The sequence below is a fragment of the Saccopteryx leptura genome, chromosome 3 (genome assembly GCF_036850995.1).
Source record: "Saccopteryx leptura isolate mSacLep1 chromosome 3, mSacLep1_pri_phased_curated, whole genome shotgun sequence".
NCBI classification, from domain to species: domain Eukaryota; kingdom Metazoa; phylum Chordata; class Mammalia; order Chiroptera; family Emballonuridae; genus Saccopteryx; species Saccopteryx leptura.
Genome location: NC_089505.1, coordinates 171,571,295 through 171,643,383, shown reverse-complemented (window position 1 = coordinate 171,643,383; position 72,089 = coordinate 171,571,295). Strand labels below are relative to the sequence as shown.

Genomic DNA, 72,089 nt, shown 5'->3' with positions numbered 1-72,089 from the left:
TTGATAACTGTCCTGAGTGTTAACAGTAGTCACGGAAATTTCCTCCTCTTGTTTGATGTTTACAGCAAAGAATCAAAGAACAGAAAATTTTTGCCAACAACTCTACAGACAATGGATTGCTAAACTTTTTCTCAGAATCAGAGCTATTCTTGTGGTTTAAAACAATTCATATTATTTTAATTACTCATTTTTAAAAGCACGTTGTGCTACAAAACTTGTGGCTGTAATCTTTTTCCAGTTTACAAAATGAGCAAAAAATATTATAGTAAGCCACTGAATTTTCCAGACTGGATTTTCCAGACTGTTTTTCAGAACTACAAACTGCCAGTCCTCTCTATGTCATCTGAAATAATCCAAAGCTTGTTCACCCAGTACATATCCCCAAATTTCCAGTTTGAACAAATAAACATCTGATGAAGAGCCAAACCCAAAACAGCCTGACTGGCCTTTTATCAACATAGAATTGCCTAGAATGAAAACTAATTCCTTCAGGAACCCCAGGCCAGGTCATAGTTATTTCACTCATTAAGGTGTGCAACATACCAGAGAGCTATTGTACTCATTCATTTGTTCATTCATTCATTTATTCATTCACATATCAAGTACTATTGGCAGAAATCAAGACCCCTGTCACAGTGAGATTTATATTTTGGTGGGTATGACAGGAAACAAGTATGTGAACAAAAAAAAAGACAATTTCAGTAACAATTTATGAAGATTTAATCTCAAATTCCTTCTAATTAGTTGTGTGAACTCAGTCATATTTCAAATATTTTTTACTATTATTAATATTTAAGTTGTCAATGAAACAACAGTTCTTCTAGGCTTTGTGTGATGATAAAATTATATTGTGCAACAAAGTGCTTGGGAACTAATATGTGGTTCATTTGCATAAGATATATGCTAGGATGTCTGCAGTGCTATTTGTAATGTGGAAAAAAGAAAATAACCCACTCTGGCCAGATAGCTCAGTTAGTTAGAGCATTGTCCTGAAGTACAGAGGTTGTGAGTTCGGTCCCCGGTCAAAGCACATACAGGAATAGATGTTTCTGTCTTTTTCCTGCTCTCTCGTTTCCTTGCTCTAAAACCAATAAAATAAACATTTAAAAAAATTAAAAGAAATAGCCCAAGTCCCTCAGGAGAAAGTGGGATGGATGAATGATATATGTTATATTCATGTGGTGCAATGCTGCCCAGCTGTTAAATGCACATGGGAGAGAAACAAACAAACAAAAACAAAACCTTAAAATATAATTTGAGTAAAAAATGTGGCAGAAAATATATAATATAATATTAACAATAGAATATTCATAAACATGTAAGTATATGTGCAGCAATATTTTTTAAAAGACAAGAAAAACATATATCAAATTCATGTTGATGAATGTACCCTGAGAGAAGAAAAGAACAATATAACTAGGAAGAGGATAGGAGATGTGGAAGAATATTGCTCTTTTATCTAAAGGTATTTTATTTTTAAAATAAAGCACATGCTAAGTTGAATTAAAAGTAGTAAGAGGAGATGTTCTTGGGGAGATATCTGTTGCATGGATAATTAAGATACCAAATGAAACAGAGGCTTTGTGAAAGGAAAATTCTTTGTATATTTGTGGCCATCCTTCTTACAAGCAGTTACTTTAAGTTTGTTTGACAGTTTGTTTTCTCTAACATAGCAAGATTCTGTGGAATGAATGTGCCATTGGCTTTCAGTTTGCTCCTGTTTTTGAGGTAAAACAGACTTAGGATAATCAAGTAGATTTTCTCAATATTTCATTTTATTGTAGCTGTAGGACCCTGATGGCGAACCTTTTATAAAAACCGCCCACTTTTGCAGTGCTGGTCAACCTGGTCCCTCCCGCCCACTACTTGGCCACGATTGGCACACCATGAAAGCTGGACCGCCCACTAGTGGGCGGGAGGGATCAGGTTGACCAGCACTGCAGAAGTGGGCAGTTTTGGGGTTTTTTTTCAGAGAGAGGTATAGATAGGAACAGACAGAAAGGGAGAGAGATGAGAAGCATCAGTCATCAGTTTTTCATTGTGACACCTTAATTGTTCATTGATTGCTTTCTTATATGTGCCTTGACCGTGGGCCTTCAGCAGACCGAGTAGCCCCCTGCTCAAACCAACAACCTTGAGTCCAAGCTGTTGAGCTTTGCTCAAACCAGAAGAGCCCATGCTCAAGCTGGCGACCTCGGGGTCTCAAACCTGGGTCTTCCGCATCCCAGTCCGATGCTCTATTCACTGCACCACCACCTGGTCAGGCCTAGTGGGCAGTTTTTATAAAATGGTTTCCCATCACAGTTGTAGGACATGGTATAAAAATGAACCTGGAAAGAAGTTTCACATGTTATACAAAAATATCTATTTAAACTGGACCACAGACTTAAATATGAAACATAAAACCCAGATAAATTGGCTTTCATCAAAATTAAAAACTTTTGGTCCGTGAAAGACCCTTTTAAAAGTATAAATAAACAAGCTACAGACTTGGAGAAAATATTTGCAAAGGAGGTTCTTGAATTGCTCAATTATAATTTTATTTTTTGAAGGACATTTAGATTCTAGTTTAATCACTTCATAATTTTTAGAACACCTGGTGGAATGTAATCTTTTTTTTAATTAAGATATAATTGACAGCCTGACCAAGCAGTGGTGCAGTGGATGGAGTGTTGGCCTGGGACTCTGAGGACCCAGGTTTGAAATTTTGAGGTTGCCAGTTTAGTGCGACCTTTTCTTTCTTCTTTTGTCTTGCCTGTCTTTATGAGCCACGAATAAATTGGAAGGGCCCACCATCCTCCAGCTCCACAGTTCCTTTACTGCCTGAATGAATTCAATGTGAATCTACATGGCCACGGCCACCAGCCTTGCACTAAGTTTAGGTATATTAAAGAGGAGGTGAAGAGACTAACCAGAGAATATTAGTAGTAGAACATTCCACTAGAGAGAATTTGTGGTGTGCCGATAACCCCCATCCTTGCTTTCTCCGTATACTTTCTCTATAGTAAGATGAGTGGTATTATTCCTTCTCCCTCCTATAACCTAAGTAGAGCTAGAACTTCAAAGGTCCTCTTGAAAGCTAGCATGTGCATCTTGGAATTTTCAGACTCTAAGATTTGTGCCTAAGTCATGTCTGATATCTAAAATCAGAGGCTGGGTAAAGTACATTGTGGCAATAGAAAGAAAGGAGAGAATAAGAGCTTCCAGGCCAGGTGGGTGTACATACATTTTTCTCTTGGGAAGATCACTAAGGAAGTTTCTAGACCTGAGTAATTACCGTTACTGTATTTTTCTCTCCATAAGAAGCACCTGACCATAAGACACACCTAGGGTTTTAAGGAGGAAAATAAGAAAAAAAATATTCTGAACCAAATGGTATTAAAATGTTTACTAAAATACCATCTTTTTCATTCCACAGGATGCACGGGCATTTCCCCTCCACTTTTGGAGAGGAAAGTGTGTCTTATGGAATGAAAAATACAGTCTGTGTAAATTCATATATATATATAAATATATATATATATATATATATATATATATATATTATAACAGTATGCAGTTGATGTGCTAACAATAATTTTGATTAAATACTGTTTCAGGATCATATCTTAAGGTAACCATTTCAAATTCCTTCGCTGTTCTTTTCTTCTAGTTTCATTGAGATATCATTGAAATATAACACTGTATTAGTTTAAGGTGTACAGCATAATGATTTAATAGATGTACACATTGCAAAATAATTACCACAATAAGTTTGTTCAACATCTATTGCCTCACATAGTTACAAATTAATTTTTCTTCTTTTTTATATTAATTTTAATGGGGTGACATTGATAAATTAGGGTACATATGTTCAGAGAAAACATCTCTAGGTTATTTTGACATTTGATTATGCTGCATTCTCATCACCCAAAATCAAATTGTCTTCTATCACCTTCTAACTGGTTTACTTTGTGCCTCTACCCTCCCAAACCCCCTCCCTCTCTGGCCCCCCCACCCTGTAACCCCCACACTCTTGTCCATGTCTCTGAGTCTCATTTTTATGTCCCACCTATGTATGGAATCATATAGTTCTTAGTTTTTTCTGATTTACTTATTTCACTCAGTATAATGTTATCAAGGTCCACCCATGTTGTTGTAAATGATCCGATGTCATCATTTCTTATGGCTGGCTGAGTAGTATTCCATAGTATATATGTACCAAAGTTTTTTAATCCACTCGTCCACTGACAGACACTTGGGCAGTTTCCAGATCTTTGCTGTTGTGAACAATGCTGCCATAAACATGGGGTTGCATTTCTCCTTTTGGAACAGTTCTATGGTGTTCTTGGGGTATATTCCTAAAAGTGGGATAGCTGGGTCAAAAGGCAGTTCGATTTTCAGTTTTTTGAGGAATCTCCATACTGTTTTCCACAGTGGCTGCACCAGTCTGCATTCCCACCAGCAGTGCAGGAGGGTTCCCTTTTCTCTATATCCTCGCCAGCACTTATTCTGTGTTGTTTTGTTGATGAGCACCATTCTGACTGATGTGAGGTGATATCTCATTGTGGTTTTAATTTGCATTTCTCTAATGATTAGTGATGTTGAGCATTTTTTCATATGCCTATTGGCCATCTGTATGTCCTCTTTGAAGAAGTGTCTATTCATTTCTTTTGCCCATTTTTGGATTGGATTGTTTATATTCCTGGTATTGAGTTTTACAAGTTCTTTATAAATTTTGGTTATTAACCCCTTATCAGACGTACTGTAAAATATATTGTCCCATTGTGTAGTTTGTCTTTTTATTCTGTTCTTATTGTCTTTAGCTGTGCAGAATCTTTTTAGTTTGATATAGTTCAATTTGTTTATCCTGTCTTTTATTTCACTTGCCTGTGGAGATAAATCAACAAATATATTGCTGTGAGAGATGTCAGAAAACTTACTGCCTATGTTTTCTTCTAAGAAGCTTAGGTTTTCATGGCTTACATTTAAGTCTTTTATCCATTTTTGAGTTTATTTTTGTGAATGGTATAAGTTGGTGGTCTAGTTTCATTTTTTTGCAGGTAGCTGTCCAATTTTCTCAACATCATTTATTGAATAGATTGTCTTTACTCCAATGTATGCTCTTACCTCCTTTGTCAAATAGAAGTTGTCCATAAAAGTGTGCGTTTATTTCTGGGTTTTCAGTTTTGTTCCATTGATCTGTATGCCTGTTCTTATGCCAGTACCAGGCTGTTTTGAGTACAATGGCCTTAAAGTATAACTTGATATCTGGAAGTGTGATATCTCCCACTTTATTCTTCCTTTTCAAGATTGCTGAGACTATTCATGTTCTCTTCTGGTTCCGTATAAATTTTTGGAATATGTGTTCTATATATATCTTTGAAGTAAGTCATTGGTATTTTAATTGGTATTGCACTGAATCTATAAATTGCTTTGGGTAATATCGACATTTTAATGATGTTTATTCTTCCTAGGAGCACGGTATATGCATCCACTTGTTTGTATCTTCCCTGATTTCTTTTATCAATGTTTTATAATTTTCCAAGTACAAGTCTTTAATTTCCCTGGTTAAATTTATGCCTAGGTACTTTATTTTTTTGGATGCAATGGTAAAGGGGATTGCTTCCTTAATTTCTCTTTCTGACAGTTTATTGTTAGTGTATAAAAATGCCTCTGATTACTGAGTATTAATTTTATATCCTGCCACCTTGCTGAATTCATTTATCAGGTCCAGTAGTTGTTTGACTGAAACTTTAGAGTTTTCTATATACAATATCATATCATCTGCAAATAATGATAGTTTTACTTCTTCTTTTCCAATTTGGATGCCTTTTATTTCCTTTTCTTGTCTGATTGCTGTGGCTCGGACTTCCAGAACTATGTTGAATAAGAGTGGTGAAAGGGGACACCCCTGCCTTGTTCCTGATCTTAAGGGGATTGCTTTTAATTTTTGCCCATTGAGTATGATGTCGGCTGTGGGTTTGTCATAGATGGCCTTTATTATGTTGAAGTATGTTCCCTGTATTCCCACTTTGCTGAGAGTTTTTATCATAAATGGGTGCTGGATTTTATCAAATGCTTTTTCTGCATCTATTGAAATTATCGTGTGGTTTTTCTCCTTCCTTTTGTTTATGTGATGAATCACATTGATTGATTTGTGAATATTGTACCAGCCTTGCATCCCCAGAATAAATCCCACTTGATTATGGCATATGATTTTTTCATATATTGCTGGATCCGGTTTGATAATATTTTGTTGAAGATTTTAGCATCTATATTCATCAAAGATATTGGCCTATAATTTTCTTTCATAGTGTTGTCTTTGCCTGGCTTTGGAATCAGAATTACACTCACCTCATAAAAGGAGCTTGGAAGTCTTCCTTTCTCTTGAATTTTTTGAAATAGCTTGAGAAGGATAGAAGTTAGTTCTTTGAATATTTGTTAGAATTCACTTGTGAAGTGATCAGGCCCAGGACTTTTCTTTGTTGGGAGTTTTTTGATAACTGTTTCAATCTTATTTGTTCTAATTGATCTGTTTAAGTTTTCTGATTCTTCCAGATTAATTTTTGGAGGATTATATGTTTCAAGGAATTTGTCCGTTTCATCTAGGTTGTCTAGTTGTTTGGCATACAGTTCTTCATAGTATTTTCTTACAATATTTTGTATTTCTGTTGTGTCAGTTATTTCTCCACTCTGATTTCTATTTTTATTTATTTCAGTCCTCTCTCTTTTTTCTTCGTGAGTCTGGTTAAAGGTTCATCGATCTTGTTTACCTTTTCAAAGAACCAGCTCCTGGTTTCATTGATCCTCTGTATTGTTTCTTTAGCCTCTATGTCATTTAATTCTGCTCTGATCTTTATTATTTCTTTCCTTCTATTAGCTCTGGCGTTACTTGCTGTTCTTTTTCTAGTTATTTTAGATGCAGTGTCAAGTTGTTTATTTGAGCTTTTCTAGCTTCTTGAGGTATGCCTGTAATGCTATGAACTTCCCTCTCAGGACTGCTTTTGCCGTGTCCCCTAAATGTTGAGTTAATGTATACTCATCATTCGTTTCTAGGAATTTTTAAATTTCTTCTTTGATCTCATTGTTAACCCATTCATTATTTAATAACATGCTATTTAGATTCCAAGAGTTTGAGTGTTTTTCAGTTTTTCTGTTGTGGTTGATTTTTAGTTTCATGCCATTGTGATCAGAGAAAGTGCTCGATATGATTTCAATCTTCTTAAATATGTTGAGACCTCTTTTGTGCCCTAACATGTGGTTTATCCTAGAGAATGTACCATGAGCACTTGAAAAGAATGTGTATTCTGCTGCTTTAGGGTGAAACGTTCTAAAGATATCTATTAAATCGAGTTGATCTAGTATGTCCTTTAAGTCTGCTGTTACTTTGTTAATTTTCTTTCTTGAGGATCTATCTAGTGATGTTAGTGGGGTATTGAAATCCCCTACTTTTATAGTATTGCTGTTGATCTTGCCCTTTAAATCCATTAAAGTCTGCTTTATATATTTAGGTGCTCTTATATTAGGTGCGTAGACATTTATAATGGTTATATCTTCCTGTTGGATTGCTCCCTTTATCATTATGTAGTGACCTTCTTTATCTCTTACTATAGTCTTTGTTTTAAAGTCCATTTTGTCTGATATAAGTGTTGCTACCCCAGCTTTTTTTTCATTTCCATTTGCGTGAAATATTTTCTTTCATCCTTTTATCTTCAGTCTATGTGCATCTTTCGTTTTAAGGTGTGTCTCTTGTAAACAGCATATGTATGGGTCCTGTCCTCTTATCCATGCAGCTACCCTATATCTTTTGATTGGATCATTTAATCCATTTACATTTAAGGTTATTGTTGATATGTAATTGTTTATTGCCATTTTATTCTTTAAAACTGTATTCTCTTTTGCTATATTCTTTTTCTCCTTTGATTAATTTTTCTTTTTATGAGAACTTTTATAATCTACTTTTTGTCAACTTTCAAATATATAATACAGTACCAAAAATTAGATCATAAATGTTCTGCTTTTATGCTACTGGAAGTCAGTACCTTTTCATCACCTTCATCCATTTTTGCCCATTCCCCTATACCAGGAGTCCCCAAACTACGGCCCGCAGGCCGCATGCGGCCCCCTGAGGCCATTTATCCGGCCCCTGCCACACTTCTGGAAGGGGCACCTCTTTCATTGGTGGTCAGTGAGAGGAGCATAGTTCCCATTGAAATACTGGTCAGTTTGTTGATTTAAATTTACTTGTTCTTTATTTTAAATATTGTATTTTATTTAAATATTGTATTTTTTTACTTTAAAATAAGATATGTGCAGTGTGCATAGGGATTTGTTCATAGTTTTTTTATAGTCCGGCCCTCCAATGGTCTGAGGGACAGTGAACTGGCCCCCTGTATAAAAAGTTTGGGGACCCCTGCCCTATACTGTAGTCGTCTTCAAAGGAGCTCTGCCCAAGACACTGATCCAAGCAGCCAAGACTCACTTTTATTTTCGCAGCCTGCTCCCCTCATGTTTTCAAATTGCAGGCATTACATTTTGATTCAACTCACTAAAAAGGAAAAGGTAATTTTTTTCCAGAAGTTTCTTTTATTTTCTGTGGAGGAAATATCTCCCAAAAGCTACCAATGGCTCTGGAAAAAAAAATGCAGAGGAAGAGAGTGACAGCAATGTATATAAACCATATTGTTATTTTATGTGTATCAATTAACTTTAATAAAAGCCAATCTGGACCCAGATAATGATGAAAAGACTATTGTAATCAGGAGAATGCTTTAATCTCAGGAGTTTCCAAGTTTGGGTATATAAGAGGAGGTAAAGAGACTAATTAGAGAAGATTAGTAATAGAAAGTTCCACTGGAGAGAGGTATTAGTGTGTTGCTATCCCCCTCACTTTCTCCTTATATCTTCTCTGTAGCAAGATGAGTGGTATTACTTGCCTTCTCCCCGCATAATCTAAGTAGAGTTAAAACTTCAAAGGTCCTCTTGAAAGCTGGCATGTGCTTCCTGGAATTTGCAGACTCTTAAAATTTGTGCCTGAGTCATGTCTAAAAATATCTGACAGCCAGAGGCTGGGTAAAGTATATTGTAGCAACAGATGGAAAGGAGAAGATAAGAGCTGTGAGCAGCCTGCCCTTCCAGGACAAGTAGGATTACATGCATTTTTCTTCTGGAAAGTTCACTAAGGAAGTTTCTAGTCCTGGGAGATATATATCTATATATCTATCTATCTATATATATGTATATATATATACATATATATGTATATCTATATATATACACAGATATACATATATATGTATATATGTATATCTATATATGTATATCTATATATATATAAAAATTTTTATTAAAGTATGTAATTGATGTGCTAACAATAATTTTGATTAAACACTGTTTTAGGATCATATCTTAAGATAATCATTTTAAAATCCTTGGCTGTTCTTTTCTTCTAGTTTCATTGAGATATCATTGATATATAACATTGTATTAGTTTAAGGTATACAGCATAATGATTTGATATATGTATATGTTGCAAAATAATTACAATAAGTTTGTTCAACATCACATAGTTACAAATTACTTTTTCCTCTTATGAGAACTTTTATGATCTACTTTTTTGTCAATTTTCAAATATAAAATACAGTACCAAAATATAGACCATAAAAGTTCTGATTTTATGGTACTTGAAGTCAGTACCTTTTCATCACCTTCACCCATTTCTGCCCAGCCCATAGACTGGAGTCATCTTGAAAGGAACTCTCCCCCAAACTTTTTAATCATACATAAGAACTTTGTTTCAGAGTATATTTCTTCTTTTAGATGTAACCTAGGTTCTGGTTGCCAGATGGGAGGAAGGTTGGGGGCTGGGTGAAAAGGAGAAGCGATTAAGTACAAATTGGCAGTTACAGAACAGTCACAGGGTTGTTGAGTACAGGATAAGGAATATCATAATATATAATAATGTATGTTGCCATGTGTATACTAGACCTGTAGGGTAGAGGGGATCACTTCTTAAGTTATATAAATGTCCAACCACCATGTGGTACACCTGAAACTACTATAATATTAAATGGCAACTGTAATTGTAAAATGAACATTTTTTAAAATAAAATAAAAAACAGCCCAGTTCACTAGGTTCAATTTCTTAGTGCCAACTCCCTTCTCACCCCTACAGGCAGAATTGAGACCCACTGTGTTACTTAAAAGTTTTCTCTTTAAAGAATTGATGTGGTACATCACTAAAGTCCACATTTTGTTTACTTGACCAGTCCATGCTCTCCTGCAGTTTTATTCTTGCTTTCTGGAAATTCTGCCTCTGAATTCCTTGACTCATCACCTCCTTTTCTATCAGCAAAAAAAAAAAAAAAAGTGCATGTCCTTCCATTTTTGATTTGGTTTCTAATTAATCTAACCCACAATTGTGAGGCTGATATCTGGCATGATATTCAGGTTCTAAACAGAACAGTCGGTACTCAGAAAAGTCAGACACAGGAGGGATGTGTGAGGGAAGAGTGGGAACAGCTGAGAACTTGTCCCTTGTCTGCTGCACCGGGACATGTAAGTTCACTCCTAAACTTAGTCTTCCATGCACAACCTCATGAAACATCAGCAACCACACGTGCACAACTGCACTTCCATACTGCAAGCACAGGCTGCCGCTAGTGGACAGGCAGAAAGAAAGGGACCTGTCCTAGAGGGGTGGTAGGCTAGTACTGGGTCCAGCCTCACAGCAGTTCAGTGTCTCTGTTGAGTCAGAGGCTGCTGCAAGGTGACCAGAGAGCATGCACCCACCCAAGGCACCACAAGCCCTGTGTGGGAGCAGGGGGAACACATCCTACATCAAATGCCTAAAGGGGCTGGTGTCCTTCCTGGGACTGATGAAGTAAACCCTATCTGATTGCAGAGGAGCTGGTGGAGTTGCTTCCCCCTCCATATTTCTCCTCTTGCCTCAGACAGTCGCTGCTCCCCCCACACATGCCATGCATTTGAGAAACTGAGAGAAAAGATGATTCTTAATTTATGGACAATTTAAATCCTAAAAGATTGACTCTAGTTATTTTTTGTATTAACAATCCTTAATATTCCAAAGATATTACAAACCTGTGTTGTATAGAATAGTTCACTCTCACTGACAACTGTTAGATAACAACTATAAGATCTAATAGTATTTGTTTATCATGCATTGTTTGTGTGTAGTCCACAGAAGAACATATCAGAACATCCTCTTGCATTTGCTGAGAAGCCAGGGCTTGGGCCCATGCTCACCATCACTGCAGGTGACTCTCCTGATGAGCAAACTCTGGAAACCATCCAACTACATTCAAATAAAATTATTTTATTTTATTTGTTTATTTAAAGTTATTAGCTTTGGAATTGGGTATTTCTGTACACTTACATTTAAAAACATTTTGTAACTCATCTATTGCTACCCCAAATTTTATATAGTCCATGAAACAGATTCTGTGATTGCTCCTGCTTATAACACAGCAGGAAAAGGCTCATGATCTACTCCCTGCTCTGCTCCCAATCACCTGTAGTAAAGAAGAGAAAGGGGACAGAGATAGTCTCTTAAACAAATTCATGTTATTTTTCTGGCAAAAATATTTTATACACGTTATTATTTCTTGGTAATTTGCAATTTTACTGAACATAGTGACACATTTTAAATCACTGTCCTAACTTGCTCTTTGTTAAACAGATCTATTAATCTGAAAAATGCTTTCTAATTAAATGAACCTGTGTGATTACATTATAGAATAATTAAGAATTAATCAGGCAGGGGAATTATTTATTTACTTTAGTTATTTTAGATGAGAGAAGAAGAGAGAGTGTGGGGAGGAGAGAGAGGAGAGTATTAACTTTTAGCTGCTTTCACAATTAGTTCATTGATGGTTTCTCAATATGTGCTTTCACCAGAGTGCGCAAGCCAATCCAGTGGCCCCTTGCTCCAAAGCCAGAGTCCTCAGGCTCAAGCCAGCATCCTTGGAATCATGTCATTGAACTTGTGCTCAAGACCAGTGACCTTGCACTCAAGCTGTGATCGACCTGGCAAGCCCACACTCAAGCCATGAGACCACACTTTAGCCAGGAATCAGTGCTCTGACTCCAAGAACTATGCTGCGTTCCTCCCACACAGCTACCCCTCCACCAGTGTCTCCTCTCAGCCTGTTACTGCTGGGCCTTCCCTGCCTGCTCATTCTCCAACATGGGATGTACCTCCACTGGCTTGCACCTGGGAAGGAAGTGTCACTGTTTCAGTTCAAAACCAAATCTTTGCTATCATTCAGAATTCACCATTCTGCTGTCTTAGACCCTCAATTATTTATTAATACTTACATAGGATTCAGTATGTACCACATGATTTCAAGAGCATTATAAATTTTATCAAATATTTAATCTTCTTAATGATCTTAATGACCAGTAGATTGTTCATTTTAGTGTTGACATTTTATGGTAGAACAAACTGAAACCCAGAGAAATTAATCTTTCCAATGGCCACATAGCTGGGAAAACATGGGAATACATGAAAGTTGGTTAGCATTGTCTTTGAGAAAATAAGGGGACAGTCAAAGCACTTTGACTGCTACTCTGTCTGATTATTTCATGAAACACTCAAATTCTCTGATGAAAACACTGAAGCAGGGTCTCGCCCAGCTGTGAGACCCTGGCAGAAATGGGCAGACCCTAAAACACCCCTGGCCACTGCCCTCTCTTCCCTGTCAGCCTACATGTAAGAAATAATTTTCTTTTATTCCAGTTAGATGAATTCCTGAATCAGTAATTTTTTGTAGGCCCTATTAAAGCTTTGTCCTGTTTGTGTTTTGAGAGTGAGCTTATTCTTATCTCTTCTTCTTCCTCTCAAAGTCTCCCCCTCCTCCAGCCACTCCACCTCCCAACAATTCCACTAAGCCTGTCCTCCTCATGGTCTCCGACCCACATGTATTTCTCTTTCCTGAGAGGCCTCCCCTGATCACACTGTATAAACTCAGCCCGCATGCTCCCTGTCCCAGTCCCTGCTCATTTTCTCCTAGAGCACATTCCATCCTCTCTAATACACACATGTGCCTCTTGCTTATTTGCTTTATCTGTCTCCTCCCACTAGAGTAGAGCTCCACAAGGCATGGTATCCATTTTATTCAGCACTTGATACTGAGCGCCTAAAATAGTGCCCAGCATGTGGTAGGTACTCAGAAAATATATGCAGATAATGAGGAAACAAATTGTTCTGGAACTCAAGATCCTTCTCCCTCATGTCTATTCTCCCTCTCCTCCCCTTAATGTGTTCATGTTCTCAAGGCTCCATCATTAGAGTTCTGTTCTTCTCATTCTGTTCCCTTTTATGTATCACATGGGCAAGGTTGTGTTAGGGTTCATTTATGGATTAATTAGATAATGTATTGTACATTAAAAATTTGTATCAGGTCATGGCCACTAGGCTAAATACTTATCATTTAAAAACAATAAAATGTAGAAAAAGATGAATAAGGTTCAGAAGTATAAAGCTGAAATGCAAATGCCTTGTGTAACTCTTAGGTCTGACTTTGGGATCTTGTATATTTGTACTGAGTTGTTCCTCTGGGTTACGCTTACCATGGTGTCTGGATCCACTACAATGGGCCCCATCTGTCTGGTGAAAAACTAGAAAAATCAGCTGACAGTCAATCCAAAAGCACTGGAGATTCTTGACAAGATCTCCCAGCCTGTGGTGGTGGTGGACAATTGTAGGGCTGTATCAAACAGGAAAATCCTTCCTAATGAACCGCCAGGCATGGACAGAACCCACAGTGAGTGTTGTTCTGGGTCAGGGGCCATTTGTTTGAATACAATGAGAATATAGGCTGATCATACCTCCTTTAGGGTCATCTAAGAAAAATCTAGCTACTCCACTGAAGAAAACTATTAATTCTTATTGCCAATTTATAACTTCAACCCATCTGTCTCAAAAATCTCACTCACTGGCTCAGTGAGAAAGGATTCAGACCCTATCGAAGATCGACCCCCATTAGTCACCTACTGAGGCGCTCAGCTCCAGAAGCTGTTCCCTTTCTCAGATCACATCACTTCCACCCTACACTAAAGAGTATTTCAGGAGCATACACAGATTGTTAAACATTTTCTCATTTAAAAAAGGGATAAGAGGTAGAACAAACAGCAGTATATTCTGTATACCCCATATCTCAGTAGAGCTATACCATACAACTCTTTGTTTCATTTCATAGCAAATCTTTGATGAATTATACTCCCCTTTGCTCTCTATCTGTATTTCTGTCTGTGTGTCTCTTTGTCTTTGTCTCTTTCTCTCTATTTCTTTTGATATGTGAACTGTAACATACAGAGAGTGTACAACACATACATATACAAAATTTTAATAAATATAATTGATCATCTGTATAATCACTGCCAAGATCAAGAAATGAAACATCACTGACGCCCAAAAGCCCAAATCATATCCTCTCACACCTCACTCCAGCTCACCCATGTTTCGATTTGCATGCTGCATTTTTACACTCTTCCGCATTAAGTGGTTATATTTTTCTATCAGCTTTCCTTTCTTGGTTCTTACTGACTTTTAGTAGAATCTGCCCATATCCTGTTAAATATTTCTGTCTATAAAAACCACACACCATTTTTTTGTTAATATTTTCTTCTATGACTCAGCATCTCATCAACATTAGGAGATTGGACCTCTGAACACTAACTCTAAGAATCCCTGGAAATAATAAAATATCTCTTATTCTCTCTCCCTCTCTCTCTCTCTCTCTCTCTCTCTCTCTCCTGATCTTATCCCTCCCTCTTTTTCTCCCTTTCATCTTCTCTTCATTTTACTTCCCAATATCCCATAGCTTCTAAGAAAACATTTTATCTTTGTATTTCTTTTAAAAGTATTCTTGACCACCAATCACGATAGTGCACTTCTCTTTTCCTGGACTGAATTAATTAATAGCTTGTTTTTTGAGGGGTTAAAGGTTTGAAATCCTACAGAGGGAAAGATCAGTCAAAGAATTTCAACCATGTTTCTGTATATTCTAATTAAGACAACTTCAGGTAACAACAAGGTAATTTCCCATTGCTGAAGAAATCTCTACCTTAAAAATATGTTAAAACACCAAAATTGTGATTTTACCCCCCCCCCCCCCCCCCCCCACACACACTCATCTCACAGAAAGAAGAAAAGCAAAGAGATTTGCTTCCAGTTAAGTTCCATAAGCATGACCAGGTTACCACTCTCTGTCTCTTTATTGATGACTTACTTTAGGTGATTTTTACCTTCCATAACTGAGAACAATAACCTCCAATAATAACTTGTCTTTCCACACTGGGAGAAAGGGAACTTCAGATTACTTGAATTAACCAGAAAGCACCAAAAACTATCACATGTAGAAGAATACAGCTTATCTCACACTTTATACCTCTCTGTGGAGAACATTCTAGATATGGAAATTGAATGGCCTGAGCTATGATGAATAAATCTCCCCTAGGTATCTTATCATGTTCATTTTTATTTCTCATTAAATAAAGAAATAGCATATGGCAGATGGTTAAAATCCTAGACAGTGAAATAAGAAACATCATCAGCAGGTTCTTGAGCATATATACCTCACATCATCTCCCACTGTATGTATAAAGTTTAGATTGACTGTCTTTGCTGAAATAGAAACAAACTTCCTCCCCACTGGACACTCAAATTTTGACAAATTTATCCAAGTGTAACCTGTGGGCAACCTGTACTATCTGCTATTACTATATAGCACTTTCTCCTCTTCCTTTACAGGTTTGCATCTGATGTCCACAGTGCAGTCTGAAACCAAGGGCATCTGGATGTGGTGTGTACCCCACCCATCTAAGCAGAACCACACTTTAGTCCTTCTGGACACTGAGAGTTGGACGACATGGAAAAGGTAAGAAGAAAACCTTTTTTTGTACTTGATACTCCACTTACATTTTAATTCACTACATCTATTCAACTTTTAGGACAGATTTCTCTAAACTACAAATTCAAGTATGACCAATGAGGCTAACTTCTTTTTCATTGAATTTACTTTCTTGGTACACCCAATACTTGAATATGAATAGCTATTTTTATTTTTATACTGGTACAAAAAATACAAGTTAATTACGTATTGAGCAGCTGCACCCAGGGCTTTGTGTTAAGTACTACAGATATGGCAGTGAATGAAGTAAAGACCCAGAGCTTCATTGAGGAGATATGTAATATGCAGTGCTATCAGAACAGAGTACGGATGCAACTATTAAAAACATAACCCAATGTGCCTGACCTGTGGTGGCGCAGTGGATAAAGTGTCGACCTGGAAATGCTGAGGTCGTGGGTTTGAAACCCTGGGCTTGCCTGGTCAAGGCACATATGGGAGTTGATGCTTCCAGCTCCTCCCCCCTTCTCTCTCTCTGTCTCTCTCTCTCCCTCTCTCTCCTCTCTAAAAATGAATAAATAAAATAAAAATAAAAAAAACATAACCCAATGATAACCCATTTTTTTGTGAATTTATACCACTTAGAAAATATATAGTGAAAAATTTGTGTTTGTAAGCTCACTGAGCTTTTAAGATTCAAATTTAACTATATAGTTTTATGTTCTGGACTGAAGTCACAGATATGCAACTGGGCCAGACAGTGCCCTGTGCTGAGGTGGGCCCATACTTGGTGTAATGATTGTTTCACTATCATGAAATTCTTGATGATTTTTTTAAAGGTTTCCCACATTAATTTTCAAATAGTGCCAACAAATTATCTTACTTACCTATAAAGTAAACTTTTTAAAATTTAAATGGGAAATAGTCTGGGAAATCTCTGAACATATTGGTTGAGATTCTTTTTTTATTGATTGATTTTTAGAGAAACAGAGAGGAGAGAGAGAGAAACATTCATTTGTTGTTCCAATTAGTTGTGCACTCATTGGTTGCTTCCCTTGTGTGCTTTAATCTGGGTGTTTTTGGATGGTGCCCTAACTGACTGAGCTAACTGGACAGGATCAAGATTATTATTTTATTATTATAATATGATAAACTCATAAGTAAAAAAGTTAATAGAATACATAGTAATGTTATTATTAGAAAGTGGACACAAAAGAAAGAGGAGGAGGAAACAAGGATGATGTCAAGGAGGAATAAGAGGAGAAGAAGAAAGAAAATACAAGAAAGTTTATTTCAGTAAAATTGTTGAGAATTTTAGAATGCTGATCTCTAAAGCTTGTAAAACAAGTGAGTGAGAACTTAATGTTCATTTACTAAATATCGTTTCATTTAGGTCTGGGACTCTGGTTGTGACTTATGTGCACGCCATCAACAGTGGAGCCATGCCTTATTTGGAGAACGCAATGACAAATCTGGCCCAGATTGAGAACTCAGCGGCCGTGCAGAAGGCAGCCGAGCACTACAGCCAGAGTTGGCGCAGCGAGTGAGCTTCCCCACAGACACACTCCAGGAGCTGCTGGATGTACACAGGGCCTGTGAGAGGGAAACCATTCAAGTGTTCATGGAGCGCTCCTTCAAGGATGTCAAGTGGGAGTTCAGATGAAGCCTGTGGTCTAAGCATACATCCTTCCTGAAAACTGTCCTTCCAAAATTATTCCGAGAATCCCTTTTTATGACTCCATAGTTCATGTGTCTCTCATTGCAGAATGAGCATGGATTCTTCTGAGTGACAGCTCTACAGGCTCCCATCCATGCTTTTTCTAAAAGATGAGTTGTCAGTGTTCTATTAACCACTTAAAACAACACACATGTATTACCTCGCAGTTCTTCAGGTCAGATTCCAACACAAGACATGGGTCCCTGCTCAGTGACCACAAGGTGAAAATAAGGTTCAAATGGGCTCATGTTGTCATACGGAGGTTCTGGGAAACTCCCCTCCGTCTTCAGGCCAGCAATGATGCATCATATCCTTGTATAGTTTCTAATCTCTCTGAACTGCCTCTGCCACCATCTGAAGAAAGCTGCTCTAAAAGGGCTCATGTAGTTAAGTAATGCCCACCTGGAAATTTTCAACTTAAAGTCAAGCTGGACTGTATAACATAATCTAACCATAAAATGAATATTCATCATTTCCTCGGTTCCAAGAACAGACTGGACAAAGCATGGAGGGAACTGTTAGGAGACATCATAATTCTACTTACCATAGCCGTCTTCACTGAGAGTTTGTCTTTGACTCTTTCTTTGATATCTTACAGGTTACAAAAATCTCTCAGTACATATATACAAACCAACTTCATTAAAAGTGAAAAAGGGAGAGTGACGTCATGGAAATGGCGCCGTGAGCAGCGCGTCCGACAGATCTCCCCAAAATCTCAACAAATTTATCAACTAGAAACAGAAAAATTTATCCTCGGAGCATCCCGGAGTTCCACACACACACTGAAAGCGAAAGGACTGTTGCCGAGGAGGGAATACGCCTGTGGTGAGTCAACCCACGCGTGCAGCTGCCCGCGCCGCAGTCCGGAGAGTCCTGGCCACCGGAGTGCACTGAGAAGCCGCACGCGCGCCCCGTGCCGCGGTCTGGGGAGTCCCGGCCACCACCGGCGTGCACTGAGAAGCTGTGCGCACACCCCGTGCCTCAGTCTGGGGAGTCCCGGCCACCACCAGCGTGCACTGAGAAGCCACGCGCGCGCCCCGTGCCGCGGTCCGGGGAGTCCTGGCCACCACCGGCGTGCACTGAGAAGCCGCGCGCGCCCCGTGCCGCAGTCCGGGAGGGGCGCCAAACCTGTCTTTCCTAGTCAGGAGATTCTCTCCGTGGGCGGGGCACCTCACCCAGCCATTCGAGCTAACAATCAAGCGTTGGGGGAGGGGCGCGCAGGCAGCCTGAAATACTCTCTGGAGCACAGCTGCGGATCCAATCACTGAAATTAGCTTAACCCACGAAATCTGCGCACCCACGGGGCCCTGATCTCTCCCAGCAATCCAAGATAAGAGGCATAATATTTTTCAGTGCCTTTCGCTAAAGGGGCGGGGGCAACTTCTGATTGACAGAGCCTCCATATTCAGGGATATACCTAACAAGAGGGACTTGGCAGATACTAAGATCTATACAGCAAGCAGCGAATAGTGCATCTTCTTTCCAGCCAAAACAGGCTACAAAGTGTGGAAAGCCTGGGTTGAGTGGTCCAACTGAGTGGTAGGCACTGAACAGTCACCTTGACAACAATTGACTCCCAGCCCCACCTGATTACGCTGGAGGCTCTGACTGCCAGAGCCTTACCCAGAGCCTTGCGCTGAGTGAGGATAGAGTGGGGATTTCCCAGCTCTTTGAGCCTCTTGCTCCCCAGACAGAAGCAGTGGCAGCCTCATAGCTGGATCACCAGGCTGCTAATTCAGGAAGGGGAGACTAGGGGAGAGACTCCAGGAAAGCAAACTCTCATTGTTGGACTCTGCAAACGCCAAGAAGCCTTGACTACCAGCGAGACTAAAGCCAATTATATGACATTGCCATAGAATCCCATCAACTGCAAATCCCTACCTAAGCATGACACAGGGGCAGAACTTGGGGTACAGAGTCACCGACCAGGAAGAGGGAGAGAAAAGAAAAAGGAAGAAGTTAACCTCTCAAAATCAAGAAAAATCCACAGACTTTATAACTTGTTCCACTAATTCTTTGTTGTTGTTGTTTCTTTCTTCTTTCTTATTGCCTTTATTATTATTTGTATTTCCTCCACCTCGGTCCTTTTATTCTCTGCCCATCTTATGCTACCCTTTTCTTGAACTACACTACCCATGAGTGTTACATTTTATTTCTTTTCTTCATGCTTACTCTACCTTAGGGTTACACTTCAAAACCCTTAACTCTCACTCTCTCCCCTTTTGTTTTCTTTTTGTTTTTTTTCCCCTTTCCTTTTTTTCTTCCTCCATTTCTCTCTTTTTCTTATTTTTTCCTTTCTATTCGTTTCTTCTTCTCTCCTTTTACTTTTCCTCCCATTTAATCCTCAATCACGAACAAATTATTTAATTTGGGACTCAAGTTTTTTTGTTTTTTTTTTTCTTTTTTCTTTTTTTTCTTCTTCTTCTTTTCTGCTTTTGTTCTTGGTTTTCCTTTATTTGTTTGTTTTTGTGGCATTTTGGGTACTTTTTACATTGCTTTTTAACTCACTAGCATTCCTCCCAACCCAAAGTCTCCATTGTATTTTAGTCTTCGCTCCACTTAATACAACAGATATTTACTTATTATTTTTATTTTTTTCTTCTTTAAATATTATTATTTTTTCTATCCTTTTTTCTGTTTCCCTCTTATCCCTCTCATTATATCTCTTAGTTGACCATCACTTACAAGCAAATCATTTTATGCTTGTCTAAGATATCCTCCTTTTTTTTTTCTTTTGCATTTAGTAGGTCCCTACTCCCTTTTTTGCCCCTTGAACTCTTCACCCCAAATCAGGCCCTCCGTTATAGGCAGTTTTTGTTCCATTTAGCATAATGTAATTCACAGGTCATCACAATATTTACCTAAAGAGGTGAGAGGAGGGGAGGAGAAGAAAGAAAAAAGGGGGAAATAATAAATTATTACTTTTTTTGTGTGTGGAGTGTTTTCCTTTTTCCCCCCCCTTTTATTATTTATTAATTCTAATTAACACTATCAACAAGACCACCTTCAGATGCCAATAAGAAAAAGGAAATCGAATAATATGGATACAAAAGATAGAGAGGTAACACAAATAGATGTGGAAAAATCTATGGAGAAAAGATTTAACATATTGGAAGCCTTGGAGCCAAATGACACAGAATTTAAAATAGAAATCTTAAAAATACTCAGAGATATACAAGAAACACAGAAAGGCAATGTAGGGAAATCAGAAAACAACTCAATGATCACAAAGAATATATTACCAAGGAAATTGAAACTATAAAAACAAATCAAACAGAAATGAAAAACTCAATTCACAAACTGAAAAATGAGATAACAAGCTTAGCTAATAGAACAGGCCAGATAGAAGAGAGGATTAGTGAAATAGAAGACAAGCAACTTGAGGCACAACAGAGAGAAGAAGAAAGAGACTCAAAAATAATAAAAAAGGAGAAAGCCCTACAGGAATTGTCTGACTCCATCAGAAAGAATAACATAAGAATAATAGGTATATCAGAGGGAGAAGAGAAAGAAAATGGAATAGAGAATATACTCAAACAAATAATAGATGAGAACTTCCCAAGCCTGTGGAAAGAACTAAAGCCTCAAATTCAAGAAGCAAACAGAACACCGAGTTTTCTTAACCACAACAAACCCACTCCAAGGCACATCATAATGCAGATGACACAAACCAATGACAAAGAAAAAATTCTCAAGGCAGCCAGGGAAAAGAAGAATACAACATATAAAGGAAGACCTATTAGATTATCATCAGATTTCTCAGCAGAAACTCTACAAGCTAGAAGAGAGTGGACCCCAATATTCAAAGCCCTGAAAGAGAGAAACTTTCAGCCAAGAATACTATACTCATCAAAGCTATCCTTCAAGTACGAAGGAGATATAAAAACATTCACAAATACAGAAAAGATGAGAGAATTTATCATCAGAAAGCCCCCACTCCAGGAAATACTAAAGGGGGTTTTCCAACCAAATTCAAAGAACAAAAGAACACAAAACCACAAGTAACAGCTCCACCAAGAAAACAATAAAACCAAACTTAAACTGTGACAACAAAAGAAAAAAAAAGGAGGAGAAAAGATGAAGATTAACAATAGCAAAGGACGATGAAGCGCAGAAATACTCATAAGAAAGGGTACTACAATGAATATGGTAGGTACCTTTTTCATTACTTAATGGTAACCACCCTTGAAAAAACCACCACAAAAACACTTGACTTAAAAAAGGTAGCAACAGAGGAAAGAAGTATGGAATACAAACAAACAAAAACAAATGATAGAGAAACAAAAGAGAAGAATCAAACAAGATACAAAACTAACAGAAAGCAATTTATAAAGTGGCAATAGGGAACCCACAAGTGTCAATAATTACACTAAATGTAAATGGATTAAACTTACCAATAAAAAAGACACAGAGTAGCAGAATGATTAAAAAAAAGAAAATCCAACTGTATGCTGCCTACAAGAAACTCATCTAAGCAACAAGGATAAAAACAAATTCAAAGTGAAAGTCTGGAAAACAATACTCCAAGAAAACAACACCCCCAAAAAAAGCAGGTGTAGCAATACTCATATCTGATAATGCTGACTACAAGACAGAAAAAGTACTCAGAGACAAAAATGGTCATTTCATAATGGCTAAGGGGACACTGAATCAAGAAGACATAACAATCCTTAATATATATGCACCAAACCAAGGAGCACCAAAATATATAAGACAGCTACTTATTGACCTTAAAAAAAATACTGACAAAAACACAATCATACTTGGAGACCTCAATACACCGCTGACGGCTCTAGATCAGTCATCCAAACAGAGAATCAATAAAGATATAGTGGCCTTAAACGAAATACTAGAACACCTGGATATGATAGACATCTACAGGACACTTCATCCCAAAGCGACAGAGTATACATTTTTCTCTAGTGTACATGGAACATTCTCAAGAATTGACCATATGTTGGGCCACAAAGACAATATCAGCAAATTTAGAAAAATTGAAATTGTACCAAGCATATTCTCTGATCATAAAGCCTTGAAACTAGAATTCAACTGTAAAAAAGAGGGGGAAAACCCACAAAATTATGGAAAGTGAACAACATACTTCTAAAAAATGAATGGGTCAAAGAAGAAATAAGTGCAGAGATCAAAAGATATATACAGACAAATGAAATGAAAATACGACATAGCAGAATCTCTGGGATGCAGCAAAAGCAGTAATAAGAGGAAAGTTCATATCACTTCAGGCCTATATGAACAAACAAGAGAGAGCCGAAGTAAACCACTTAACTTCACACCTTAAGGAGCTAGAAAAAGAAGAACAAAGACAACCCAAAACCAGCCGAAGAAAGGAGATAATAAAAATCAGAGCAGAAATAAACGAAACAGAGAACAGAAAAACTATAGAAAAAATCAATAAAACAAGGAGCTGGTTCTTTGAAAAGATCAACAAAATCGACAAACCCTTGGCAAGACTCACCAAGGAAAAAAGACACAGGACTCAAATAAATAAAATCCAAAATGAAAGAGGAGAAATCACCACATACATCATAGATATACAAAGAATTATTGTAGAATACTATGAAAAACTATATGCCACCAAATACAACAATCTAGAAGAAATGGATAAATTCCTAGAACAATACAACCTTCCTAAACTGAATCATGAAGAAGCAGAAAGCCTAAAGAGACCAATCAGCAGGGAGGAAATAGAAAAAACTATTAAAAACCTCCCCAAAAATAAAAGTCCAGGCCCAGACGGTTATACTAGTGAATTCTATCAAACATTCAGAGAAGATTTGGTTCCTATTCTACTCAAAGTCTTCCAAAAAATTGAAGAAGAAGCAATACTTCCAAACACATTTTATGAGGCCAACATAACCCTCATACCAAAACCTGGCAAGGATGGCACAAAGAAAGAAAACTACAGACCAATATCTCTAATGAATACAGATGCTAAAATTCTAAACAAAATACTGGCAAACCGAATACAACAACATATTAAAAAAATAATACATCATGATCAAGTGGGATTCATCCCAGAATCTCAAGGATGGTTCAACATACGTAAAACGGTTAACGTAATACACCATATCAACAAGACAAAGAACAAAAACCACATGATCTTATCAATAGACGCAGAAAAGGCTTTCGATAAAATACAACACAATTTTATGTTTAAGACTCTCAACAAAATGGGTATAGAAGGAAAATATCTCAACATGATAAAGGCCATATATGATAAACCATCAGCCAACATCATATTAAATGGCGTAAAACTGAGGACTTTCCACCTTAAATCAGGAACAAGACAGGGTTGTCCACTCTCTCCACTCTTATTTAACATGGTGCTAGAAGTTCTGGCCAGAGCAATCAGACAAGACAAAGAAATAAAAGGCATCCGTATCGGAAAAGAAGAAGTAAAGGTATCACTTTTTGCTGATGATATGATCCTATACATTGAAAACCCAAAGGACTCCACAAAAAGATTACTAGAAACAATAAACCAATACAGTAAGGTCGCAGGATACAAAATTAACATACAAAAGTCCATAGCCTTTCTATATGCCAACAATGAAATATTAGAAAACGAACTCAAAAAAATAATCCCCTTCACGATCGCAACAAAAAAAATAAAATACCTAGGAATAAACATAACAAAGAATGTAAAGGACCTATATAAAGAAAACTACAAGGCATTGCTAAGAGAAATAGAAAAAGACACAATGAGATGGAAAAATATTCCTTGTTCTTGGATAGGAAGAATAAATATAATTAAAATGGCCATGTTACCCAAAGTAATATATAAATTTAATGCAATTCCCATCAAAATTCCTATGAGATTTTTTAAAGAAACGGAACAAAAAATCATTAAGATTTATATGGAACTATAAAAAACCCCGAATAGCCAAAGCAATCCTAAGGAAAAAGAATGAAGCTGGGGGCATTACAATACCTGGCTTTAAACTATATTATAGGGCCACAATAATCAAAACTGCATGGTATTGGCAGAAAAATAGACACTCAGACCAATAGAACAGAATAGAAAGCCCAGAAATAAAACCACATATATATGGTCAAATAATCTTTGATAATGGGGCCAACAACACACAATGGAGAAAAGAAAGCCTCTTCAACAAATGGTGTTGGGAAAACTGGAAAGCCACATGCAAAAGAATGAAACTCGACTACAGCCTGTCCCCGTGTACTAAAATTAATTCAAAATGGATCAAAGACCTAAATATAAGATCTGAAACTATAATAAAGTACATAGAAGAAGACATAGGTACTAAACTCATGGACCTGGGTTTTAAAGAACATTTTATGAACTTGACTCCAATGGCAAGAGAAGTGAAGGCAAAGATAAATGAATGGGACTACATCAGAATAAAAAGTTTTTGCTCAGCAAGAGAAACTGGCATCAAAATAAACAGACAGCCAACTAAATGGGAACTGATATTTTCAAACAATAGCTCAGATAAGGGCCTAATATCCAAAATTTACAAAGAACTCATAAAACTCAACAACAAACAAACAAACAATCCAATAAAAAAATGGGAAGAGGACATGAACAGACACTTCTCCCAGGAAGAAATACAAATGGCCAACAGATATATGAAAAGATGCTCAGCTTCATTAGTTATTAGAGAAATGCAAATCAAAACTACAATGAGATACCACCTCACCCCTGTTAGATGAGCTATTATCAACAAGACGGGTAATAGCAAATGTTGGATAGGCTGTGGAGAAAAAGGAACCCTCATCCACTGTTGGTGGGAATGTAAAGTAGTACAACCATTATGGAGGAAAGTATGGTGGTTCCTCAAAAAACTGCAAATAGAACTACCTTATGACCCAGCAATCCCTCTACTGGGTATATACCCCAAAACCTCAGAATCATTGATACGTAAAGACACATGTAGCCCCATGTTCATTGCAGCACTGTTCACAGTGGCCAAGACATGGAAACAACCAAAAAACCCTTCAATAGAAGACTGGATAAAGAAGATGTGGCACATATACGCTATGGAATACTACTCAGCCATAAGAAATGATGACATCAGATCATTTACAGCAAAATGGTGGGATCTTGATAACATTATACGGAGTGAAATAAGTAAATCAGAAAAAAACAAGAACTACATGATTCCATACATTGGTGGAACATAAAAACGAGACTAAGAGACATGGATAAGAGAGTGGTGGTTACCAGGGGTGGGGGGAGGGAGGATGCAGGAGGGAGGGAGGGAGAGAGTTAGGGGGAGGGGAAGGGGCACAGAGAAAATTAGACAGAGGGTGACGGAGGACAATCTGACTCTGGGTGAGTGGTATGTAACATAATTTAATGACAAGATAACCTAGACATGTTTTCTTTGAATATATGTACCCTGAATTATTAATGTCATCCCATTAACATTAATAAAAATTTATAAAAAAGAAAGTGAAAGAGAACAGCATAAAATTTTATTTCTATGTTTTTGCACAAACTGTCATTGAAAAAATCATGACTAATTTAAAATTCTGTTCAGAGACTACTTAACTCACTCATGTGCAATTGATTTGCTATGTGTATATTTTTCACCCAGAGCAACCCACGTTTGCAGAGGGAAGTCCTATTGAACTTTTCATTGCTCTTTGTGGATTAATCCTGCTACTGATAAAAGAACCACGCATAATGCTGGATTGCTTATTTGGAAGTTGCTAGAAAGTAAATCTTACAACGTTTCATCAAAAGAAAAATAAATATTTGTAACTATGTAAGATGAAGGATGTTAACTAACTCTTATGACCATCATTTCACATGTATACAAATATTGTTTTATTAAGTTGTACATCTGAAACTAATGTACTGTTATTGTCAATTATATATCAATTGAGAGAAAAAGGCACATGGAGTTCATGTCTGCCAACCCCATCATTTCACAGGTGTTCAGCCTGAGCCAAAGTGAATAAGGGTCTTTCCACATTATGCTTGGTGATTGCAATTCCTAGTCCCCCATTATACCATCAGACTGCTTATTTTATTTTTTTTACTGACAGTTGACATATTATATATATTATATATTATATTATATTATATTATATTATATTATATTATATTATATTATATTATATTATATTATATTATATTCAGGCATAACACACAATGATTAGACACTTCTATAAATTAGAGCATGATTATCCCAAAAGGTCTAATACCCAACTGACACCAAAGTTATTACAGTACTACTGGCTCTATTCCCTATGCTGTACTTTACAACACCTGACTGTTTTCATAACTGGTAATTATACTTTTTAATTCTTTCCCCTTTTTCATCATCCTCCCAAACTGCCTCTCCTCTGGCAACCATCAATTTCTTCTCGACATTTATGAGTTTATTTTTACTTTATTTTTGCATTTTTTTTGTTTTTAGATTTTTAGATTCCACAAATAAGTGAGTCAATATGGTATTCCCTGTGTGATTTATTTTATTTAGTATAATACCCTCTCAGTCCATCCACATTGTCAAAAATGACAGTTTCATTCTTTCATATGGCTGAGTATGTACACAAATGTACATACATACCATTTCTTTACTGTCTATTGATAGGCACTTAATTTGCTTTTATATTTAAACTATTGTAAATAATGCTGTGACAACATAAGAATGTATATATCTTTTCAAATTAATGCTCTGGACTTTTTGTCATACGACAGTTTTATTTTTAATTTTTTGAGATCCCTTACTGTTTTCCATGGGCTGCACCAACTTAAAAATCCACCAGTAGTACATGAGATTTCCTCTTCTCCACATCATCACCAATGCTTGTTGTTTATTTCCTTCTTTATTTTTTTGTGACAAAGACAAAGTGGGACAGATAGACAGACAGGCAGAAAGGGAGAGGTGAAAAGCATCAATTCTTTGTTGTGGCACCTTTGTTGTTCATTGATTACTTTCTCATATGTGCCTTGACCAGGGGGCTATAGCAGAATGAGTGACCCCTTGCTCAAGTCAGCAACCTTGGGCTTTAAGCCAGCGACCTTTGGGTTCATGCCAGCACCATCTGTCATGTCTATGGGTCCCAGGCTCAAGCCAGTGACCCCATGCTTAAGCTGGTGAGCCCATGCTCAAGCCGGAGACCTTGGGGTTTGAAACCTGGGTCCTCTGCGTCTCAGTTTGATGCTCTATCCATTGTACCACCGCCTGGTCAGGCTATTGTTTGTTTCTTAATGATAGCCATTTTGACAGGTGTAAGGTGATATCTCATTGTGGTTCTAATTTGCATTTCCTCTGATGGTTAGTGATATTGAGCATCTTTTATATGCCTTTCGGTCATCTGAATGTTCTTTTTGGAGAAGTGTCTATTCAGATCCTCTGACCTTTTATTAATTAGATTTGTGGAATGATGTCAAAGAGTTTACTGCCTATGTTTTCTTCTCGTTTTATGATTTAAGATCTTATATTTAAGTCTAAAATCCATTTTGTGTTTATTTTTGTATGTATCTGTTTAGTTTTCCCAACACTATTTATGAAAAAAACTGTCTTTACCTCATGTATGTTCTTGCATACTCTGTCACATATTAATTGACCAGATAGGTGGGAGTCTACGTCTGAAGTCTATCTGTTCCATTGATGGATGTGTCTGTTTTTATGCCAGTACTATATTTTGATTATTATAGATTGTTGTATCGTTTCATATCAAGTAGCATGATACTTTTGACTTTGTTCTTCTTTTTCAAGGCTGCTTTGCCAATTAAGGGTCTTTTATGGTTTCATATAAAATTTTAGGATTATTTAGCTCTGTGAGAAATGTCATTGGTATTTTGATAAGAATTGCATTGAGTCTATAGATTGCATTGGATGCTATGGACATTTTAATGATGCTAATTCTTCTTATCTATGAGCACAGTATATCCCTCCATTTATATGTATCTTCAATTTCTTTTGTCAGCATCTTATTGTTTTGCAAGTACATGTCTTTTACTTCAATGGCTACAATTATTTTTAAGTATAATATATTTTATTCTTTGTGATATAATCATAAATGTGTTTTTCCCCTGAATTTCTCTTTCTGATAGTTAATTATTAATGTATAAAATGCAATTTATGAATATTTGTTTTGTATCTTAGTACTTTTCTGAATTCATTTAATAGTTCTAATAGTATATTAGTGTAATCTTTAGGGTTCTTTCTATATAATATCACATTATCTGCAATTGATGACAGTTTTACTTCCTTTCAAGTGTGCTACATTTTCTTTCTTTTTCTTGCCTGATTACTAAGATACAATGTTGAATAATATTGATGAAAATGGTCATGCTTATCTTTTCCTGAAATTAAAGAAATAACTTTTACTTTTTCACTATTGAATGAGATGTTAAGTGTGGGTTTGTCATATATGCTGTTTATTATGTTGAAGTATGTAGCATATATTTCTGCATTTATTAATATAATCATTTGATTTTATCCTTTGTTGACCTTTTTCTAGTTCTTTTTTTTTTTAGTATAAGGATAGATTGTTTATTTGAGATTTTTCTTGTTTCTTGATGTAAGCCTGTATTCCTATAAAGTTTCCTTTTAGAATTCCATTGTCTATATGCTATACATTTGAGGTAGTTGGGTGTTTATTTTTGTTTCTCTTAAGGTATCATTTGATTTTTTAAATCTCACTCATTGTTTAGTAGTATATTATTTGGCCTCCACATATTTACGTGTTATTTAGTTTTCTTTTTGTATTTTATTTCTAGTTTCATGCCATGTAATCAGAGAAGATGCTTGGTATGAATTTAATCTTCTTAAATGAACTGAGATTTTCATTATGGCCTAACATATGGTCTATCTTGCAAAATGTTTGTGTATATCAATACTTTAAAAGAATTTATATTTTTCTGCTTTTTAGAGAAGTGTCCTAAAAATATCAATTAGGGCCACCTGGCTTAATATGTTATGTAAGGCCACTGTTTCATTGTTTATTTTCTGTTTGAAGGTCCATTCATTGATGTCCGTGAGGTGTTAACATCCCCTAATATAACAGCATAGTGACAAACTTTCCCTTTCTATCTATATTTGATTTATATACTCAGATACTCCTACTTTGGGCACATAAATGTTTATAATAATTATATCATCGTAGTTGATTTATCTCTTTATTATTATTAAATACCCATCCTTCTTTCTTATTACAGCTTGTATTTTAAAGCCTGTTGAATAGAAATACAGCTACCACAGTTTTTTTTTAAACTCCATTTGCATGCAGTACCTTTTTCCATCACTTTTCTTTCAGTTAGTGTGCCTTTCAATCAGAATTTGGTTTCCTGTAGGCAACATGTTTCCATGTCTACAGTGTTTTTTATTCAGTCAGTCACTTCTGTCTCTTGATTGAAGCGTTTAGTCTATTTACATTTAAAGTAATTATTGATGAGCATGTGTTATTATCATTTACCTAATATTCTGTAGGTCTCCTGTGTTACTTTTCTATGCTCTTGCATACCATGTATTTCATATATACCAAGCTCTGTTTATACCAAGTTATGTTTAGTTGATGGTTGCTTCAGTTTGAATTGAAATCACTAAAATTTTTAGTCCTTCCAAGTTTATATTTTTGTAGTTATTTTTTACTTCTTTTGTGTGTGTAGCTTATGTGTACTTTTAATTTATTGTTGTAAATACACATGATTGTCTTACTTTTGCCTTTTAATCTTTGTACTAGATTTATATTTAGTTAACCCACTATTTTTACTAAGTGTTTGCATTTGTCAGTGAGAATTCTTTCCTTTTCTATATTTCCATATTCATATTATTGATCTACTCTATTTAATTTTTCTTGTAATATTGGCTTGGTGGTGATGAACACTTTTAGTGTTTCTTGTCTGGAAAACTATATCTTGTTCAATTCTAAATGAAAGCATTGCTGGGTAGAGTAATCTTGGTTATAAGTCTTTACTTTTTGCCACTTTGACTATTTCATACCAATAATTTCTGGCCTGCAAAGTTTCTGTTGAGAAATCATCTGACAATCGTATGGAAGTTCCCTTGTATATAAATAACTAACTGCTTTTTTTTTACGTTTTTTTTGTGTGTGTGTGTATTTTTCCGAAGTGAGGCAGTCAGACAGACTGCCCCATGCGCTGGACTGGGATCCACCCGATATGCCCACAAGGGGGCAATGCTCTGCCCATCTGGGGCATTGCTCCTTTGAGGCCAGAGCCATTCTAGCTCCTGAGGTGGAGGCCATGGAGTTGTCCTCAGTGCCCGGGCCAACTTTGCTCCAATGGAGCCTTGGCTGCGGGAGGGAAAGAGAGAGACAGAGAAAAGAGAAGGGGAAGGGTGGAGAAGTAGATGGGCGCTTCTCCTGGTGTGCTCTGGCTGGAACTTGAACCCAGGACTTCCACACGCTGGGTGATGCTCTACCACTGAGCCAGCTGACCAGGGCTTTTCTGGCTATTTTTAAGAGTATCTTTTTGTTTCTTACCTTGTGCATTTTAATTATTTTATGTACATTAGTGCAGGACTATTTGGTTCATCTTGTTTGGGACTCTCTTCACTTCTAGGACTTATATGTCTGTTTTCTTCACCAGGCTAAGGATGATTTCAGTCTTTACTTATTTAAATGGGTATTCAATTCCAGGCTCTTTTTCCTCTCTAATACTCCTATGATGCAAATATTGGTATGCTTGATTTAATCTCTTAGGACCTCTAAAGCAGTGTTTTTTAACTGCCAGTCCACAAACCAGTTTCAGTCAGCCAGAAATTTTGTGCCAATCTGCAAATAGTTAACCACTCTTCTGTTGTGTGAACATTAGAGAATCTATAATAACTGGGTCTATAATCTTCATACAACATCATGGTGGTTAACTTTTTCACAGACTGGCATAACATTTTTTGGAAGACCGGCAGTGTGGTGTGCCGATGGGCAGTGTGGTCTGCCAACTAGCAGTTGAACATCACTGCCATAAATTATCTTCACTTTTTAATTTTTTTTGCTGTTCCAAATGGGAATTTTCTGCTACCTTTTCTCCCAGATTACTGACTTGATCCTCTATTTAATCTAATCAGTTTTTATTCATTCTGCTGTATTCTTCATTTTCTGCTTTTTAAATTATTATTGTTTCCTATATTTTTGTGTAATTTCTCACTGAGTTCATGTATTTATGCTTTATAATCATTCACCAAGCATCCTTATAACGAATGCTTTCAACTCTGCATCTGGTAGGTTGCTTGTCTTCATATCATTTAGTTCTTTTTCTTCTAGAATATGTTTCTCTATCTTTTCATTTGTGCTGACCCTCTGTGATTGTTTCTATCTATTAAAAAGGTCAGCTATGTTTCTCAGTCTTGGCAGAGTGGCCGTATGTCATACGTTTCTTTGAGGACTAGTATAGTAGTACAGTCTCCCTGACCACATGGTTTGGCTGTTCTAAGGATGTACTTTTGAGGGTTGTGTGTCTCTCTTTTTACAATTGAGCCTTGATTGCTGTTAGCATATCAGTGGATGGAATTGACCCTCAGATTACTAACTATAAGTGGCCACTGTGACTACAGGGGTCAAAGCTGTTTTGTGAATAATGATTTCACAACACATGAGTCTCTTCAGCAGGCTTCTGGTGTGAGCCAAGTCTACCCTTCAGAATTGTCTTTTTGGAGCTGGCTGGGTGGTGTCTGGTGTGGTCTGGGCTGGCTACCAGGTGTGTTAGTTCTGAAGTCTCTTAGGAAAAGTTCTAATGCAGGCCAAGGGCAACTGCCATTTGTATATGGCATAGGGTTACCTGATGGAAGTTACAAAATTACTTGTGGTTGGTTGCCACATGTACTGGGCTTGAAGGATCTTGGTAGAGGCTATGCTGTGACCAGGACCATTACCCTTAGTGTCAAGCCTGATATTCTTTGGTGGGCATCATGGTGTGAGCTGAGGTATGCTACCAGTGTGCTAGGCTTGTGGCTGCATAGTTAAAATTAACTTTTTAGTCATCACTGGCCATAGCTTATTCCAGGCTTGCCACCTGATGGGATTTACAATGAAAATTGAGACCAGTAACTGCTTAAGACAGACTTGGAGCTGCTTAGCAAAAAGTAAAGGGTACGCCAAGGCCAGCCAATGCTTTTTAGGGAGGTGTGGGTCTTTCAAAGATTTTAGAAAAGTGCACTGTGTGAGCTAAGACAGTTTACTTGTGTGGAATAACTGCTGGAAGCAATCAGTTCCGTAACAAACTGGCTGGGGGAGTGTCTGTGTTAGCAAGGTTATTAAAACTCAAATATAGTGCCCATCTATGCCTGCAGGATGAGTATGGGTGGGTGAGATCTCATCAAAGAAGAAATGGCTCTTGCCCCTTAGAGAGAGCCTTTCTGATCTTTCCCCCTCCGCTTTGGCCTGGAAGCTAATCAGCTTAATTCCTCCCTATATATCCCTGGACACTTAAAGCAGCTGCTACACCTATAAGGTTAAAATAAGTGAGTTTGTAAGAAAATAAGTCCTTTCACAGGCCCTGCAAGAGGAACACTTGGGTGTCCAGAAGCCTTCCTTCTCATTCATTCACAATCCCTCCAGGTTTTCATAGCCAAATATTGTACAAATTCCTCCTCTAGGCACTGGTTCCTTGGGTTAGGGGTTCCATAATGGGTGGAACCTGTCATTCCACAGCGAAGAACTCCGCACCTAAGATATCCCTCCGCATTCTTAATTACTACGTCACTGTTGTGGTTCCACATCTCTGTCCCTCCTACCACTGCTATTGTGGCTTCTTCTTTCTAACCTTGGTTATAGGACTTCTTTTCAGCTACTCAAAAGATGGTTCTCAATGATGGTTGTTCTATAATTTAGTGGTAAATTTGATGTAATGTTGGGAGGAGATGATCACAGTGTTTACTCACTTTGGTATATTGATCCCAAGTCAGACTGCTTTTTCCACGATGATCACAGTTGGACCTTACCATTTAACAGCCTTCTTCTTTTGGGATTCTCCACATTCCTTTTACAGGAAACCATAGAATAGAAGAAGGAAGATTTCTTGCTGCAGAATGAAGAGCATTGGGAAAACATTGCCAGGCTCAGCTTAAGCAGCTCTCAGAGCCCTAGATGGAAAGTATTTCAAGAGGGCCTTTCTATGTGCCTGGAGGATACAATCTCTACTTAGAAGCAATGAATGAGATTGAACGGTCTTTTAACAAGATGCCCAGGAAAGGAGTGAAGGTGAGAAATAAAAAGAGAAGGGAAGAACAGCCAATCAGGTTAAGAGAGCCTCTGTTGTTTCTTTTCAAGGTCTAAGACTACACCGCACCATTTGTGGAGAGAATGCAGAGCGTGATGAGCCCTACATTTTTAGCTTTTATATTTACCATTAGTTAGACACTTTGAAATGTATCAGAAATATTTCTTCCTGAATATAGGATTTATTACCAGAAACCTAGGTGAAAGAGAACATTTATTTTATTTAATAAACAGTGTTGCCTCACCAGGCAGTGGCTCAGTGGATAAGGCATCAGACTGAGTCACAGAGGACCAAGGTTCGAAACTCCAAAGTTGCCTACTTGAGTGTGTACTCATTCAGCTTGAGTGCAAGGTTGCTGGCTTGAGCAAGGGGTCTCTCACTCTGTTATAGCCCCCCAGTCAAGGCACATATGAGAAAGCAGTCAATGAAAAATTAAAAAGCTACAACAAAGAATTGATGCTTCTTATCTCTCCCTTCCTGTCTGCCTGTCCCTATCTGTCCCTCTCTATGACTTACTATCAAAGAAATAAAATAACAAATAGTGTTATTGTTTTGTGCTAAGTATAATTAAACAACATTCTCAAAAAGCATATGATCTTACCAAAAGAGGACATATATTTAATCAGTTGCCTATGAAGGGATATGGTTATCATACAACTATACATGATAGTGATGATGATGATGATGGCTAACATATATTGAGCACTCAGTTTCTGTTACAGGTATCAGCTTAGGTGCTGTGTTTGGATTATCAATTTAATTATTAGAATAATATGAACTGAGGTGCTGCTGTCATCCCCATTTTACAATTGAGAAATGTGATGCACTGAGAAGCTAATAAGTTGCATAAGATCATATAGCCAGTAAATAAAAGTGCTGGTAGGGCAGGTCTATGTACCCGGCATCCTTTCAAATCTCAGAAGGAAGTTCAGCAAACCTTCCTGGGAAGGGAGGTAGAAGCTACAACTTGAAGGATCAATAAATGCTATCTGAATAAAGAAAAGGTAGAGGAGCATCCAATCAGGATATTGCAGGAATGGAGGATGAGTGTTTCTGAACTACACCTAAATGTGGTTCCCTCTAACTTGGGTGTGTGGTGGTGGCATCGTGAGGACAGGAAGTTGGAGAGCTAGAAGAGAGGTTTTTATAGAGGGTTTTATTCTAACTAAAAAAGTTGGACATTCTGTTGTGGCCATGAAAGAAGGGAATTACTGTGGGATCCTAAGAAGAATGAAGGATTTACAGGGTCAAATTTGTACTTTTACTGAACAAGAGTCTTGATTCCCTCCTTTTTCTACCAGGCAAATGAAGTTCTCCAGAGCTTCCTGCAGTCACAGGCTGCAACAAAGGAATCCATCCTGCAGGCAGACACAGCCCTCACTGCTGGGAAGAAGGCTCTAGCAGGTACAGGGCAGGGCTCTGACCACAGGGAGGGGAGGCTCCTGCAGTGCCCTGTAACAGGTGTGAGAGCAAAACTTTCCTGAAACAAGGTGATTTCTGTCTTTCTGTCCAACAACTCTATGTTAAACCAAAGATAACTGGGTCAATTTTGGTAGCTTATTCAGCCAATTATTACCTTTTCATCACATTCTGAAACAGAGATTTCTCTTTACCATTTTAAAGTCATTTTAGTCCCTGTGCACAGGAAAGTACAGCTCAGCATTACTGATATTGTTTCCTTTGTAAAGCCCGTGGGAAACAGCTGAGCGTGTCAAGAATTTGGAAGCTGAGAAGGAAAAGGAGCTGCTAAGACAGAAACTAAAGCAATAGCAGGAAATATTGGGGCTTAAGACAAGAGCTGCAAGGAAAACTTAGTCCAAATGAAGAATAAGATGGAGAACGAATACAAAAACCTCCTGCGAGAACAGGAAAGGGTGCTAGAGCACAAGCTGAAGGTAAGTCCATGTGGGTTTGTGGCAAAGCCTAAAGGACAAGAACTTGCTTCCTCATGAAGGGAAGAGAAAAACTTTAGTCAGAAACCCTGAAGGAAATCCAAAGGTATATGACTCAGTGAATTGTCATATTAATCTGATCATTCTAATTCCCTAAATCTAAAAAACTCAGCATCTTCTCTAGTATTAGAATTTACAGGGTACAAATAACTTGTCTCCAGCCCTTGAACTGTTGTTTGAGTTGATTGTAGGTGTCCCTGTGCCCCCACGTGAGTGAGACCTTAGACCTGTGTTCCTTAGGATGTTAGCTACAGCCATCAAAGAGACTTAACACATTGGGGGCCAGTAGTTTTACTGGTAGCTTCACCCAGTAGCCAGATAATTTTCTCCTGAATGAGTACAAAATCTATTTTACTTAAATGTTAAAGACACACTTTATAATTAAATACCAATTGCATTTTGAAGTTATTTATTTTTATATGTTCTTAAAAGCTAATATATTTTTAAAGTATGATACTTTGTAAAACACTGTGTAATATGAAGTGGAACTAAACAAAACTGGCAAATGCAAAGCCAAGAATTCTCGTGATTAGCCACAAACCTTAGAACAGAAAACACGGGAATTCTCATTATCTGTCCACAATGTGTTAACATATATCCATCTGGTTGAAAATATAAGATTGTACACGATATGAAATATGGGATTATCCCTGGCTTGTTGTCTCAGTGGATAGAGCATTGGTCTGGCATATGGACATCCAGGGTTCGATTCCCATTCAGGGCACACTGGAGAAGCGACCATCTGCTTCTATTCCCCTTCCTCACCCTCTTTTTTCCATCTTCCTTTCCTTCAGCCTGTGGATCAATTAGTTCAAACATCAGCCCTGAGCACAGAGGATAGCTCAGTTGGTCTGAGCTCATCAGCCTCAGGTATTAAAAATAGTTTGGTTGATTTGAGCATCAGCCCTAGACAGGGGTTGCTGGGTGGATCATGGTCAGGACACATGTGGGAGTTTGTCTCACTATCTCCCCTCCTCTTACTTAAAATAAAGAAAAAATATATGGGATGCTGATGTTCTAAATTTGCTACATTAGTTTCCAGATCCGAACATGCCAAGAATGATTTACTCTTTACAACCAGAGTACAATGCATTCTTTTTTTTAAATGTTTATTTTTATTGATTTTTGAGAATGAAGAAAGAAGAGAGAGAGAAAGAGACAAGAGGAACATCAATCTGTCCTTGTGTGTGCCCTGACCAGGGATAAAATAAACACCTTTTGTGTTTAGGGTCAATGGTCTAACCAACTAAGCTATCTGGCCAAGGCTACAAGCATTCTGGTCCCAACCAGGGTTTGATAACCAGTGTTCTATAGAGAATCAGAAGTTCCCAGTATGTGTTACATATATGTAGTCATCTTCTTTTCATGGAACCAAGAAAAAAAATTACAATTAAAATTCCATCTTTCCCGAAGAGAATCCTTTGGACTGGAAAAGATTTCCGGGATAACTGTCTGGCTTATTCCAGCCCAATTCTCCTACACTCTCAGTGAGATCATGCTGCGGGACCTTAGGAAGGTACAAACCATGGATACTCCCACTATCAGATTAAATATTTGGAAATTTTTGATCAAATGCATCAAAAAAGAGGATCTAAATTAGTAGAGAAATAGAACATGTGCTGAGCTGTTACTGTTGTTAAATACAAAGTGATGATTATCTGGACTTTTCAAAAGACAACTCCCTTTTACAGATTCAAAATAACTACTTGAAGAAGGATTTAATAAGAAATGGAGAAGATGAATGAAGATATAAATCAACTAAAAAAAAGAGGTTCAAGAGACTAAAAACTCTAGCCGGACCAAGCAGAGGCATAATGGATAAAGCATCAGACTGGAGTGCGGAGGATTCAGGTTCAAAACCCCAAGGTCTCTGGCTTGAGCACAGGCTCAGCTAGTTTGAGCACAGCTCACCTGCTTGAACCCAAGGTCACTGGCTTAAGCCCAAGGTCGCTGGGTTGAGTAAAGGGTCACTCTGTCTGCTGTAGCCCCCCAGTCAAGGCACATATGAGAAAGCAATCAATGAACAACCAAGGTGATGCAAAGAAGAATTGATGCTTCTCATCTCTCTCCCTTCTGTCTCTCTGTCCCTATCTGTCCCTCTCTCTGTCTCTCTTCCTGTCATTGTCACACACACACACACACACACACAATAAAAGACTAAAAACAAATGCCATTTAAGAATTACAGTGATATTTATTTTGGGAGCCAGACTATTATCTGTAGCATTCTTCAAGGTGCAGTGAAGATAATTGTATTTATGCTACAGACTAGAAATTTTAGTAAATATATTATAAAAGTCTGTTTATGTTATAATAGTATAACACTGTGATTCAATTTATTTTGTTTATTTATTTTTTTTGTATTTTTCTGAAGCTGGAAACGGGGAGAAACAGTCAGACAGACTCCCGCATGCGCCCGACCGGGATCCACCCAGCACGCACACCAGGGGTCGATGCTCTGCCCCTCCGGGGCGTCGCTCTGCCGCGACCAGAGCCACTCTAGTGCCTGGGGCAGGGGCCAAGGAGCCATCCCCAGCGCCCGGGCCATCTTTGCTCCAATGGAGCCTTTGCTGCGGGAGGGGAAGAGAGAGACAGAGAGGAAGGAGGGGGTTGGGGGTGGAGAAGCAAATGGGCGCTTCTCCTATGTGCCCTGGCCGGGAATCGAACCCGGGTCCCTCGCACGCCAGGCCGACGCTCTACCGCTGAGCCAACTGGCCAGGGCCTGACTCAATTTAAAGTATGTGTGTTATGGTAGTTTCATCTGAGAAAAGTTTAAATATTGATTACTGCCCTGGCTGGTCGATTCAGTGGAACAGCATTGTGTGAAAGTCTTGGGTTCTAGTCCCAGTCAGGCCACACAGGAGAAGTGACCATCTGCTTCTCCACACCTCCCTTTTCCTTTCCTCTCTTCCCTTCCTGCAGCCATGGCTTAATTGATTTGAGCACTTTGGTCCCAGGCACTGAGGATAGATTCCTGGAGCCTCTGCCTTAGGTGCTAAAAATAGCTCAGTTGTGAGCATGGCCCCAGATGGGCATAGCATCAGCCCAGACAGGGGTCTCTGTGTGGGCCCTGATTGGGATGCATGCAGGAGTCTTTCTCTCCCTCTCTCTATCTCCTCTCCTCTCCCTTAAATTTAAAGAGAGAGAGAGAAAGATTACCAAAGAATATTAGGGCTTCTGTACAAAAATTAAAAATAAAATAAATAAATAAACCTTAATTTTTATTGAAGCATTTATTTATTTATTTATTTATTTATTTATTTATTTATTTATTTAGTATTTTTCTGAAGTTGGAAACGGGGAGGCAGTCAGACAGACTCCCACATGTCCCAACCGAGATCCACCCAGCGTACCCACCAGGGGGCGATGCTCTGCCCATCTGGGGCGTCCCTCCGTTGCAACCAGAGCCATTCTAGAGTCTGAGGCAGAGGCCACAGAGCCATCCTCAGCGCCCGGGCCAACCTTGCTCCCATAGGGCTTTGGCTGCAGGAGGGGAAGAGAGAGACAGAGAGGAAGGAAATGGGGAGGGGTGGAGAAGCAGATGGGTGCTTCTCCTGTGTGCCTTGGCTGGGAATTGAACCCGGGACTCCTGAACGCCAGGCTGACGCTCTACCACTGAGCCAACTGGCCAGGGCCGAAATAATTATTTAAAGAAATGAAACATAAGTTAGAAAATTATTTATTCATATTAAAGGTTTAAGTGAAGCAAAAAGACAAATGGTAAAATAAAGAAAACACAAGCAGTCTGTATTATAGTCATGTATTTTACTCCTTCAGCTATAATGATTGTTGTGAATCTGGAAGCAAAGTGCAACAAAGATATTTTTTAAATGGGCAAAAATATAAGAAGAGATAAAAACATTATTGATTATAAAAAAACCTGCAAAGTAAAAGAAGGAGGTTGCTGTGTCACCTCTCAGATGCTATAGAAAGAAAGTTTTGATAAGACACTAGGTAGACAATGGTTCAGGAAACTGACAGTCTCTCCAAGGTGCTAGGAGAGTGCAAATTGAGGCAAATATAATTATACATATCAAAATTTCAAATGCAAATACTATTGATCCATCAAGTCCACCCTTAGGAATAAACCTTAATATTTATTGACTCTAGTTGAAAATGACATATGTAGTATATATTTGGGGCAGGATTGTTGTAATTCCAAAAGACTAGAAACAACTTTAAATTTTCAGGTCAGTTACTGGTAAAGTAGATCTTGAGACGTGCTTACAAAGGGATATGCTACAGTCACTAAAATGAAAGGGGAGGCTCTATTTGTACTAACAAAAGAAACTTGCAAGATTTATCATAAGTGAAAAAATTGAAGAATGTGTGCATAGTTGAGCCACTGAATTTACAAAATAATGAATGTGTACCTTTATGACCATCTAGCTGGAAAAATATAAAATAAAATAGTATCATGGGCACAAGAGGAATGAACATGCATAGCTGAGCTAAGATATGACAGGACCACTAACTTTACATTATATATTTTTCTGTGCCTTTTACATCTTGTATGAATTATTACTTATTTAAACATAGACAAATATAATTATTCAGATTGAAAATGAAAAAATAACACATGAAAGCAAAGTTCCTATGGTTGGATCAAAGTATTTAACACCACCAGAAATACCATAAGTCAACTCAGCAGGAAGAGTCTACTTATCACAGCAGGAAAGAGAAATTACAAGATGTGTATCTTTGTGCTTTTCCATAAAGCGCTGAAATTATAGTTCCTAATTTATGTGCAGATATAAAGTCAACTGGAATGGTAACTGCAATGATTTCCAAATTCTTGCCCTACACTTATAAAGATGTTGAATTAGAAGGAAAAATACTTCAGGGTCTGTTCTAAAATTTTAAGCATTCTTTTCAGCTGTGGTTAGAATGAAGTAGTTATAATCCCACACATTGCATATTTTTTTGACTTTGGAAGTTTACACACAGGACTTTCTTAAATACCCCTACTGCTCATCTCACACCCTTTATTTGCAAACTCCTGTTACTCCTGCCCTGTGCTACTTCTTGATTTCCTAAGATTGCACACAGTTTCTTCCTTGGGCCAGCACTGTGCTATGATGACCCTGCTCTCACAGCACTTTTATACAATTGTGAAGTTAAAATAACTTCTTTACAGCTGTCTCCCTTACTGCCTCGTGATCTTATCTTGATGATCTTCATCTTCATCTGTGTGGTTCCCACCACAAAGCACATCCTGGAAACAAAAGATTTTTCAAAAATATGGGTGAAGACATAAGCTGCCATCCAGCAAGGCCCCAACTAGAATCCTCTTGTAATATTAACTGCTCTCTAGATTCTCAAACTGAAGGACACAGTTTTAAGAACTAGTGCAGTGGGGACTTGCTGAGTAAGAAAGTATATGCACACTCATCTGAACTTGCTGCCCTGTCCTCTCTGAGAGATAGGACACTCCATGTGATAGGCTTCTTCAAACTTATCTTCCATGACAATTACCCAGAAATGAGGTCACCACCTTCACCTCACACTGCAATTATAACATTTAAAATAGTAAAGAAAGGAGCAGAAATTTGTTTTCTCATTTGCACCATAATTATTTTCTGCATTCAACGTGCATTAGTTGAAATAAAACTATCATTTTGGTATCATCTCACACCTATTAGGATGGCCACTATCAAAACAGTAGTAAATGACAAATATTGGTAAGGATATGGAATAACTGGAACAGTTGGGAAATATAAGTGGGAATGAAACTGATACAAATGCTATGGGAAATTTAACAGTGGTTTCTCAGAAAATTAAAAATAGAACTAAAATATGATCTAGACATTCTACTACTGGGTAAACATTCAAAAATACTAAAGGCAGGATTTTAAAGAGATATTTGCACACCCTTCTTCACTATCCCATTATTCACAATAGTCAAGAGAGACAAATAACCTATATGTCCATATCAACAGATGAATGGATAAAATGTTGTATAGACATTCAATGGAATGTGACTCAGCCTTAAGAAAAAGGGAATCTTAGCACATGCCACACCATGGATTAATCAAGATACATTATTTTAAGGGAGATAATGTAATTACAAAAAGACAAATACCTTGTGATTTTACTTATATGAGGAATCTAAGGTAGTCAAACTCATAGAAGCAGAAAAATAGAATATTGGTGGCCCAAGGCTGGGGTGGAAAGTTAATGAGAAGCTCTTTAATGAGTACAGAGTTTCAGTTTTGCAAGATGAAAAAGCTCGAGAGATCTATTGCACAACAGTGTAAATATAATTAACATTTAAGTATATTTAATTTCCACATCTAGAAATAGTTAAGATTGTAAATTTTATGTTATTTGTTTTTTAATACAATTAAACAGTTAAATAAGAATGATAATGCAATAACATACCTAATAAATAAAACCCTATAAAGGGTACTAAATAAAGCAATAATACATTCTCCAAAATGAGAGCAATCAGCTAAAATTCTTATCTATAATTTAGTTATATTTGCCTGTTATATATAATATAATGCCAACTGTGGAGGAACTTCACAAAGTGACCCTCATTTTCACTGAGAAGAATTTATTGGTAAGAGGAGCCAAAATAATGCTCTGGAAAAGAAGTTATGGTAATATTAAAACAAAATATAAATTATACTCATTTAAAGTGTGGTACCGAGTTTGTTAAGATAGACAACAGAACAGAATGGTAGTTAAGGAATAAATTTAATATGAGTAAGAACAACTGTCAGGCCATTTAAAAAGAATAATAACATTCCATCTGTTTCCTATCACTGACATCAAAATACATTTCTTGAGGGTAATGTTTCAAATGCTCCAATCTGAGATCTTGAGACTAGCTACTTTAGTAATCAGTGCTCCTCCTTCCTTCCCTCATTCATTCCTTTGCTTTTATTATTTGGGTGCAAGTCAATCTGACCTACAAGATTAAGGCGTTTTAGGGGAAAGACTATGTGTAATTAATCTTCATTCCCCTGAGCACCCAGTACAGGGTTGTGCACACAGTACTTACTCTCTATACACATATATTGCAGACTATTTTTCTAACTTGCTGGTTTCACTTCCATTATATATGAGGCTCAGTGACCCTTGTTGAATAAATAAATTTCCCTCTGCTGAGTGCCCTAGAACATTCTGCACGTTGTTCTTCCTGTGAAAGTAGCTTAATATGGAAACATTCCACACCTGAGATTCTGAGTCTCTCTGGTCAACATCTACAATCACTCAGCATATATACATATTTTTTATGTAATAATACTAACATGCAAATTAATTTGATCTGTGACTATATTTTAGAATAATGTAAGTATTCTAGAGACTGCAACTTCAAGTACATTGGACAGTAAAAAAAATATAGCTCCTTCATACCAAGCATTTAAAATAAAAAGTCCTTAGAAACTTTTCACACAGTCTCACATAAAAACCAAAGGGGGAAAAAACTGTACAGAATTCATTGTACTAAACGAAACAGAGCTGTTTTCTGAACATCTAGTCTCTTTCTGAGAAACTAAGAGCTTGTTTATGCTTTCATTTTCAACTGACAAGTGTTCAATAAAAGTGCTTTCAGAGAGATGACGTCAGAGTAATGGTGGGGTAGGAAGCGATACCGATAAATCTCCCCCAAAACTCAACAAGATCTTCAACCAGAAACAGAAAAACCTATACTTGGAGCTTCCAGATGCTTTGCAATACACCCAAAGGTATGATTGAGTGAAAAATTGGCTAAATATATAACCAAACCCCGAAGGAAATAGGGAGTAAGAAATGCTCCGCCTTCCTCACTAACCTAAACAGGGCGGCTTTCTCTGGTAACTGTGAATATAGAAACTGAGGTGGGCAAAGGGGGTGAATACATCCAGGCCGCGACACAAACGGCCGAACCAGGCTGTGGAACGGAGATCCAAGCCGAGGAAAATCTGATCCTGTGGCAACCCGGGCAATACAAGCTAACACTAGCGCCAAACCCAAACAAAGAAAGACAAGCGGCGCGGCCATTTTACCCGGTCCCCTGGTCGGTGCGCAGTTAGTGGGCGAGAATTTCTTCCTAGGCCCCGAGAGTGGGTGCCCGTGTTGCCCCACGGAGAGGCAGGGTCAGAGGCCTTTCTGTGGGCCGAGGGCAGAGTCTCTGGGCAGCCCCAGCGCCCTGGGAAAGCCACGCACGGGAGGGAGTGAGAACTAATTCCAACGGTGGAGATTTTCCGTGCTGGAGGGTGTTTCACTCAGAGGGAAACGCGGCCGGCCTCATATCCTGGTTTGCGCGCGCAGATAAGGAGTGAGCGATTCCTCCGAGTGCCTCGGCAGTGCGCGCCCATGTTATCGCACAGAGGGGCTGAGTCAGGGGCCTTTGTGTGGGCCAAAGCAGAATCTTGGGCCGCCCCAGCGCCTTGCAAAAGCCGCGCACGGGGACGGAGCGAGACTCAATTCCAACGCTGCAACTTTTCCCTGCGGTTGGGGGTTTCACTCAGAGCGTGAGACTGCTGGCCGGATATCCTGGTCACAGACAGTGAGTGAGAGTTTCCTCCAAGCTCCCCGGAAGTGGGCGCCCGCTTGTGTTACCGGACAGAGTGGCAGAGCCAGAGGTCTTTGAGTGGCCGGAAAGCCCGCCTGATTATGCTAGCAGCTCTGACTGACTGAGCCTTACCCAGAGCCCTGTGCTGAGTGGGAATAGAGTGGGGAGTGGCCAGTTCTTTGAGCCTCTTACTATCCAGGCAGAGGCAGCAGCAACCCCATAGCTGGATTATCAGGCTACTAATTGAGGAAGGAAAGACTAGGAGAAAGGCTCCAGGAACACGGACTCTCTCACTGTCGGAGCTTATAAATGCTAATGAGCTTCGACTGCCAACGAGACTAAAGCACAATACATGACATTGCCATAGAGACTTATCAACTGCAAACCTCCACCTGAGCGAGCCAAAGGGGCAAAACCCGGGGTACAGAGTCACCGACCAGGAAGAAGGAGAGAAAAGAAAAAGCAAGAAGATAACCTCTCAAAAATCAAGAATAATCTGCAGACTTTATAACCTATCCCATTTTATTATATTTGTTCGTTTGTTTCTCTTATCTTCAATCTTGATACTTTTTTTTTCCTCCTCCAATTTGGCCGATTAACTCTCTACCGGTCTTACTCTCTCCTCTCCTTGAACTACACTACCCATAAGTGTTACATCTCCCATTATCTTTTCTCTTCTCTTCCTTTCTCTCTATGAGGGTTGCACTCCAAAACCCTTAACTCTCTCTCTCTCTCTCTCCTTTCTTTTTTCTTCTTTTAGTGGTTCCCTCTTTTTTTCTCTCTCTCTCTTTCTTTTCTCCCTCTATATTAGTTTCTTCCTTTCTCTTTTACATCTCCTCTCATTCAAACCTCAATAACAAACAAATTATCTTATCTGGGACTCAAACTTATGTTTGTGGCATTTTGGGGGGTTTTTACTTCACCTTTTTAACTCACTAGCAGTGCTCCCATCCCTGGCTCTCCATATTATCTAGTTCTTGTTCCACTAAATACAATAGTAATTTTTTAATTTGTCCCCCCATTTTTCCATTTTCCTCTTAATCCTCTCATCATAACTCTTAGACAACCAACACCTAAAAGCAAATCATTTTATTCTTGACCCAAATTTTTTCCTTATTTGCATTTTGTGGGTCCATATGCTCTTTTTATTCTTTTCTTTTTTTTTTTTTTGCCCCTTTATTACTTTTCCGCAATTCAGGCCCTCCATCACAGGCATTGTTTGTTATAATTCACAGTCCACCACAAGATTTTATCAAGAAAGAGGGGAGAGGAGAGGAGAGGAAAAAAGGGGGGGGGGAATAATTTCCTTTTTTAAAAAAATTTTTATTTTATTTTATTTTTCTTTATTTCATTATTAATTATTTTTTAAAAAACAACTCTTTTCGTTTTTTATTTTTTTATTATTTTTTTAAACTTTTTATTCTTTATTAAATCTCATTAATACTATCAACAAAACCACCCTCAGATGCCATTAAGGAAGAGAAAATAGAATATCATGGATACAAAAGAAAGAGAGGTAACACAGCTAGATGAGGAAAAATCTATGGAGAAAAAATTTAATATATTGGAAACCTTGGAGCTAAATGACAGAGAATTCAAGATAGAAATCCTAAAAATCCTCCGAGATATACAAGAAAACACAGAAAGGCAATTTAGGGAGCTCAGAAAACAACTCAATGAACACAAAGAATATATGTCCAAGGAAATTGAAACTATAAAAACAAATCAAACAGAGATGAAAAACTCAATTCACGAGCTGAAAAACGAAGTAACAAGCTTAGCTAATAGAACAGGTCAGATAGAAGAGAGGATTAGTGAAATAGAAGACAAGCAACTTGAGGCACAACAGAGAGAAGAAGAAAGAGACTCAAAAATTAAAAAAAATGAGATAGCCCTACAAGAATTATCTGACTCCATCAAAAAGAATAACATAAGAATAACAGGTATATCAGAGAGAGAAGAGAGAGAAAATGGAATGGAGAACATACTCAAACAAATAATAGATGAGAACTTCCCAAGCCTGTGGAAAGAACTAAAGCCTCAAGTTCAAGAAGCAAACAGAACTCCAAGTTTTCTTAACCCCAACAAACCTACTCCAAGGCATATCATAATGAAATTGACACAAACCAACAGCAAAGAAAAAATTCTCAAGGCAGCCAGGGAAAAGAAGAATACAACATATAAAGGAAGGCCCACTAGATTATCATCAGATTTCTCAGCAGAAACTCTACAAGCTAGAAGAGAGTGGACCCCAATATTTAAAGTCCTGAAAGAGAGGAACTTTCAGCCACAAATATTATACCCATCAAAGCTATCCATCAAATATGAAGGAGAAATAAAAACATTCACAGATACAGAAAAGATGAGGGAATTTATCATCAGAAAACCCCCACTCCAGGAATTACTAAAGGGGGTTCTCCAATCAGATACAAAGAACAAAAAAAACCAGAGCCACAAGTAAAAGCTCCAAGAAGAACACAATAAAACCAAATTTAAACTGTGACAACAACAAAAAGAAAGAGGGGGAGAAGATGGAGATTAACAGTAGCAAAGGACGATGGAGTGCAAAAGTACTCACAAAATAGTTCGCTACAATGAACAGGGTAGGGACCCTTTTCATTACTCAAAGGTAACCACCATTGAAAAAACCACCACAGAAGCACATGAGATAAAAAAGACAGCAACAGAGGAAAGATGTATGGAATACAACCAAATAAAAACAAAAGATAGAAAAACAAAAGAGAATGATCAAACAAGACTCAAAAACTAACAGAAAGCAAGATATAAAATGGCAATAGGGAACTCACAAGTATCAATAATTACACTAAATGTAAACGGATTAAACTCACCAATAAAAAGGCACAGAGTAGCAGAATGGATTAAAAAAGAAAATCCAACTGTATGCTGCCTAGAGGAAACTCATCTAAGTAACAAGGATAAAAACAAATTCAAAGTGAAAGTCTGGAAAACAATACTCCAAGCAAATAACATCCAAAAAAAAGCAGGTGTAGCAATACTCATATCGGATAATGCTGACTACAAGACAGGAAAAGTACTCAGAGACAAAAATGGCCATTTCATATGGCTAAGGGGACACTGAATCAAGAAGACATAACAATTCTTAATATATATGCACCAAACCAAGGAGCACCAAAATATATAAGACAGCTACTTATTGATCTTAAAACAAAAACTGACAAAAACACAATCATACTTGGAGACCTCAATACACCGCTGACGGCTCTAGATCGGTCATCCAAACAGAGAATCAACAAAGACATAGTGGCCTTAAACAAAACACTAGAGCACCTGGATATGATAGACATCTACAGGACATTTCATCCCAAAGTGACTGAGTATACATTTTTCTCCAGTGTACATGGATCATTCTCAAGAATTGACCATATGTTGGGCCACAAAAACAACATCAGCAAATTCAGAAAAATTGAAGTTGTACCAAGCATATTTTCTGATCATAAAGCCTTGAAACTAGAATTCAACTGCAAAAAAGAGGAAAAAATCCCACAAAAATGTGGAAACTAAACAACGTACTTTTAAAAAATGAATGGGTCAAAGAAGAAATAAGTGCAGAGATCAAAAGATATATACAGACTAATGAAAATGACAATACGACATATCAGAATCTATGGGATGCAGCAAAAGCAGTGATAAGAGGGAAGTTCATATCACTTGAGGCATATATGAACAAACAAGAGAGAGCCCAAGTGAACCACTTAACTTCCCACCTTAAGGAATTAAAAAAGAAGAACAAAGACAACCCAAAACCAGCCGAAGAAAGGAGATAATAAAAATCAGAGCAGAAATAAATGAATTAGAGAACAAAAAAACTATAGAAAAAATTAATAGAACAAGGAGCTGGTTCTTTGAAAAGATCAACAAAATTGACAAACCCTTGGCAAGACTTACCAAGGAAAAAAGAGAAAGAATTCATATAAACAAAATCGAAAATGAAAGAGGAGAAATCACCACGGACACCGTAGATATACAAAGAATTATTGTAGAATACTGTGAAAAACTTTATGCCACTAAATTAAACAACCTAGAAGAAATGGATAAATTCCTAGAAAAATACAACCTTCTTAGACTGAGTCAAGAAGAAGCAGAAAGCCTAAACAGACCTATCAGTAGAGAAGAAATAGAAAAAACCATTAAAAACCTCCCCCAAAATAAAAGTCCAGGCCCTGATGGCTATACCAGCGAATTTTATCAAACATTCAAAGAAGACTTGGTTCCTATTCTATTCAAAGTCTTCCAAAAAATTGAAGAAGAAGCAATGCTTCCAAACACATTTTATGAGGCCAACATAACCCTCATACCAAAACCAGGTAAGGATGGCACAAAAAAAGAAAACTACAGACCAATATCTCTAATGAATACAGATGCTAAAATACTAAACAAAATACTAGCAAATCGAATACAACAACATATTAAAAACATAATACATCATGATCAAGTGGGATTCATCCCAGAATCTCAAGGATGGTTCAACATACGTAAAACGGTTAATGTAATACACCATATCAACAAAACAAAGAACAAAAACCACATGATCTTATCAATAGACACAGAGAAGGCTTTCGATAAAATACAACACAATTTTATGTTTAAGACTCTCAACAAAATGGGTATAGAAGGAAAATATCTCAACATGATAAAGGCCATATATGATAAACCATCAGCTAACATCATATTAAATGGCACTAAACTGAAGGCTTTCCCCCTTAAATCAGGAACAAGACAGGGTTGTCCACTCTCTCCACTCTTATTTAATGTGGTACTAGAGGTTCTAGCCAGAGCAATCAGACAAGACAAAGAAATTAAAGGCATCCATATCGGAAAAGAAGAAGTAAAGGTATCACTTTTTGCAGATGATATGATCCTATACATCGAAAACCCCAAAGAATCCACAAAAAGACTACTAGAAACAATAAGCCAATACAGTAAGGTCGCAGGATACAAAAGTAACATACAGAAGTCAATAGCCTTTCTATATGCCAACAATGAAACAACTGAGAAGGAACTCAAAAGAATAATCCCGTACATGATTGCAACAAAAAAAAATAAAATACTTAGGAATAAACATAACAAAGAATGTAAAGGACTTATATAATGAAAACTATAAACCATTGTTAAGGGAAATCGAAAAAGATATAATGAGTTGGAAGAATATACCTTGTTCTTGGTTAGGAAGATTAAATATAATCAAGATGGCTATATTACCCAAAGCAATATACAAATTTAATGCAATTCCCATCAAACTTCCAATGACGTTTTTTAAAGAAATAGAGCAAAAAATCATCAGATTTATATGGAACTATAAAAAACCCTGAATAGCCAAAGCAATCCTAAAGAAAAAGAATGAAGCTGGGGCATTTCAATACCTGACTTCAAACTCTAATATAGGGCCACGACAATCAAAACAGCATGGTATTGGCAGAAAAATAGACACTCAGACCAATGGAACAGAATAGAAAGTCCAGAAATAAAACCACATATATATAGTCAAATAACTTTTGATAAAGGGGCCAACAACACACAATGGAGAAAAGAAAGCCTCTTCAATAAATGGTGCTGGGAAAACTGGAAAGCCACATGCAAAAGAATGAAACTGGACTACAGTCTCTCCCCCTGTACAAAAATTAACTCAAAATGGATCAAAGATCTAAACATAAGACCTGAAACAATTAAGTACATAGAAGAAGACATAGGTACTCAACTCAGGGACCTGGGTTTTAAAGAGCATTTTATGAATTTGACTCCAATGGCAAGAGAAGTGAAGGCAAAAATTAATGAATGGGACTACATCAGACTAAGAAGTTTTTGCTCAGCAAGAGAAACTGATAACAAAATAAACAGAAAGCCAACTAAATGGGAAATGATTTTTTCAAACAACAGCTCACATAAGGGCCTAATATCCAAAATATACAAAGAACTCATAAAACTCAACAACAAACAAACAAACAATCCAATAAAAAAATGGGAAGAGGATATGAATAGACACTTCTCCCAGGAAGAAATACAAATGGCCAACAGATATATGAAAAGATGCTCATCTTCTTTAACTATTAGAGAAATGCAAATCAAAACGGCAATGAGATACCACCTCACACCTGTTCGATTAGCTGTTATTAGCAAGTCAGGTAATAGCAAATGTTGGAGAGGCTGTGGAGAAAAAGGAACCCTCATACACTGTTGGTGGGAATGTAAAGTAGTACAACCATTATGGAAGAAAGTATGGTGGTTCCTCAAAAAACTGAAAATAGAACTACCTTATGACCCAGCAATCCCTCTACTGGGTATATATCCCAAAAACTCAGAAACATTGATACGTAAAGACACATGCAGCCCCATGTTTATTGCAGCATTGTTCACAGTGGCCAGGACATGGAAACAACCAAAAAGCCCATCAATAGATGACTGGATAAAGAAGATGTGGCACATATACACTATGGAATACTACTCAGCCATAAGAAATGATGACATCGGAACATTTACAGCAAAATGGTGGGATCTTGATAACATGATACGAAGCGAAATAAGTAAATCAGAAAAAAACAGGAACTGTATTATTCCATACGTAGGTGGGACATAATAGTGAAACTAAGAGACATTGATAAGATTGTGGTGGTTACGGGGGGGGAGGGGGGAATGGGAGAGGGATAGGGGGTGGGGAGAGGCACAAAGAAAACAAGATAGAAGGTGACAGAGGACAATCTGACTTTGGGTGGTGGGTATGCAACATAATTGAACGACAAGATAACCTGGACTTCTTATCTTTGAATATATGTATCCTGATTTATTGATATCACCCCATTAAAAAAATAAAATTATTAAAAAAAAATAAATAAATAAAAGTGCTTTCAAGTCATCCCTAATCGCCATGAGATATTCTTTACTCACAAGAGAAAGAAGGGAGGAGATTTAACTCAGAAAGGATGAATTAGACTGTCCCAGGGACTGAGGATTAAGGAGAGACGCTTAGCACCAGGTTTTCAGTCCACTTTTGCAAACACAGAGCCATGGATGAACTTAATCTGACCTTCTTCTTTTAACACATTGACTCATCATTTGAGGAAATCCAAAATCAACAATCAGAGCTTTGTAGCCCAATGAACTGCTTTTAAAAAAACCATTCATCATCTTTAAGTTGTATTTACTGATGTATAAAATGCAAATATTAATACCTACATTATACACACATGATGAAGAATAAATTCAATTTAAGTAAACACATGTAACAAATGTAGAACCACAGCAGTGCTTACATTTAGTATGTTGTGGTGATTATGACCCCACACATCCAGCACACGTGGGTGGCCCACATCCTGCACAGCAGACGGCAGTGGTAAACCATTGCTTCATTTTCTTACTCTTTCTCCCTCTCCCTTTTTCATTTTATTGAACTAAATAATCTGAGGTTGAATGCTTTTTTGTAAGTATTCAAGAAGAAAATGAGCACACAAAATCTGCTGATAATAATCAGTGAAAGCAGAATCAAACATCATTGGAAATTTTAAATTAGGGTTCAGAAATGATGCAGAGAGATAGCTCCTGAAGTTCTATGAAACAAACAACTTGTCCAGCACAAACACATGCTTCAAACAATGAAACAGATGACTATATACATGGTTATTACCACATGACCATTATAGAAATCAGATTATGTAATTGAAAGCAGAGATGAGAAAATGTAGTCTCCTCCAGATAATTTTTTATGAAATACAAGGTAGACTGTTGAGACATTATGTCTAACGATCAAATAGTTGAGACAGAGAAGGAAAGTAATGTGAATAAATAACATTAAGGGAAGTAGAGTAACTTTTGTTTTCCGTTTTTGGCCAAGTTTGAGAGAAATGAGTGGTAATTCCTTTTCAAATGTTTGGTAGAAATCACCAGTGAAGTCATTTGGGCCTAAGCTTTACCTGGTGGGAGTCTTCAATCTCTTTACTGGCTACCAGTCTATTCAGATGAGCTGTTTCTTCTTAAGACAGTTTCAGTGGTTTTTGTCTAAATATTTGTTCGTTTTTAAAATAAAGTTGAGCCCTGGCCAGTTGGCTCAGTGGTAGAACATCAGCCTACCATCCCAGGTTAAATTCCCCATCAAAGCACATAGGAGAAGCGTCCATATGCTTCTACACTGCTCCCCCTCTCACTTTTTTCTCTCTCTCATCTGCTCCAACAGGCATGGCGCAGTTGGAGTGAGCTGGCTTCAAGTGCTGGCCTCCAACTCAGGCACAAAAAAGAGCTTAGTTAGTGAGCAAGGGAGTAACACCCAAGATGGGCAGAGCATCATCCCCTAGTGGGCTTTCCCAGTGGATCCCAGTCAAGGCACATCCAGGAGTCTGTCTCTGCCTCCTGCCCTCACACATAATAAATAAACAAACAAACAAACAAACAAACAAATAAATAAATAAATAAATAAAATTTGTATGGCAAATAGTTGTTCACCATATGGCCTTATATTATTTTTTATTTTGAAATATCATTTGTAACAGCCTTTCATTTCTGATTTAATAACTTCTGTCTTCTGGAAGGAAATACGTAATAAAGATCAGAGCAAAAACAAATGACATAAAGGTTAAAAAAACAACACACAATATTAATGAAACCAAGACCTGGTTCTTTGAAAAGGTAAACAAGATTGATGAACCTTTAACCAGATTCATCAAGAAAAAAAGAGAGAGAACTCAAATAAGTAAAATTAGAAATGAAAATGGAGAAGTAACAACCAACACCACAGAAATACAAAGGACTGTAAGAAAATACTATAAAGATCTATAAGCCAAAAAGTTGGACAATCTAAGTGAAATAAATAAATTCCTAGAAACATACAATCGTCCCAAACTCAATCTGGAAGAATCGGAAAACCTAAACAGACTGAATCACCAATTGAAATCAAAACATTATCAAAAAACTCCCAGCAAACAAAAGTCCTATACTACATGGCTTCACAGGCAAATTCTACCAAATATTCAAAGAAGAACTAACACCTGTCTTTATCAAACTATTTCAAAAAATTCAAGAGGAGAGAAGACTTCCAAGTTCCTTTTACTAGACAAGCATTATCCTCATTCCAAAACCAGATAAAGACACTACCAAGAAAGAAAACTATAGGCCAATATCCCTGATGAATATACATGCTAAAATTATCAACAACATATTAGCAAACCAGATCCAGTAATATATTAAAAAAATTATATATCATGATCAAGTGGGATTTATTCTGGGGAGTCAAGGCTGGTTCAATATTTGAAATCAATAAATGTGATTCATTGAAAGAAAGACTAAAAAAGCCCTGGCCTGTTGGCTCAGTGGTAGAGTGTTGGCCCAGCATGTGGAGGTCCCAGGTTCGATTCCCAGCCAGGGCACAGAGGAAAAGAGCCCATCTGCTTCTCTATCCTTTCCCCTCTCCTTCCTCTTTGTCTCTCTCTTCCCCTCCAGCAGCCAATGCTCCATTGGAGCAAAGCTGGTCCAGATGCTGATGACGGCTCCATGGCCTCAGCTTCAATCACTAGAATGGCTCTGATTGCATGGAGCAACGCCCCAGATGGGCTGAATATCACCCCCTGGTGGGCATACCGAGTGGATCCTGGTCAGGTGCATGCAGGAGTCTGTCCACTGTCCCCCACTTCTGACTATGGGGGGAAAAACGATAAACAAAAGGAAGAATAAAATCACATGATTGTATTAATAGATGCAGAAAAAGCATTTGATAAAACCTAGCACCCATAATCAAAACTCAGCAAAGTGAGAATACAGGAAACATATCTCAACATAATAAAGGACATCTATGACAAACCCACAGCCAACATCTTACTCAATGGGCAAAAATTAAAAGCAATCCCCCTAAGTTTAGAAACAAGGCAGGGGTGTCCCCTTTCACCACTGTTATACAACACAGTTCTGGAAGTCCTAGCCACAGCAATCAGACAAGAAGAAGAAATAAAAAGCACTCAAATTGGAAAAGAAAAAGTAAAACTATCATTATTTGCTGATGTCATAATACTGTAAATAGAAAACCCTAAAGGCTCAGTCAAAAAACTTCTAGACCAGATAAATAAATTCAGCAAGGTGGCAGGATATAAAATTAATATTCAGAAATCAGTAGCATTTTTATATACCAACAATGAACTGTCTGAAAGAGAAATTAAGAAAACAATCCCCTTCACTATTGCAACAACAATATAACGTACTTAGGAGTAAATTTAACCAAGGAGGTAAAAGAATTGTATTCTGAAAATAATAAGACATTGAAAAAAAAATCAAGAAAGATACAAACAAGTGGAAGTATATTCTGTGTTCATAAATAAAAAAATAAGCATCATTGAAATGTCTATATTACCCAAAGCAATCTATAAATTCAATGCCATTCCTAAATGGCATACTTCAAACATATAGAACAAATATTCCAAAAATTTATATGGAACCAAAAAAGAATATGAATAGCATTAGCAATCTTGAAAATGAAGAATAAAGTGGGAGGTATCACACTTCCTGATATCAAGTTATACTACAAGGCCATTGTAGTCAAAACAGCTTGATACTGGCATAAGAACAGGCATATAGATCAATGGAACAGAACAGAAAACCCAGAAATAAATCTACGCCTTTATGGTCAATTGATATTTATCAAAATAGGTAAGAGCATACAATGGAGTAAAGACAGTCTCTTTAATAAATGGTGTTGGGAAAATTGGACAGGTACATACAAAAAAATAAAACTAGACCACAAACTTACACTATTCATAAAAATAAACTTAAAATGGATAAAAGACTTAAATGTAAGTCACAAAATCATAAATATCTTAGAAAAAAAACATAGTAAACTCTCTGATATCTCTCAGAGCAATATTTTTACCAATTTTTCTCCCTGGGCAAGTGAAATAAAGGACAAAATAAAAAATAGGACTATATCAAACTAAAAAGCTTTTGCACAGCAAAAGACACCATTAAAAAAATAAAAAAAACAACCCACACAATGGGAGGACATATTCACCAATACGTGTGATACGGGTTAATTACCAAAATTTATGAGGAATTTCTAAAACTCAACATCAGAAGGTAAAAAAATCCAATTTAAAAATGGGCAAAAGAATTGAATAAACACTTCTCCAAACAGAACATACAGATGGCCAATAGGCAGATGAAAAAATTTTCAACGTCAGTAATCATCAGAGAAATCCAAATTAAAACCACAATGTGATATCACCTCACACCTGTCAGAATGGCTCTCACTAACAAATCAACACACAATAAATGCTGATAAGGGTGTGGAGAAAAGGGAACCCTCCTGTACTGCTTGCTGGTGGGAATGCAGATTGGTGCAGCCACTGTGGAAACAGTATGACCTTTACTCAAAAAATTAAAAATGGACCTGCCTTTTGACCCAGCTATCCCACTTTTAGGAATATATCCTAAGAATACCAAATCACTGATTCAAAGGAGATATGCATCCCCATGTTTACTGCAACATTGTTTACAATAGCCAAGATCTGGAAACAGCCCAAGTGTCCATCAGTGGACGAGTGGATTAAAAAGCAGTGGTACATATACACAATGAAATACTACACAGCTGTATAAAAGAAGGAAATCTTACTTTTTGCAATGGCATGGATGGACCTGGAGATTATTATGCTAAGTGGAATGAGCCTAGCAGAGAAAGACAAATGTCATATGACCTCACTTATATGTGGAATCTAATGAACAAAGTGAACTGAGGAACAGAATAGAGGCAGAGGTGGGGTCACAGGGAACAGAGCGACAGCTGTCAGAGGGAAGGGGGATGAGGGGATGGGATCAGGGAAAGTGAAGGAATTAGCAAAACTATATATATATACATAATACAGAGATACAGATAACAGGACAGCAAATCCCAGAGGGAAGGGGGGAGGGAGGAAGGGGAGGGGAGCTAAGAGGGTATAAATAGGGACATGGGGGTGGGGGGTGAGGGTGTTATATTGAGTGGGACACCTGAATCCATGTTAACACAAATTAAAATTAATAAAAAAAATTTTAAAAGAAAAGAAAATATAATAAATTTTGTCTTCTGTCTTTTTTCCTTGGCCTATCTAGCTATAAGAGTTTATCAATTTGGCTGATCTAGCTTTTGCTTTTATTCATTTTATCCTATTATCTATTTCATTAATATCACAACATTCATTTACAGAAATCTTTATATTTTTTTATTTTACTTGTTTTGAATTTAGTTTGCTCTTATTGTATAATGTCTTAAGGGGAACAGATTTTAACTTGAGATCTGTTATTTTTTTAGTGGTTGCTCCAGAGCTAACCCATATATAGCTATAATTTCTCAGTATGTACCTAAATCTGTTCTCTGTACCCATGAGTCTGTTTCTCGTTTGTTTGTTAGTTTATTTTGTTCATTCTACCTCACAGATAAATGAAATCATATGGTACTTGTGTTTCTCTGATTGGCTTATTTCACTTAGCATAATGCCCTCCAAGGCCTCAAAGGGGAGAGTTTTGGGGAGCTGAGTAAGAAAGATAAAAAAAATTAAGCAAAAAAATTAAAGCTCATAAACACAAACAACAGTATGGTGATCATCAGAAAGGAAAATGGTGGAGGAGGTAGAAGAGGACATGGTGGGAATGAGTGGTGACAGCAGAAGATTCGACTTTGGGTAACAAACATACAACACAATTTATAGGTGATGTATTACAGAATTGTACCCTTTAAACCTACATAACAAGGATGACGTCAGAGTAATGGCGCGGTAGGAAGCAATACCGATAAATCTCCCCCAAAACTCAGCAAGATCTTCAACCAGAAACAGAAAAACCTATCCTTGGAGCCTCCAGATGTTTTGCAATACACTCGAAGGTATGGTCAAGCGAAAAATTGGCTAAATATATACACAAACCCCAAAGGAAATAGGGAGTAAGATATGCTCCGCCTTCCTCAATAACCTAAACAGGGCTGCTTTCACTGGGAACTGAGAATATAGAAACTAAGGCGGGCAAAGGGGGTGAATAGATCCAGGCGGCAGCAAAAATGGCCGAACCAGGCTGTGGCATGGAGATCCAAGCCGAGGAGGAAAAACTGTGCCTGTGGCAACCCAGTCAATACAAGATAACACTCGCACCAAAACCAGACAAAGAAAGACAAGCGGGGCAGCCATTTTTCCCGATCTCCGGGTCGGCGCGTGCAAATAGTGGGTGAGAGATTCCTCCAAAAGCCCCAGGAGTGGGCACTCGTGTTACCCCACAGAGAGGCAGAGTCATGGGCCTTTGTGTGTGGAATCTCTGGGCTGCCCAAGCGCCCTGAAAAAGCCGTTCATGGGGAGGGAGTGAGAGCCAATTCCAACGCTGGAACTTTTCCGTGCAGGCAGGGGTTTCACTCAGAGGGTGAGGTGGCCAACCTGATATCCTGGTCTGCGTGCGCAGATAGTGAGCAAGAGATTCCTCTGAGTGCCTCAGCTGTGCACACCCATGTATCCCACAGAAGGGCAAAGTCAGGGGCCTTTGTGTGGGCAAAAAGTGGAATCTCCAGACCGCCCCAGTGCCCTAAAAAAACCTCGCACAGGGAGGGAACGAGAGCCAATTCCAACACTGGAACTTTTCCATGCAGGAGGAGGTTTCACTCAGAGTGTGAGACTGCCGGCCTGATATCCTGGTCTGCACGTGCAGATAGTGAGCGAGAGTTTCCTACAAGCACCCCGGGAGTGGGTGCCCACCCGTGTTACTGGACAGAGTGGCAGAACAAGAGGTCTTTGAGTGGGCACAAGCCCCACCTGATTATGCTAGCAGCTCTGACTGACTGAGCCTTACCCAAAGCCCTGTGCTGAGTGGGAATAGAGTGGGGAGTGGCCAGCTCTTTGAGCCTCTGACTATCCAGGCAGAGGCAGCAGCAACCCCATAGCTGGATTACCAGGCTACTAATTGAGGAAGGAAAGACTAGGAGAGAAGCTCCAGGAACACGGACTCTCTCAGTGTCGGAGCCTATAAATGCTAATGAGCCTCGACTGCCAATGAGACTGAAGCACAATACATGACATCACCATAGAGACTTATCAACTGCAAACCTCTACCTGAGCATGCCAAAGGGGCAGAACCCAGGGTACAGAGTCACTGACCAGGAAGAGGGAGAGAAAAGAAGAAGCAAGAAGATAACCTCTCAAAAATCAAGAATAATCCGCAGACTTTATAACCTATCCCATTTTATTATATTTGTTTGTTTGTTTCTCTTATCTTAATTCTTGATTTTTTTTCCCCCTCTTCCAATTTGGTCATTTAACTCTCTGCCGGTCTTACTCTCTCCTCTCCTTGAACTACACTACCCATAAGTGTTACATCTCCCATTATCTTTTCTTTCCTCTTCCTTTCTCTCTATGAGGATTGCACTCCAAAACCCTTAACTCTCTCTCCTCTTTTTTCTTTTTTCTTCTTTTAGGGGTTCCTTCTTTTTTTCTCTCTCTATCTCTTTCATTTCTCCCTCTATATTAGTTTCTTCCTTTCTCCTTTACGTCTCCTCTCATTCAAACCTCAATAATGAACAAATTCTCTTATCTGAGACTCAAACTTATGTTTGTGGCATTTTGGGGGGTTTGTACTTCACCTTTTTAACTCACTAACAGTGCTCCCATCCCTGGCTCTCCATTTTATCTAGTTCTTATTCCACTAAATACAATAGTAACTTTTTAATTTGTCCCCCCATTTTCCTGTTTCCCTCTTATTCTTCTCATCATAACTCTTAGTCAACCAACACCTAAAAGCAAATCATTTTATTCTTGACCCAAATTTTTTTCTTATTTTCTTTTTGTAGGTCCATACTCCCCCCCTTTTTTTTGTTTTTTGCCCCTTTATTACTTCTCCCCAATTTAGGCCCTCCATTACAGGCATTGTTTGTTCTATTTAGTACAATATAATTCACAGATCACCACAACATTTTCTCAAGAAAGAGTGGAGAGAAGAGGAGAGAAAAAAAGGAGGGGGGAAATAATTTCCTTTTTTTTAATATTTATTTTATTTTATTTTTCTTTATTTAATTATTAATTTTTTTTAAAAAACAACTCTTTTTTATTTTTTATTTTTATTTTTTTTTACCTTTTATTCTTTATTAAATCTCATTAATACTATCAACAAAACCACCCTTAGATGCCATTAAGGAAGAGAAAATCAAATATCACGGATACAAAAGAAAGAGAGGTAACACAGATAGATGAAGAAAAATCTATGGAGAAAAAATTTAATATATTGGAAACCTAAGAGTTAAACGACAGAAAATTTAAAATAGAAATTCTAAAAATACTCAGAGATATACAAGAAAACACAGAAAGGCAATTTAGGGAGCTCAGAAAACAACTCAATGAACACAAAGAATATATTTCCAAAGAAATTGAAACTATAAAAACAAATCAAACAGAGATGAAAAACTCAATTCACAAGCTGAAAAACGAGGTAACAAGCTTAGCTAATAAAACAGGCCAGATAGAAGGTAGGATTAGTGAAATAGAAGACAAGCAACTTGAGGCACAACAGAGAGAAGAAGAAAGAGACTCAAAAATTTAAAAAAATGAGATAGCCCTACAGGAATTATCTGACTCCATCAAAAAGAATAACATAAAAATAATAGGTATATCAGAGGGAGAAGAGAGAGAAAATGGAATGGAGAACATACTCAAACAAATAATAGATGAGAACTTCCCAAGCCTGTGGAAAGAACTAAAGCCTCAAATTCAAGAAGCAAACAGAACTCCGAGTTTTCTTAACCCCAACAAACCTACTCCAAGGCACATCATAATGAAATTGGCACAAACCAATGGCAAAGAAAAAATTCTCAAGGCAGCCAGGGAAAAGAAGAATACAACATATAAAGGAAGGCCCACTAGATTATCATCAGATTTCTCAACAGAAACTCTACAAGCTAGAAGAGAGTGGACCCCAATATTTAAAGTCCTGAAAGAAAGGAACTTTCAGCTACGAATACTATACCCATCAAAGCTATCCTTCAAATATGAAGGAGAAATAAAAACATTCACAGATACAGAAAAGATGAGGGAATTTATCATCAGAAAACCCCCACTCCAGGAATTACTAAAGGGGGTTCTTCAATCAGGTACAAAGAACAACAAAAAAACAAAGCCACAAGTAAAAGCTCCAAGAAGAACACAATAAAACCAAATTTAAACTGTGACAACAATAAAAAGAAAGGGAGGGGAGAGGATGGAGATTTAAAGTAGCAAAGGACGATGGAGTGAAAAAGTACTCACAAAATACTGCACTACAATGAACAGGGTAGGAACGCTTTTCATTACTTAAAGGTAACCACCATTGAAAAAACCACCACAGAAGCACATGATTTAAAAAAGATAGCAACAGAGAAAAGATGTATGGAATACACCAAATAAAAACAAAAGATAGAAAAATGAAAGAGAAGGATCAAACAAGACACAAAACTAACAGAAAGCAATCTATAAAGTGACAATAGGGAAAACACAAGTGTCAATAATTACACTAAATGTAAACGGATTAAACTCACCAATAAAAAGGCACAGAGTAGCAGAATGGATTAAAAAGAAAATCCAACTGTATGCTGCCTACAAGCAACTCATCTAAGTAAGAAGGATAAAAACAAATTCAAAGTGAAAGGCTGGAAAACAATACTCCAAGCAAATAACAACCAAAAAACAGCAGGCGTAGCAATACTCATATCTGATAATGCTGATTACAAGACAGCAAAACTACTCAGAGACAAAAATGGCCATTTCATAATGGCTAAGGGGACACTGAATCAAGAAGACACAATAAATCTTAATATATATGCACCAAGCCAAGGAGCACCAAAATATATAAGACAGCTACTTATTGACCTTAAAACAAAAACTGACAAAAATACAATCATACTTGGAGACCTTAATACACCGCTGACGGCTCTAGATCGGTCATCCAAACAGAGAATCAACAAAGTTATAGTGGCCTTAAACAAAACACTAGAGCACCTGGATATGATAGACATCTACAGGACATTTCATCCCTAAGTGACTGAGTATACATTTTTCTCTAGTGTACATGGATCATTCTCAAGAATTGACCATATGTTGGGCCACAAAAACAACATCAGCAAATTCAGAAATATCAAAGTTTTAACAAGCATATTTTCTGATCATAAAGCCTTGAAACTAGAATTCAACTGCAAGAAAGAGGAAAAAAATCCGACAAAAATGTGGAAACTAAACAACATACTTTTAAAAAATGAATGGGTCAAAGAAGAAATAATCACAGAGATCAAAAGATATATACAGACAAATGAAAATGACAATACGACATATCAGAATCTATGGGATGCAGCAAAAACAGTGATAAGAGGGAAGTTCATATCACTTCAGGCATATATGAACAAACAAGAGAGAGCCCAAGTGAACCACTTAACTTCACACCTTAAGGAATTAGAAAAAGAAGAGCAAAGACAATGCAAAACCAGCTGAAGAAAGGAGATAATAAAAATCAGAGCAGAAATAAATGAAATAGAGAACAGAAAAACTATAGAAAAAAATCAATAAAACAAGGAGCTGGTTCTTTGAAAAGATCAACAAAATTGACAAACCCTTGGCAAGACTTACAAAGGAAAAAAGAGAAAGAACTCATATAAACAAAGTCCAAAATGAAAGAAGAGAAATCACCATGGACACCATAGATATACAAAGAATTATTGTAGAATACTATGAAAAACTTTATGCCACTAAATTCAACAACCTAGAAGAAATGGATAAATTCCTAGAAAAATACAACCTTCCTAGACTGAGTCAAGAAGAAGCAGAAACAGACCTATTAGTAGAGAAAAAATAGAAAAACCATTAAAAACCTCCCCAAAAATTAAAGTCCAGGCCCAGATGACTATACCAGCGAATTTTATCAAACATTCAAAGAAGACTTCGTTCCTATCCTACTGAAAGTCTTCCAAAAAATTGAAGAAGAAGCAATACTTCCAAACACATTTTATGAAGCCAACATAAACCTCATTCCAAAATCAGGCAAGGATGGCACACAAAAAGAAAACTACAGAACAATGTCTCTAATGAATACAGATGCTAAAATACTAAACAAAATACTAGCAAATCGAATACAACAACATATTAAAAAAATAATACATCATGATCAAGTGGGATTCATCCCAGAATCTCAAGGATGTTTCAACATACGTAAAACGGTTAATGTAATACACCATATCAACAAAACAAAGAACAAAAACCACATGATCTTATCAATAGACGCAGAAAAGGCTTTTGATAAAATACAACACAATTTTTTGTTTAAGACTCTCAACAAAATGGGTATAGAAGGAAAATATCTCAACATGATAAAGGCCATATATGATAAACCATCAGCCAACATCATATTAAATGACACTAAACTGAAGGCTTTCCCCCTTAAATCAGGAACAAGACAGGGTTGTCCACTCTCTCCACTCTTATATAATGTGGTACTAGAGATTCTAGCCAGAGCAATCAGACAAGACAAAGAAATTAAAGGCATCCATATCGGAAAAGAAGAAGTAAAGGTACCACTTTTTGCAGATGATATGATCCTATACATCGAAATCCCCAAAGAATCCACAAAAAGACTACTAGAAACAATAAGCCAATACAGTAAGGTCGCAGGATACAAAATTAACATACAGAAGTCAATAGCCTTTCTATATGCCAATAATGAAACAACTGAGAACAAACTCAAAAGAATAATCCCGTACACGATTGCAACAAAAAAAATAAAATACCTAAGAATAAACATAACAAAGAATGTAAAGGACTTATATAATGAAAACTATAAACCATTGTTAAGGGAAATCAAAAAAGATATAATGAGATGGAAGAATATTCCTTGTTCTTGGTTAGGAAGAATAAATATAATCAAGATGGTCATATTACCCAAAGCAATATACAAATTTAATGCAATTCCCATCAAAATTCCAATGACATTTTTTAAAGAAATGGAGCAAAAAATTATCAGATTTATATGGAGCTATTAAAAACCCCGAATAGCCAAAGCAATCCTAAAGAAAAAGAATGAAGCTGGGGGCATTACAATACCTGACTTCAAACTATATTATAGGGCCACGACAATCCAAACAGCATGATATTTGCAGAAAAATAGCCTGTTTGATTGAAATATAGCTACCTTAGTTTTTTCATTTCCATTTGCATGAAGTACCTTTTTCCAACCTTTCTCTTTCAGTTAGTGTGGCTTTTAATCCTGTAGGCAGTATATTTCCATGTCTAGCATTTTTATGCATTCAGCCACCTCTTGTCTCTTGATATGAGGAGTATTTAGTCTATATTTAAAGTAATTATTGATGAGCATGTGTTATTATTAATTGTTTACTGAATATTTTATAGTCCTTCTGTGTTATTTTTTTATTCTCTTGCTCTCTTTTCTTATATGTTGATAACTTTCTATAGTGTGGTGTTTGCCTTCCTTTGTTTTTTTATATCTCTTATAGATCTTTGGTTTATAATTACCATGTGTTTTATACATTTAACTTATGTTTTAACCAGTCAACTTTTAGTGATGGTTGCTTAAGTTTGAAAGCAATCAAAAAATCACTAAAATTTTTACTCCTTCCAAGTTTATTTTTGTAATTATTTTTTATTTCTTTTGTGTGTGTGGATTATGTGTACTTTTAATAAAATGTTGTAATTACACACGATCTTCCTACTTTTTACTTCTAACCTTTGTACTAGGTTTCTATTCAGTTGGCCCAGTGCTTTTACTAAGAGTTTGCATTTGTCAGTGAGAATTATTTTCTTTTCTATATTTCTTTACTCATAATATTGATCTATTCTATTCTACTTAAAGAAGACCATTTAATTTTTCTTGTAATATTGGTTTGGTGGTGATGAATACCTTTAGCTCTTCTTGTCTAGAAAATTCTATCTTAATCAATTCTAAATGAAAGCATTGCTAGGTACAGTAATCTTGGTTATAAGTCTTTGCTTTTTGCCATTATGACTATTTCATGCCAATAACCTCTGGCCTACAAAGTTTCTGTAGATGAATCGACAGACAGTCTTATGGGAGTTCTCTTGTATTAATACATAGCTAACTGCTTTTCTCTGGCTGCTTTTAAGATTCTCTCTTTGTCTCTTACCCTGTGCATTTAATGTATATTAAATACCCTGTGTATTATGTATATTAGTGCAGGCCTGTTTGTTTCATCTTGTTTGGGAATCTCTTCACTTCTTGGACTTTTATGTCTGTTTCCTTCACCATGCTAAGGAAAATCTCAGTCCTTATTTATTTACATGAGTTTTAATCTCAACCTCTCCCTCCTCTCTTACTGGTACACCTATGGTGTGAATATTGGTATCTTTGATATAATCTCTGAGGTCCTTTAAACCAGTGTTTTTCAATCATCAGTCCATGGACCACTGGCACTCAGCTAGAAATTTTGTGCTGGTTCACAAAAGGGTTAACCACCCTGAAGTTGTATGAAAATATACACTTAATTATTAGAGACTCTTTAATATTCATACAACATCAGGGTGGTTAACTCTTTTGTGGAGTGGCACACATTTTTGGCAGACAGAGAGTGTGGTCTGCAGAACCTATGGCTGGACATCATTGCCATAAATTATCTTTTTTTTTTTTAATTCTTTTTTCTATGCTGTTCCAATTGGGAGTTTTCTGCTACTTATCTCCCAGATTACTGACCCGATCCTCTGTTTAATCTAATCTTTTCACATTTTCTAATATATTCTTTATTTCAGTTATTGTATTCTTCATTTTCCACTGATTCATTTTTGTTTTCTATTCCTATTTTTTATGTTTTTATCTCTTTGTGTAATTTCTCACTGCATTCCACTATTTATTCTTTATATTCAACTTTATATTAAGCATCCTTATAACCAGTGCTTTCAATTCTGCATCGGGTTAATTGTTTATCTTCACTTCATTTATCTCTTTTTCTTTTTGTGGGATATATTTCTTTGTCTCTTCATTCGAGCTGACTCTCTGTGTTTGTTCCTATATATTAAGTAGGTCTGCTACGTTTCCCAGTCTTGGCAGAGTGGCCTTATGTCATAGGTTTCACTGGTGACCAGTGGTACAGTCTCCCAAATCACCTGAGTTGCCTGCTCTAGGGATGTACCTTTGAGGGTTGTGTGTGTGTGCACTCCTTTTGCAGTTGAGCCTTGATTGTTGTTAGTATATCAGTAGTGGGTAAACTGACCCTCAGGTTACTGGATGTAAGTGCTCACTGTGACCACAGGGGATAAACTGTTGTGTGAACATTGATCTTACATGCAAAAGTCTCTTTAACAGGCTTTTGTTGTCAGAGAAGTCCACCCTTCAGATGTGTCTTTTCAGAGCTGGTTGGGTGGTGTCTGGTGTGGCCTGTGCTGGTTACCAGTATGTTAGTTCTGAAGTCTCTTTGGAAAAATTCTAATGCAAGCCAAGGTCAACTTCTATTGTATCTGGCTTCAGGCCACCTGATGGGAATTACAAAATGATCTGCAGTTGGTTGCCACTTGTACTGGACTTGAGAGAACTTTGTAGAGGCTATGCTGTGAACAGGCCAGCCACCACAAGTGCCAAACCTGGTATCCTTTGTGGGCACCATGCTGTAAGCTGAGGCCTGCCATCAGTTTGCTGGGCTTGTAGCTGCTTAGTTAAAACTAACTTTTAAGGCATTACTAGCCTTGGCTTATGTCAGGCTTGGTGTCACCTGCTGGAAGTTACATTGAATTTTGAGATTAGTCAGCGCTTGTGCTAGCCTTAGCAAGAAGTAAAAAGTACTCTAAGGCCAGCCACTGCTTTTGGAGTATGTGTAGGCCTTTCACAGATTTTAGTAAAATGCGCTGCATGAGCTGAGACAGTCCGCTTGTGTGAAAAACTGCTGAAAGCAGTTTCAGTGCAAACTGGCTGTGGGAGTGTCTGAAGGAATTACCAGCACGGTTCAAACTGCATTAGCGAGGTTATTGGACAGCTCAAATATAGTGCCCACCTGTGCCTGCACGATGGGTATGGGTGAGTGAGATTTCATCAAAGAAGAAATGGCTCTTATCCCCTAGAGCAGGGGTCCCCAACTACGGCCCCTGGGCCGCATGCAACCCCTGAGGCCATTTATCCGGCCCCCGCCACACTTCCAGAAGGGGCACCTCTTTCATTGGTGGTCAGTGAGAGGAACATAGTTCCCATTGAAATACTGGTCAGTTTGTTGATTTAAATTTACTTTTTCTTTATTTTAAATATTGTATTTGTTCCTGTTTTGTTTTTTTACTTTAAAATAAGATATGTGCACTGTGCACAGGGATTTGTTCATAGTTTTTTTTATAGTCCAGCCCTCCAACAGTCTGAGGGACAGTGAACTGGCCCCCTGTGTAAAAAGTTTGGGGACCCCTGCCCTAGAGAGAGCCTCTCTTATCTCTCCCCCTCCGCCTTGGCCTGGAAGCTAATCAGTTTAATTCCTCCCTGTATATCCCTGGGCATTTAAGGCAGCTGCTTCACCTATAGGTTCTAACCTATAAGGTTAGAAACAAGTGAGTTTGTAAGCAAGTAAGTCCTTTCACAGGCCCTGCAAGAGGAACACTTGGGTATCCAGAAGCCTTCCTTCTCATTCATTCACAGTTCCTCCAGGTTTTCACAGCCAGATGTTATAGGAATTCCTCTTCCAAGCACTGGTTCCTTGGGTTGGGTATCCCAGAATATGCTGTAACCTGTTATTCCACAGAGAGGAACTCAGCACCTGGTACATGCCTCCAAATTCTTAATTACCATACCAATGTGTAGTTCCACATCTCTGTCCCTCCTCATACTACCTTTGTGATTTCTTCTTTGTATCTTTAGTAATAGGACTTTTTTCAGCTACTCCATATATGGCTCTCAATGAGGGTTGTTCTATAACTTAGTTGTAATTTATTATAGTCCAGAAAGGAGATGATCACAGTGTTTGCCTACTTTGCTATCTAGATCCCAAGTTAGACTGCTTCTTCTGAGAGGATCACAGTTGGACCTTACCTTCTAACAGATCTTTCCTTTGGGTTTCTCCACATTCCCTTTACAGGAAACCATAGTACAGAAGAAGGAAGATTTCTTGCTGCAGAATGAAGAGCATTGGGAAAACATTGCCAGGCTCAGCTTAAGCAGCTCTCAGAGCCCTAGATGGAAAGTGTTTCAAGAGGAACTCTCTCTGTGCCTGGAGGATACAATCTCTTCTTAGAAGCAATAAATGAGATAAGACTGTCTTATAACAAGGTTCCAGGAAAGGAGTGAAGATGAGGATTAAAAAAAGGAGGAAAGAACAGCCAATCTGGTTCAGAGTGGTTGTTGTTTCTTTTCAAAGTGTAATAATACACCACACTATTTGTGAAGAGAAAACAGAGCATGGTAAGCCTAACATTTTTAGCTTTTATGTTCACAATTAGTTATATACTTTATATGAATCAGAAATATTTCTTTCCAAGTATAAGATTTATTGCCAGAAATCTGGATGAAAGAGAATATTTGTTTTATTTAGCAAACAGTGACATAGTTTTTTCACGAAATATAGGAAATATATAATTAAACAACATTCTTGAAGAAGCATATGATCTTACCAAAATGGACGTATAAGTAGTCAGTTGGATATAATGAGATATAGTTTTCATACAAGTATACATAGTAGTGATGATGATGAAGATGATGATGATGGCTAACATATATTGAGCATTCAGTTTCTGTTACAGGTATCAACTTAGGTGCTGTGTTTGGATTGTCAATTTAATTATTAGAATAATATGAACTTAGGTGCTGCTGTCATCCCCATTATACAATTGAGAAATGTGATGTACTGAGAAGCTAATAAGTTGCATAAGATCATATAGCCAGTAAATAAAAGTGCTGGTAGGGAAGGTCTATGTACCCGGCATCCTTTCAAATCTCAGAAGGAAGTTCAGCAAACCTTCCTGGGAAGGGAGGTAGAAGCTACAACTTGAAGGATCAATAAATGCTATCTGAATAAAGAAAAGGTAGAGGAGCATCCAATCCGGAGAAAAAGAATGTGCAGATATTGCAGGCAATGGAGGATGAGTGTTTGTAGAACTGCACCTAAATGTGGTTGCCTCTAATTTGGGTGTGTGGTGGTGGCATCATGAGGACAGGAAGTTGGAGAGCTAGAAGAGACTACACGAAATACATTTCAAAAATAAAGTTGTTTGGCCCTGACTAGATAGCATGGTTGGTTAGATAGCATTGTCCCAATATTCCAAGGTTGTGGGTTGAATCTGGGTCAGGGCAAATAAAGGAGCAGGTCGATGTTTCTCTCTCTCTCTCTCTCCTCTCTCTAAAATCAATAAATAAATTTTAAAAAAGGTGATTTGATATTTTTGTGATTTTTTGTTTACCATCTTCCATTCTAATGGGCATTTTTATCTGAATAGAGCAGCTCTGAACTTAATCTGTAACACAAATATTTGAACCTTAAGAAGTTTTAGCATTGGTTGTAATTCTCTATTTTTTTTTCATGGTGTCAATCTTTCTAAAATCATTTGATCCAATATTGGATTCTCCATTTTCTCAGCTAGCTTAAATGTTGGTGTTTTGGTTTTTATTCATTAATAATACCTGAAACCATACCCACCTGTCACACACAGATCAACATTATATGGATCTCAATGGGATCTAAAATAAAGATTAAACTTAAGTGCTGGGTGACAGGACTCAGTTGACTTTACAGAACCTTCTCACCACCCAAGCCATCCTCTGATACCTGGAATCAACTTCAAGGCGTGCTCCAGGTAATGATCTTCCTTCATCTAACTTTAGCTCCAGACTGAAGTCCCGTACAGCCCAAACAAAGTCTGGAAAGAAACTCACAAACTTGGCTGAGTCATCTTCTTCACCAGGGCTGGGAGAGGATTTTGTCTTGATTAGTTTTGTTAGTTCTGTCACATAGCTGAGATCTTAGCTAAGGAACGAGACCTGTTTCATGCCAAAATTTCAAGTTCTTATCCAGAAATAAGGTTTATAAACAGTCCTGTTCACCCTGTGACTCTTTCTCATCAACTATGATTATTAACATGAGAAAAACAGCAACAAAAAATAGTCTCAGTTACACTCCCATAAACTCCACAATACACGGTGATTTGGTTCCGGGAAGGGTACTGCAGCTGCTCCAGGGCCTGGTGGTTGATGGTGTCCAGGCTATTGTAGACAAACATGCTGCTCAGAAGCACGGCCAGGGCAAAGATCCACATGTCATTGTTAGAGTCACCCTAGAAACGCATTACAGCAGGGACTTAGGTGTTTACTGTTTTTGTTTGTTTATTTTTAAAGACTGAATTGACATTAAAATAAAATTTTTAAAAGTACAATGTTGATCAAACTTTACAAATATAAAATATTTCAAAGGCAAGCTATGAACAATGCCTGTACTCTAAGATGTGAACTCAGTTACCAAAAGTTTAAGTTGATAAATGTGTAATCTTTCCCTGAACATATACATTTTCCCCAATTTATCTCTCTTCTTACAATTCAATCCACCATCACAATCAAATTACTTACAAATTGGCTTAACCTCTACTTACTTAGGTTTTAGCCTTTTCTTTATTTCTAAAGATGTTATTTATTCATTTTAGAAAGGAGAAAGAGAGAGAGAGAGAAGGTGAGGAGGAGGAAGAAGCATCAACTTCCACATGTGCCTTGACCAGGCAAGCCCAGGGTTTCGAACCGGTAACCTCAGTGTTCCAGGTCAACACTGTGCCACCATGGGTCAGGCTTTAGCCTGCTTTTTTCCTTTTCTTTTTTTAACAACAAGCTTGATAAATATATTATGAGCTAATATTAAAATATGTTTTATATCTCAAGTCAAATTACATTATGATGCTTCTCATCAATATTTAAACAACAAAGAAAAAGTGAAGTGAGTGCAGTTTAATAAGTGATATATAACAAATGGAATGTTTATGGGAAATGAAACCTTATGCTAATGAAGCTGACTTGTGTTACCGTCAGAAACCACTAAGCCCTCTCTGGCCATGCAATATTTAAACTGTACATTCTCTGAACTGGTCTCAGTCCTGAGTACACTGTCTCGAACACTGTGAACTAGGAAAAACATTAAGTTTGAGGAAGTCCAATGTGGAAAAGCTATCTCTCACTTCTAATTAAGCATGGAAGAAAAAAAAGGAGACTGGATAATTTGGTTGTCTTATCCAAATAAAATGCTTACTTAATGGAACCCTTAAATATACAAAGTAATAACTGAACCACATAGTGCTAGTTACAAGGTAAGACAATGATGATAACTCAGATTGGTTGTTAATAGTACAGATTCAGGCCGTGGTGGGATCAGTGCTAGAGTGTATGGACTTTCCCAGTTCGATCCCTGATCAGAGCACACATGAGAAGTGATCATCTGTTTCTCTTCTCCTCCCTCTCCTCCTTCTCTCTCTCTTCCTCTCATGCAGCCAGTGACTTGATTGGTTTGATTGTTGGCCCAGGGAACTGAGGATAGCTTGGTTGACTCAAGAATTGGCCCCAGATAGGGGTTGCTATCTCAATCCCAGTCGGGGCAATGTGGGAATCTGTCTCTCCATCTCTCTTTCTCTCACTTAAAAAAAAAAAAAGTACAGATTCATATACAAAATTATAAAATGTAATGTAAATTATAATCTATTTGTTTAAAAAAATCATAAATCTCCACCACTTAGGAAAAAGAATTTCACTGTTTTTCAAAGAAATATCAATTGAAAACATTTGAGTAAAACATTTTTTCCCCTCAACCTATTGAGTATTTTCTGGTGCCATTTAGCAGTTTTATATTGAATAGGCGCTTCTTATATTGCTCTGGGAAAAAAATATGCCAAATATTTATAAGGACCTGGAACATGGAAGGCAATCAAAATATGTCAGTGAAGAACTCAGTTTAACCTATTCAGTATTTAGTATGTAGAAAATTTGAATGCACAATTGAAGACTATTGGTTCTTGAAGAAGTGTGATAAAAAACTTATTTAGCAAAAAACCTTAGCACTAAAAAGTGCCCTTGAACCCTTTCTAATGCTGTAGGTATACATGAGACTTGAATTTCCCTAGTCCTACTATTTCCTTCAAGAAGCCAAAATGAAAATATTGAGATACAACTACAACTGAACAGTTCAAAAACAGTTTAAAAAGTTAGGTTTATGTATTATAATTTCATATTCAGAACAGTATAACTTTACATTCCAAGGATAGTAACCCAGCCAGCTTAAATCAAAGGTTTTTCTCACCTACACACCTGTCTATGGAGAACTGACTCAGCACTTATTAAGCTGAGAAGTAGTGGTCTACAATTTCTAGGTCAAAGCTTAAGTTACACATGACATGAGTGGTCTTGAGTCAGATCACTCTTCAACTCAAGCACTCCTTTACTGTCACTTTTTAAATCACACCAAGAAAAATTCTACCTCTTTCCCCCACCCCAAATGGCAAGAGCTAACACATATGAAATGTGGTCACTGTAGCTTTTCACTTGGAGGCCAGAAGAAATCATGGAAGGTAGGCTGGATCAAGTGTCCCCATCTCTGCCTTCCCTAATATTTTAGGACTGAGCTAATTGGTGAGTTCATCAATAAAATTATAGTAAATAACAAATATGATCATGTAAATCAGAGGGGCAGGACTGTTAACTTCTAAAATAAGAGGACTGTTCACATTTCTAGTGGCTTTTTTGAAGGAAATTCTTGGTCATTTTGGGTCCTGGAGGCTAGTGCTCACCTATTTTAGCATGGGCACAGTAACAGGCACTACTTACTTGATACCTAACAATAAGAAGCTTTGGCAAGACCTTAACTAAAATAAAATATTTATGAATAACATTCTTCAGACACTCTTGATCTTATTCTCTCACGTCTAAATAGGGAAAAATACATGATACCTTTCAGATCACCC

At 37.4% G+C, this 72,089-nt stretch overlaps 1 pseudogene; it reads left to right on the top strand.

Moving 5' to 3' along the window:
* The first annotated feature begins 13,750 nt into the window (after positions 1–13,750).
* On the top strand, positions 13,751–67,399 carry LOC136398361 (guanylate-binding protein 4-like; annotated as a pseudogene).
* Positions 67,400–72,089: the final 4,690 nt, after the last annotated feature.